Source organism: Acartia tonsa, chromosome 5 (assembly GCF_053477335.1).
Source record: "Acartia tonsa isolate MP-2025a chromosome 5, ASM5347733v1, whole genome shotgun sequence".
Taxonomy (NCBI): domain Eukaryota; kingdom Metazoa; phylum Arthropoda; class Copepoda; order Calanoida; family Acartiidae; genus Acartia; species Acartia tonsa.
In genome coordinates this window covers 38,346,236-38,418,324 of record NC_137264.1, presented here as the reverse complement: position 1 = coordinate 38,418,324, position 72,089 = coordinate 38,346,236, and the positions used below count along the sequence as shown (strand labels likewise).

General features: G+C 34.3%; 1 protein-coding gene and 1 pseudogene across 1 annotated transcript; both read right to left on the bottom strand.

The window, feature by feature from the left end:
* Positions 1-14,449: 14,449 nt before the first annotated feature.
* Positions 14,450-15,707, bottom strand: LOC145319449 (nuclear receptor subfamily 2 group E member 1 pseudogene; annotated as a pseudogene).
* A 9,474-nt stretch (positions 15,708-25,181) lies between these two features.
* LOC145319448 (facilitated trehalose transporter Tret1-like) lies at positions 25,182-51,858 on the bottom strand. The gene is made up of 20 exons (XM_080161584.1): positions 51,747-51,858; positions 47,898-47,984; positions 46,599-46,647; positions 44,680-44,718; positions 44,009-44,058; positions 42,583-42,640; positions 41,318-41,376; positions 39,252-39,314; positions 38,052-38,109; positions 37,587-37,683; positions 36,837-36,921; positions 35,701-35,795; positions 35,058-35,120; positions 34,659-34,755; positions 33,960-34,051; positions 33,336-33,401; positions 30,736-30,804; positions 29,210-29,265; positions 27,794-27,865; positions 25,182-26,577 (listed from the first exon to the last, which is right to left on the bottom strand). Exons 1-20 carry the CDS (start codon positions 51,787-51,789, stop codon positions 26,457-26,459), a joined length of 1,419 nt encoding a protein of 472 aa, XP_080017710.1. The 5' UTR covers positions 51,790-51,858; the 3' UTR covers positions 25,182-26,456.
* Between the last annotated feature and the right edge of the window lie 20,231 nt (positions 51,859-72,089).

The window sequence follows — 72,089 nt, the reverse complement described above, 5'->3', positions numbered from 1 at the left end:
AAATGTATATATTAGTGATCAAAAACTATAAAACATGTTATAACTTTTTTCAACCCTATCATTGATTAAAATGCACTTTTAGGTTTACTCATTACCAAAGTTGCACATAAAAACTCTTTTTATTAAGTTATTAAACAAAATAAATTCAAATCAACAATTAGGCGTTTTTTATAATGCAGTAGACCATTTTGTAGTTGTTTTTTTGGCATTTATTTTGTTTAATTACTTCATAAAAAGAGTTTTTATGCACTGCTTCAGTAATTCTTAAACCTAAAAGTGCAATTTAATCAATGACAGTGTTGAAAAAACTTATAACATGTTTTATAGTTTTTGATCACTAATTTTATATACATTTATCTGATATGTATATCAAAAGCAAAAAGAACTATTTTCTTTAGATTTTCATACTTTGCAAAAATGTCTTGGTTACTTTTTGCACTATATTGACTCTAAAAAGGATTCTATATCTGATTTTTACATTTAGGATGATATATTTTATGCTAATTATTGTGTTTACATCAAGAAAAAACATATTTTTTGTTCCTATACCTTTTTTTATCATAAAATGTGAGAAACTACTTTTTTCATATATAAGGTGAAAAAAGTAACACCAAAGAATTTTTTTTTGCCTTAAGTATGTTCTAATTTATAGATAAACACATTTCTCAAAAAGATTTTTTTCTAAATCAGTCATTTAGGGCATGAAATTGATTTTTCAAATTAACATTGCAGATTTTTGCAAATAACTTGCAAATATGATTTCTGCGGATTTTCTAATTTACATAGGCGTTTTCTACGTATATTCCTCTTTCCAAAAATACCTCACTTGTCAAGATTGGATAAAAATTTCTTTGTGGTCGAGATTCCATAACTGTGGCGTCCGTAACGTAGCTCTCTCGTTTTTTGTTATAGCTTTGTTATAATTGTCCTATCAATTTAAAACTTTGCATGGCGATTCCTATAAAAATTAGGCGTTACTTAGAAATAGTAGCAGAAAGTAAGATTAAACATGTTGATTTTTAAACTTTTAGATATTTTTTGACAATTTTTTTTATATGATAAATCATTTTATTCACCTGAATTTTTGAATAATAGTTTATTGAAAAACAAAGTACAATATTGTAAGCGAAAAATCTTTATAATTAAGTCCTGAAAATGTAAGTGTGTTCTACAACATTTATATTCTGCTTATTAAGTCCTGACACTCCTCTACAAATGTTGATGTTCATTTGTCCTACTTTCTCACTTTAGAGCTTCGTCTTTATGGATTTTATCATTCTTGCATTTTTAATAAAGCAACAGGATGTTTCTTTATTTGTATCGAAATATCTCGCTAGCCGCTAAATTGATGGGTTTCACCTTTACAGGGTAGCTTCTCATAGGTCCAAGAAAAATTAATTTTAAGATAGTGTTATCCCCCCCCCCCACAAAAAAGATAATGAATTAGGGGGGGGGGGGGAAGGATTGTAATTTTTCGTTTTGACCCTAAAACTAGGTGGGGGTCAAATTAAATTCACCACCACCTAAAGTGCCCCTAGATGCCTCTAGGGGCGTAGCCGCTAGTCTATATATAATAAGAGATTATCAGAAATACTCAATTTTTCATTTTTTCAAATGTATAAAATTGACTGTTTTAGATAAACTCTAATGTTTAATATGTGACATAATAATGATACCTTTTTAATACCTATAGCGTTTTTTAAGCGAAGCTTTTCTATAATTTAAGGTCTGTACGTTCTCCATATGTAACGGATAGCTTTTAGCGTTAATTCAAGCTTGTCGTGTCGTGTAGGTATGCCTGGGCTAACAAAGCTGGTGTTGATTTTGTGATTTTTATTTTAATGTTCATGGAAAATTGTCCGTAATACTATGCTATACAAGATTTTTCAGTATGGCTGAGAACAAGTTCTAATCCTGCATATATTAATCGGGTTTAAAGCCATACTGGAAATATAATGCTGCGCCGCGCTGTTTATGAATATAATTTTCCCTGTTTTAAAACAAAATAAACCATTTTTTATTCATGAGAACTTTGTTTTTACATCCATCTATCCTTTATATAATAAATATAGACAGTATAGATACCCAATCAATTAATTTGACCAATAGGAAAATAGATAAAATTCGGCCATATTATTGGCTAGAAAGTGAACTCATTTTGGTACGATATGGTAGTTATTAGTGGCTGCCATTCAGCCAATCAATTCCTGTTTAAGTTGGTTGGATAAATGTGTCTGATTAAACATCTAGGGTATTAAATCTATTCTTTACATCAAAAAAAATGTCTTTTTTTATTCGGTATGACACGGTAGCAATTATTCAGGAAGGGAGGGGAGGGGACATCAGACTGTAGATTACACTGGTCCCCAAAGTTTTATGAAGACATTCTCTTATTAAGTTGTACAAACCTTTAGGGTCTAAACTTTTCTAAAAATGCATTTAATCTACAAAAAATAATTCTGTTTGTTGTAATTGAGTTTTTTTTTCCATTGTCTTATCCCTTATCATCCCTGGAATTATTTGAAATCATTTCCGTGTAATATGCTATGACATGAAAGCATCAATAGAAAAGGTATAGCGATAGATAGATAGATATAGATAGATAGATAGATGGATAGATAGATATATAGATAGATAGATAGATAGATAGATAGATAGATAGATAGATAGATAGATAGATAGATAGATAGATAGATAGATAGATAGATAGATAGATAGATAGATAGATAGATAGATAGATAGATAGATAGATAGATAGATAGATAGATAGATAGATAGATAGATAGATAGATAGATAGATAGATAGATAGATAGATAGATAGATAGATAGATAGATAGTAGATAGATAGATAGATAGATAGATAGATAGATAGATAGATAGATAGATAGATAGATAGATAGATAGATAGATAGATAGATAGATAGATAGATAGATAGATAGATAGATAGATAGATAGATAGATAGATAGATAGATAGTAGATAGATAGATAGATAGATAGATAGATAGATAGATAGATAGATAGATAGATAGATAGATAGATAGATAGATAGATAGATAGATAGATAGATAGATAGATAGATAGATAGATAGATAGATAGATAGATAGATAGATAGATAGATAGATAGATAGATAGATAGTAGATAGATAGATAGATAGATAGATAGATAGATAGATAGATAGATAGATAGATAGATAGATAGATAGATAGATAGATAGATAGATAGATAGATAGATAGATAGATAGATAGATAGATAGATAGATAGATAGATAGATAGATAGATAGATAGATAGATAGATAGATAGATAGATAGATAGATAGATAGATAGATAGTAGATAGATAGATAGATAGATAGATAGATAGATAGATAGATAGATAGATAGATAGATAGATAGATAGATAGATAGATAGATAGATAGATAGATAGATAGATAGATAGATAGATAGATAGTAGATAGATAGATAGATAGATAGATAGATAGATAGATAGATAGATAGATAGATAGATAGATAGATAGATAGATAGATAGATAGATAGATAGATAGATAGATAGATAGATAGTAGATAGATAGATAGATAGATAGATAGATAGATAGATAGATAGATAGATAGATAGATAGATAGATAGATAGATAGATAGATAGATAGATAGATAGATAGATAGATAGATAGATAGATAGATAGATAGATAGATAGATAGATAGATAGATAGATAGATAGATAGATAGATAGATAGATAGATAGATAGATAGTAGATAGATAGATAGATAGATAGATAGATAGATAGATAGATAGATAGATAGATAGATAGATAGATAGATAGATAGATAGATAGATAGATAGATAGATAGATAGATAGATAGATAGATAGATAGATAGATAGATAGATAGATAGATAGATAGATAGATAGATAGATAGATAGATAGATAGATAGATAGATAGATCGATAGTAGATAGATAGATAGATAGATAGATAGATAGATAGATAGATAGATAGATAGATAGATAGATAGATAGATAGATAGATAGATAGATAGATAGATAGATAGATAGATAGATAGATAGATAGATAGATAGATAGATAGATAGATAGATAGATAGATAGATAGATAGATAGATAGATAGATAGATAGATAGATAGTAGATAGATAGATAGATAGATAGATAGATAGATAGATAGATAGATAGATAGATAGATAGATAGATAGATAGATAGATAGATAGATAGATAGATAGATAGATAGATAGATAGATAGATAGATAGATAGTAGATAGATAGATAGATAGATAGATAGATAGATAGATAGATAGATAGATAGATAGATAGATAGATAGATAGATAGATAGATAGATAGATAGATAGATAGATAGATAGATAGATAGATAGATAGATAGATAGATAGATAGATAGATAGATAGATAGATAGATAGATAGATAGATAGATAGATAGATAGATAGATAGATAGATAGATAGATAGATAGATAGATAGATATATAGATAGATAGATAGATAGATAGATAGATAGATAGATAGATAGATAGATATATAGATAGATAGATAGATAGATAGATAGATAGATAGATAGATAGATAGATAGATAGATAGATAGATAGATAGATAGATAGATAGATAGATAGATAGATAGATAGATAGATAGATAGATAAATAGATAGATAGATAGATAGATAGATAGATAGATAGATAGATAGATAGATAGATAGATAGATAGATAGATAGATAGATATATAGATAGATAGATAGATAGATAGATAGATAGATAGATAGATAGATATATAGATAGATAGATAGATAGATAGATAGATAGATAGATAGATAGATAGATAGATAGATAGATAGATAAATAGATAGATAGATAGATAGATAGATAGATATATAGATAGATAGATAGATAGATAGATAGATAGATAGATAGATATATAGATAGATAGATAGATAGATAGATAGATAGATAGATAGATAGATATATAGATAGATAGATAGATAGATAGATAGATAGATAGATAGATAGATAGATAGATAGATAGATAGATAGATAGATAGATAGATAGATGGATAGATGATTTTTTAAAATTATATATATCTGTCAATAAACAAAAATGCTTCATACTTTTATATACTTGTCAATGACGTATATAGTAGCTGCGCTTCTTAAAAAGGGAAAAATTGGAAATTGCTCTTTTTTTATTGATAAAGTAGCAATTATCTGCAGATGATGATACAAGGGTTAGTGAAAACCAGGGAGGAAGGGGACATTGGGCTGTTTATTACATTAGTCCCCAAAGTTTTATAGTGACGTTTTCTTTTTGTTTGGCTCAACAACTTTGAGGACTTTTGATGAATTTTGATAAGTTGGTTCAATAATCAAAGAATCCAAATGTTGTAACAACTAATTGTAATCTACAGAAGAGGTAATTTTGTTTATTAATATTGGGGATGTAGATCAATTTATCGTCCATCCCTTTATATCCCTGAGTGAGCCGCAGAAAAAATGAAATAAGGGGTTATATATGATGATGATTTTTATGTTTGATGAAAAAGGGGTTAAAATGGGGAGGGGGCGTGTGAATATTTTTGTACACACCACATATCACTAGTAAAATATAGGTTTTTTAGCCAAAAAGAGGAATACTCTGGAAATTCGACCTGTTATCATTTATTTATACCTAAATAGAAAGTCCCACGTCTTTATTTAAATCATAAGTGCATAGCCTAATTTTTTTCAAATTTTTATATTTTATACCTAATGAAACCCTCTATTTTCCAAAAATCTAACATCATTTCAACAAGTTTTATTCATTTATTTTATATGAAGTTCTTTTAAATCCACAATAATATTTGTTTTTTGTATAGAAATACATTTAATTAACTAAGATGACATTCAAAATTTAAAATAAATTTCAAAGTATATAAAGATTTTTAAAAAATATTATAGCAATTCAGATTCTCATACTGGAATAGGTCACTAGGACGAACGGACATTAACACTTAGAGAATAATTATAATAAATGTAAATATTTTAAATGTCAAAACAAAATTGGAGTAAATTTGTTGAAAAACTGAGTATGGGCATTCAGATAACGATTATACAGTTGCTACGTTTTCTAAATAAATACTTAACTACTAAAGGAATCACCATGCAAAGTTTGAAATAAATAAGACAATTCTAACATGCCTAAGTTAACAGGGAATAAACTATATGGATGGGCGAACGGACCGTCACTATTTTTAGAACAGTTTTGCTTTTAATAGACACTTTGAATTTATAATTCATAATTACAAATATGTTTTATAAACATGTTTTACAAGTATTACAAAGACCTGTTAGTTCCTTCATTTGCACAAGATTTTCAAGAACAAACACTGTTTCATTTTCCTCTTAATCTTGGCAATTCTTGCCTTTTCTTTCACAAGCAAAACAAATTGTTTTAGAGCTTTTAAAAATTTAAATGATCTAATGCAAAATATGGTATGTTTGTTATTTACGAAATAATTACACTGAGCATGAATTTTATTACTAAAAAGCTTCCCGGATTTTTCATATTTTAACTTGCGGATTTTTTTTTATGAATTTGTTAGGTTAAAAACACATTTTTACAGCTTTTTTTTAAAGAAAAAATACACTCAAGTTCAAATGCAATTTATTCTTTAGGCTATGCACTTATAATTTAAATAAAGACGTGGAGCTCTCTATATAGGTATAAATAAATTATATCAGTTCGAATTTCCAGAGTATTCGACTTTTTAACTAAAAAACCTATATTTTAGTAGTGATATAAATACCAGGGATAAAGGGATAGAACAATAGAGTGATAAAAAGTGGCAAGCACAGAGTTTAACTACGAATATGCTGAATCAGCTGATACCACTTTTACGATTTTTGCCACCCCCTTTACATCAAAATCGAGTAGAGTGTAATACAGACCAAAAAATGGGCGGGGGGGGGGGGGTACAACTCCCTCCTTCACGCGTCTGGCGATAAACTAATGATTGCCAATGTCAAAGGGAACGAAGGGTTGTAGATTAATTTAATCTCCATTGTTCTCTCCTTCCTTGCATATAGAAATAATTATCCATTGGACTGTAAATTACGCTTGTACCTAAAGTTTCATACACTTCTCCCATTTGCTGGCTTACGTTAGAGAATCTTGATTAATTAGTTCAAAATATCAATATTCAAACTAAAGAAATGTAGTTTTGGGATCAGATCAATTTATCGTCCATTGTCTTATCCCTTACTATCACTGTAAAAAAACATGATATTCATAATGTTTATTTCTAAACAAAAATCTACCAAAAAACAATGATTTGATAACAAGGTTAACAATATTCAGAGATGGGTTCTTAAAAAAGAATGCCGCCTTTTTTCGACATTTTTTCGACATTGATTGATTGAACGAAGACGATATCGTTATACAGAGTATAATGCATCTTTTTAGAGCTGTATTAGACATTATACAAATGGCTAAAATAATAATTTTAAAATTTTGAATTATTAAGTTGTATACTCTGTAAAACGATATCGTCTTCGTTCAATCAATCAATGTCTAAAAAATGTCGAAAAAACGCGGCATTCTTTTTAAAGAACCCATCTCAGTAGAAGCGAAGCACGCTAACAAAACTTTTTATTTGGACAGCAGCCAAATAGTTCAGGAAACTTCACATTATATTTATTAAGCATACTGTTTTATTAAGTATGTTGCTTAAGATTACGATAACTACACAACCGTTTGAATTCTCCATTTTATGGATCGCTTCACATAAGGTCCCAGAAAGTCTTTTTTAAACTTTCGGGTATAGTCCCTTTCTTTCGTGGCAACGCTCCTTAAGGGGCGATTCTTCGTTTTTTTCACAGTAGCTTTTCTCCTATTTCTAGCCCCTGCGAGGCCAATTGCCTAACCCTGTGGGACAATTACCTAACCCAATTTTACCTAACCTAATCTAAAAAAACCTATCAAAAGCCATTTTAAAAATACGAAGAATCGCCCCTTAAGGGGCTATTCCCAAACTTTTCATCAACATAAGAGACAGACGGAAGAACTGATAACATTAAGCAACTTGATTTTTTTCTTCCTATTTTTTATCACAAAATAAGATCCGTCAAATTATGAACGGACTGACGGACAAAGGGATTTACAGGTAATCAGAATGATCTTCAAACTACATAATAGAATCTAGATAAACTTAGAAATGACTATTATGATATAAAATATGAATAATATTAAACAAACAATTTTTTCCGAACTACAATTTAATTCTGCAAAATAAGTAAAATTTTGCACAAATATAGTAAAAAATTTGAAACGGTTGCATGTTTTAGTAAATAGGTGTACAATCACAACTGCATTGTCAAATATTCTCAAAGTGTTTGAACACACATAGGTCTTGGGGTGGGTTTAGGCTATTTAAAAATATAATCCCCTCTCCCCCCCCACATAGATGCTAGGAGCTCATTCTTAAAAATCACTGAACATATTCAACTTCTATTTTAGGTAAATTTCACAACATAGTTCCTTGGCCGGATGGTTTTAGGCTACTTAAAGGTAGTGTGAACGTAAAAATTTCTCATCTGATTATCAAATCTTAACATTTTCTAAGCACATTTCACTACACTGATCAAACAAAAATATCCAGAAATAATGCCTTGATTTTATGGTATTTTGTTATAATGTTTCTTATAATGTTTTTAAGGATATTTTACTTGTCATATATAGTTGAAACAATTTACTTACTGTTAAGGATTTATTTTATGATATAAAATTGCCAATTAGTTTTTTTTATAACGTATTAATTAGGTAATAAAGATCTATTTTAAATTCATATTATTGACAAAAAATACCTCACTGTCTACAATGCAATGGGTTGAATCTCAGGGGTTATTTAAAATAATAATATCCTTTTTTATTGTGTTGGACAATAAATAACCCACTTTGGAGAATTAGTTTACACTTTTATCAGACTGTTTTTAAAAAAATATTGCACCTTCACCCATTAGTGACGAACCGGCTTTTAACGCCCGGTTCCAGAAAATGCCGAAAAAAACCGGTTCTCAGTTTCAGGATTGCATCATTCTCAGTATGAATCCCCCCTCTACTACCCTGGTTTTCATTTCCCCCTGGAGCAGGCAGTTTTGCTTACTTCCGTTTGCCGGTATAGCTCAACAAAATTTGAAAACCAAGAAAAACGAGGTGATTTTAAAATACCCCTCCTAACTTTTTTGTTTATGTAGTAAAGTTAGTGATTTTTTTCGTGAAATTTAAAGTTTATTGGCAACTACATTCATTTGTGAATTCGTTTTATTCAAATTATTATTTTTTATATGATTTTTTTATCGTTTTTTTTACGTTCTATATTGGCCCGGCTCGGCCCAAGTAAAGATACCCGCCATTTTTATTGCCCAGCTCGGCGCGAGTAAAGATACCCGTCCACATATAATATCAAAATTTTAAAACTTCTAGGAAACGGGCTTTTTTAACTGAAAAGGGTGGCACCTATAGCCAAAACACTAAATGTGATATAAATCGTTTTGTATCTTACTTGTAGCTCTATCAATTACATGAGGTTATGTAGTTTTCAATTGCGGATCGTATCGTAGTATTAGCTACTCTACAACTCACTTTGGACGTTCAAAAATTACATTTTTAATTTTTTGGGCCAAATAACCAGGTATTTAGGACAAAACCGGGCTTGAATGCCGGGGGAAAGCACCAAAAAACGCCAAAAACGGTTACCTATGCCGAACGGTTTCTTAACTTGTGCCGAACCGGGTTTTATTGCAACTTTCCTGTGCAGGCCACTAGAGCAAAACAAAAAAATTGGAATTCCGTTTTTACCATAACAAAGCTTCCCTGAGTTTTCAGCTCGATCGGTCCACAAAAGTGGCGCTCGGCACTAATGGGTTAATTATTTACAAATTTGTAATTAAAGGTGGGCGATAGATGGGCCATCTAAAGTTACTTGGATACTAATAAAAAAAACCTGTTTCTAGCTTTGTTATTGTATTTGGTTTTCCATAAAAAATATTGCTTATTTTATCAATTTCTAAGTAACTATACATTGGTTTAAAGCAAGGATTATGTTAAAAGTCAGCTTAACCGTTAGGAAAAATAGAAAAAAGTTTAGTTTTAGCTATAGAAGGAAAAAAAGACAATTAACTGAACATTTATATAGTTCGGAAATTTTTTCCCCAATCTTGGACATAGTAAAAATCGGCGGAAAAAGGAAACGAAAGACAGTTTTGCCCTATATTTGAGATTATATGAATGAGATGATGTTAAGGTTTGATAATCTGATGAGAAATTTTCTCGTTCACAGTCCCTTTAATATTTAGATTTGGGCATTTTTGTTGCATTTTCCTAGATCATAGGGACACATTCTTGAAAATCACTGAACCGATTTAGATTTTCAGGATCATGGAAAGAAAACGAAGTACGAAAATACGATAAAACTTGCAACTTCGTTTACTTTCCATGACCTGATTTCCATTTTAATGATGCTTCACATAGTTACCTATATTAATTTACAAATTTAAGTTTTGGAATGGTTTTAGACTATTTCTCTCTTACAGAGCACTTGATTGCAAGGAGCACCATTCATAGTTACTATAATAGAAAGGTTCTTTAAGATTTAAGCACAAAGCAATATGCAATGGGCAGTTAATGCTGATGAGGAATTGAATATACCCCTGTAGTAAAATTAAAGTTAAATATTACATACCTATATTTGAGAAGAAAATCAATAAATTTAACAGTTTTTTTTTCATTTAATAGGGATCATATACATAGAATAAGACAATGGACGATAAATTGATGTATGTCTCTAATATTTCCCCTTCAGAAGAATTTAAATTGATGGTTGAACATTTGGACACTTCTAGCTTATTAACCCACCCATCAATATTGATTAAAATTACCCAATGTTTTTAGCCAACATATGAGAGTTTGTGTTTATAAAATTTTGCCTAAATGTTCAATATTGGCTATTAATTTCTTAACTTTGGTTTAGTAGCGATGCTGCTCTGTAAATTACCTGTCCGTAACGCTATGGGGAAAATGAGATTTTCTCGGCTGCTATTCAAGATAAAAAAGCCGATTTTCTTTTCAAAGGGCATCCAACTTTTAATTTACTTTGTCCTTCTATCTTTCGTTATTTCTACAAAAGACAGTTTTCACAAAATTTTTCTATGTTTGTTTCTAAGCTGTAAGTTTAAATATAGACAATTCGTTTTAGGGGCCCACCTAGACAATATTTTGAAATATGAATAAATTATTTTCACAGCTTTTACGGGAAGTAATAATAGGTATTTCCTGTATCTACTTAAATATAAACCAATGATACAAAAATCTTCCTAAAAATAACCACAAAACATCCAGGCAGGGAAGGGACATTGGACTGTAAATTATACTGACACCCAAATTATACTTACTATATCACATTCATCTGGTTATAAATTTAGGTTCTTTTCTTAATATTTGATTGGATGGTACAAACGTCTCAATTAATGATTTTAATGTAAAGAAAGGATAATTTTCTTTAATCGCGTAAAGAAATTTATCCGTCATTGTCTTATCCCTTAAAATCCCTGCAAAAAAACGGTTTAAAGACTAGAAATGAAGATAGAGAAATAGGATAAAGATTTAAAGTATTTAAATGATGTCAAGGCATGCCGCCTCTGTGGCTTGAAATAGTAGATCTATATGGGCTTATCCTCTAAAGTAACAAAGGCAATATCTCTCCTATTTATTCAATTATTTTCAATATTTTTTAATCCACACCCCCCTCATGCCCTCTTCTCCCTCTTCCAACTTTCTCTCTCTCTCTCTCCTTCTTTTTCTCTCTTTACCCTCTTTTTTTAAAGCGAAGCTTTCTACGTAAGGGGTCGATCTGTCATGATAACTCCTGTAACAGTTTGGTACAATTTAGAAATCGTACCAACTAACCATACCATTACCAGAAAGTCCCTAGGTTAACTTGAACATGTTGATTTTTACTATTTCAATAATAATTTTATATGATATAAGTAGCCTATTCTTGTGCTTTTACAATAAAGATTTCTAGTATCTTTAAAATTAAGTATTAAAATGTAGGTTATCTGTAAAAAGTATCCTGAATTTAATTTGTTGAACTTTGCTTTTATGGATGTTGTCATCCTTGTTTTTTTTTATTTCTCTATCTCGTATTATTATTATTTATCTCAATCTTTCTCTTTTTGATAGAAAGCGACGATTTATATTTTTGTAAAACAGCTAAACAGTTTTAACTTTCTGGTTCATTAACTAACTTTAGAAAAATGCACAGAAATAAATAAGATATAATAACAATAATCCTAAGTTTTACTTTTGTAGAAGTTTTTGTTAAAGGTTTATCTATATTGTATAAGACTTTACTATTTACTATTACTTTATTCATCATAATTAACTTGTATACTTGTTATTGTTTTTTTTATATCAATACATTTTTAATAATTTTAAAAATCTAAAACGACCAAGCTAACATTGCTTGATTCACTTCGGAAAATACTGGTTTTAATATTTTACACTTTTCAGGGAAGCTTTATGAGTGTCTTCTGGTGGTTTTAGTCTACTTTTCTAGCCTCCCTCGTCCTCTTCTAGAGGCTATGGGCGCAGTAACTAGTTTACCATATTGTATCAACACCTAGCTACGACGAATTATTCTTATTTGTATTCAAGCAATAAGCGATTAATTCTATTGTCAACATTTCGGCATGTTCTGGGGACGAGTGTGGGGGGGAGTTACCCCCCCCCCCCCGAGAGGGCGAGGGTTAATAGGGTGGGGGGGGGGGGGGTGGATAAGCCGCTAGCTTATCAACATTTGTCAACAGCCAGGATATAAAGGGTTAATCAACTAGATATCTACTATCAACCCTTCCCCCCCCCCCTACTCCCTACCTATCCCATGGAAAGTATTTTGTTTTGTTCAGGGAAGGGTTAACGATAGAAATTATATATTTTTGTCCCATTGGGCCTTAATAGACATTGTAAAGAAAATTGAAAATCAAATTATCAGGAATTGAAAAGTTTCTTTATTAACCACTATCGGCTGCGCCTCCTAGAGGCCTCTAGGGGCGCTTGAAGGGAGAGGTTGAATACAACAACTCATTTTTTATTTAGTTTTAAAAGAAAAAGTAAGCATTTTTTTTTGGGGGGGGGGGTTGCTTTAATTTTTTTGATGGTCCAATCTAGGGAGGGAAGAGACATTGGGCTGTTTATTAAACTAGTCCCCAAAGTTTTATATTAACGTTTTCATATTAGTTGGCTTAACAACTTTGGAGAATTTAATTTTGATTGCTTGATTATTAAAGTTGTGTGTCTTAACGTTTTAACCAACAATTGGGCGTTCTCCTCTTAGAAATATTTTTTTTTTCAATTTTGAAAATTTTTATAACTCCCCCAACAGGACAACTATTATAGGTTAGGTTAGGTTTTAGGATAGGGAGCCGAGCGCTGCGGCTAGGCAGGCAAGTGGGCTGAGCGCTGCAGCTAGGCAGGCTAGGGTGCCGAGCGCCGCGGCCAGAGTTCATAGTTCTGTCAGAAAGGGGGGGGGGGGGGGTATACAAATTTTCAAAATTGAAAACAATATTTCTAAGAGGATATTACCAACAATTGTAATCTACAGTATGGGTACTTTTGTTTAAATTGTGCGCAGATATACATCAAATTATCCCCCATTGTTTTATCCCTTTTGATCCCTGGGTCCAATATGCTTAAGGGGTGCGTCGCCTCCACCGTAAAAACCATCATGAGACCAGCAAAAATTATCTATAAAAGAATACAATTTTGTTAGCATATTATTGCAAATTTTATTCCAAACGGATTGACAGACAGACAAGCACAAATCAAATACCTTTATGTATAGAATAACTTTATTCATATCTTTATTGCCAATCATGCAGAATCATAGATTTCAAACAATAATTTTAAACTCCTGTACTAATAAGGTATAATCTACAAGCTTTGAAACTCCATGGGGTTTGACAATATTTTTTCAAGATACTTTGATTATCTGGAAATATATAAATTTTAATTCAATTTTATTTAAGCATTGATGCTTTATTATTGTTTAAATGTTCGTTCTGTTGTTTGATTCATTTAGCTTCGTCTTAATGAATGTAGTAATACTTGTTTTAAGTTAAGATGATTTTCTACAGTTGAGGTATACATCTGTACATAACAGATAGCTTCTAAATATTGTAAATCTAAGTGTTTTAGAATCATAACGTTTTAAAACTGTATATGGTGATTACTTTTACTATTAGGAATAAAGTTTAGGCATAGTAGTTAGTAACTTTATACAATTTTTAAATTTGATTTTGGCATATCTAACATAGCTCTATAGATGTTGTTTTTCTCTTAAATTTAAAGATTTTTGTGATTTAAGATTTTTGAAAGAAAGAACAAAATGAGATAATTTTTTGAAAATTTTATTATATATTGAATAAATACATAAATAATTTATATTTTAATTGATACATATTAATTAAACATACATATTTATAAAGACTAGCTGGAATAACAATTGGAAGATTTTAAAAAAATAAGTTGTTGGTTTATTTTTACATGATAGTTTTGCTGAACATATCAACAACAAGATTATCAATGTTGACAAAGCTACCAATGGCGGAAGAGAAGAAAAGCTTGTGTACAAGACTGGAGGAAATGGTGGCAAGCGCTGATGACTGCATCATAAGAGATCCAACTCTGAGAGGATCTTGTGGGCTTCTGAGGCTGATACACGTGGCCAAAGAGGTTTGGATGTTGGTATCTTCTTTGAACAATGACATGGATCTAAGGCAGGTCAGCTCGACTGTGTCAAGTTTCATGCTCTGCAGGCGGATAAACATTTCTTTAAGGTGAGCAAGATCATTAAGATCATCGGTGGTAAGGCTGGCTCTGGCAGCTAGCATGTTAAGATCCTCAGTTGATACTGTTTGGCTGAGGGTCAGTAGGAATAGCTGGAGCCAGGAGGAGGATACAATTTGCAGTTGGCGGTCACGCGGCAACATGGCAAAGCTGGGCACAGCCTTCATCCATTCAGAGTTGGAGAACAGAATGCGGGCGGCTGATTCACAAATTTCCAGATGGCTGGATGTTGGGGTGTTGGATGACGTTGGAGGGAACATTGAGGGAGGTGGGGAGAGGGATGTGTTTAGATATGGTGAGCTAGAGGGACTGCTGGACATTGTTGTAGACATACTTGAGGCTGGGGACGCAATGGGTGATGATGAAATAGGTGAATATCTAAGGGACTCAATTCTGTTAAACTGCTCCAGCTGGCGGCGGATTGTTGACGTCCTGGGGCCGCGCTCATGCTGCACAGCCTCCTTATTCATGCCAACTGCAATGCAGCGCTGGAGACGGCAGCCGCGGCACTGATTGCGGTGCGTTTTATCCACCAAACACTGGCCGTTGCCGCCGTTTTTGCAGGGATACTCGCGGCCGCGGCGGATTGACCGCTTGAAAAATCCGGCACAGCCGTCGCAGGCAAAGATGCCATAGTGTTTGCCACTTGAGAAATCACTGCACACCTTGCAAGGCGTGTCATACAGAATCCGACTTTGCTGGGGGCCCGCAGGGGTGCTAGAGCTAAGGGGACTTGAGGGTAGGTCAAACATGGTTGTAGGCAGAACCATTTTGTTTTGTGGTTAATTGATAACTGATGGTTTGTTCTTGTAGACCTTTGTTTTTATACGCAAATTAAACCCCTTACCTTCTAATTAACCTTTCCCCATCCCCTTTTTTACCCTTTACCTTTCCCCCATCCCTTTTTTAATCTTAACCCCTTTTCAAGATATCAGAGATAGGGTTAAACCACGACTTCCCATTGGTTAAATAAAACCCATAAGTAAACTAAATACTGGCCTGTGATTGGTTAATTAGTTGCTTCTGTGTTAATCCAAAATCTGTCACTTTTGACAAATACGAATTAATCCTTAAATCTCTCTCTCTCTCTCTTTCTCTCTCTTTTTTTCTCTCTCTTTTTTTCTCTCTCTCTCTCTCTCCATTGCTTTCTCACCAAATCTAAATCTCTCATCCGTTTTGCCGACAAATTGTTCTGGGTTTTGTTTCATAAAGATTTAGAGTTGATTAAATTTTGTATTATTTTCATGAATAGAGTTAAATTGTTTTATTAATTTGTATTTGAAATAAACAAATTTTCTGCTTAATATTTAATCCTTAATAAAGTTTAATGTATATTTGAAAAGACTAGGAGTTGTGAACCTAGCATAGAGAGGTGAGGGGGCATAAAATAGCTTAAAACCATTACAAGACTTAGATTAAAAAACGATATAATCTATAAATCTTTATGGAAAGGCCTAAAATATTTAAAACTAAGATATCCAACTAAAATAGTATAAAACCACTTAGGGACATGTAGGAAGTTTCCCTGAAGACAAAAAAATATACTATTTTATATATAAAACAAGGATGACAACATCCATAAAAGCGAAGCACTTTTGCAAAAAAAATTACGTATAATTTTTGTCAAAACTTATATGTATATATTTTGTATATTCAGATCTGACACTCTACAAATGTTTCATACCCTTTCAGAGCTTCGTTTTTATGGATGTTGTCATCCTTGTTTATTCCTTAGACCACTTTAATCTCTACAAAGTTATTAAGCATAATATTAAAAACCAACGGATTGTGGGAAGGTATTTTTTTCCAGAGACGTTTTAAATTGGGGGGGGGGGGGTGGAGGTATCCTCCTGCAAAATAGTTATAAACCTTACCAGGACCTATGAGAAGCTTCACTTCAGTACACACAGACAAACTCAAGGTTTTATATTCACTTTATTGTTTTAATAAACTGAGGTCTTGGTTGACAAATCGACATATTGATAGTATAATGCCATAATAACTAAGGGATCTAAATGGATAAGACAATGATTGCTAAATTTATTTACACCCCTAATGATGACAAACTAAAATACTCCTATTGAAGATTACAATTAGCAGTTGAAACGTTTGGGTACTTAGCTTAATGAACCAATTAATCAAAATTCAATTAAAGTTCCAAAAGTTATGAGACAACTAATAAGAAAACGCTATTATAAAACTTTGGGGACTTCTGTAATAAACAGCCCATTGTCCCCTCTCTCATTGATAATAACTACATACTAACGTTGATATAATAAAGGATCAACTTTTTACAGGGAATTTAATATATATAAATATTTGCATATTTATAAGTATTTCAAAAAGAAAAATAAATAAAAATAAATCCTGAAGAGGATGCAGAGAGAGAGAGAGAGAGAGGGGACAATGGGCTGTTTATTACACTAGTCCCCAAAGTTTTATAATAACGATTTCTTATTCGTTGACTTAACAAATTTTGAGTCTTTCAATAAATTTTTATTAGGTGGTTTATTTAGTAAAGTGTCCAAACGTACCAACCACTAAGTGAAATCTACAGAAGCGATAATTTTGTGTATTAACATTGGGGATGTACATCAATTTATTGGCCATTGTCTTATCCCTTTAGATCTCTGAAATGATGTCAAATATAAATTTTCACATCACTTTAATCTGTGACCATAATTTGACAAAATATGGTCAAAAATTTCACATGACCCCCCCCCCAAAAAAAAAACTTCCTTACTTAAGCCCCCCCCCCTCCCTCCCCTATTTTCTATAGTTAATAGCGGAGCTTCTCTATAATTATAGTTGTATGTTAGTAGGAGAAAATTTTTAATTTCTCAAATGATATTTAAAATAGACGTCTGGTTTTTTTTGTTGAAAGATTCCCACTACAAATGATCATCGAATCTTTATTTTGTTATCCTACGGTACTGCTATGACCTATATATGAGGAAATTTTGTGATTTACTTAGCTGCTATTAAAGACTGACATCCCATTTTTTGAGATTATTCCTCTGAGTAATTATTGTATATTCGGATCATGGAAGGAAAACAAAGTAGCGTGTTTACGTATTGTCACAGTAGCTTTTCTTCTCTTTGTAGCCCATGTGGGGCTCTGACCCTGCGGGACTATCATTAACATTTACCTAACCTAACCTAAAATATTAAAAGCTACTGTGAAAATACGAAGCAACCCGGTACTTCGTTTTCTTTCCATGATCCATAAACTCTCTCAATGGGTTTGTCCGGCTTTAAGTTCAAAATTATACTTGTAAAGTATTTATAAGCATCTACTCAATAACTTTAGAAATTTCTTGATTCATAACTGCGCTACTTATGTATGTTGTCATCCTTGTTTTTTTCCCATTTTTGATTGAAACTATGTTGTTATATCCTATTTTAGATTTCAGATTGTAGAGAGTTTCAAGATTAATAACATTTGACACAAGATAATTGAGTTATATATAGAGTGAATTTGCGCAATAATATTTTTTATATGACAACTAGCTCCTTTGTAAACGAAGTTGAAGGAGTTGGGAAAAATTAACTTCCCAAAAATTGAATCTGAAAAAAGCCGGACCACTAAAGAAAGCAAAGTAGACGGTTTTGTCGTACTTTCACAGTTAGGTTATTTTAGGTTAGGTTAGGTAAATGTTGATGATTGCCCCGCAGGGTTAGAGCCCCACGCAGTGGCTAGAAATAGGAGAAAAACTACTGTAAAAATAGGAGAAAAACTACTGTGAAGATACGAAGAAACCCGCTTCTTCGTTTTCTTTCCATGATCCAAAAAGCCAAAACACCACCCTAGGACCTATGTAAAGCTTGTCTTAAATGGAGAACTTGATCGGTTCAGTGGTTAACAAGTTCTTAACGAACAAACAATCTTTTTATGTTGAAGTAAAAACAGCATAATTTCTTCATTTTCTTCTGTATTAATTTGTCTATTAATTTGTAGAGGATATCCTATAACAGATTTAGTTATATCAAAATCAAATCATAGGATTAATAACTAGATCAACATTTTTTCTAAAAATAAAAGTATCACAAGAATGATGAGAAATTTGATTTTTATGGTAGATTTGTTGAGAATCTTACTACTTAAAGCAATGATTTTTGGTACATTACCTCAAAATGCCTAGCGGGCACAGAAACCCAACATTATTTTTGAAATATTTGAAAATTAAAAGGATTTTTTTGTACTTAACATAGCCTAGCCTAACCTGAAATAAAGTAAAAAATCACTTAAATCTGCCTTTCTCCCTAGTTTTAGATTTATTTCAAAATTAGGGGGTACGGAATTCTTTTGCCCGCCCTGGAACTTTGAGGGAAACAACTAGCTTTATATACTCAGAATGTTTCAGATAGTCAGAAACTGAATGAATGAATAACTTTGAAATTGATTATATTTGAATTGTCCTACCTATATCAAACCCTGCAATTATGAATTTATTAAATGTTTTGTAATAAAAAAATGAATAATCAATTTTCAATTAGTGATTCCTACGACGAATAAGCAGGAATCTGTAAACAAAGTAAATAAAATAAAATCTTAAAAGAAATTATGTATTTGTCGTGTTGCGTTAAATTAAATTGACATTTAACCTAAACTTTAATTTGAATGTATTTAAAATTATCTTATTGATTTCAATCAAAAAATAAAACAAAAAATGTACTTTTAATATATTTTTCCCTAATATTCTTATAACTTAAAATAGCTTGAAAAATTTAAATCCAGGCCTTTTAATTTTATTTATCTGGTTTTAATGGCGTTTCACAAAGCAGTGATTTCATATCATTGCCTTATAGTTGATCAGGGAGAAAGGGAACATAGGGCTGTTTATTGCACTAGTCCCCAAAGTCTGATAATAACGTATTCTTATTCGTAAGCTCAACAATCTTAGGTACTTTTCTTGAATTTTGATTGGTTGGTTCATTTAGTTAAGTGTCCAAACGTTTCAACAACTAATCATAATCTACAGAAGGGGTAATTTTGTGCAAATCTATGGGGATGTACATAATTTTATCGGAAGCGAGGAAGGAGTCATTGGAATATGAATTAAGTGCCTAATGTTTCATACACATGTTCTCCCATTTGTTGTATAAAATCTTGGGTTCTTTGCTTATCATTGTTAGAGATGTACATTAATTTACCTTCCATCGTCTTATCCCTTAAGATCCCTGGGACAACGGAACAGTTAGATCTATTGTAAGAGTTGTCTAATTAAAATGAAACTTTATAATTTAAGTGTTTAATTTATATTTTTTGTCTAAATTTCTCAAAGGTTTGAAGGGATGAGACAATGAAGTATAAATTGTTGTATATCTCCAATTATGAAACCACCAGTGTATTTTACAGTCCAATGTCCCCTCCCTCCCTAGCTACAGGAACCCAATTTAAGGATAATCCCTGTTTAAAAATTATTAATATTTGATGTTGAATCTACTGGTCAATATGCTTATATTTTATTCTCTTTCCCATACCCCCCTCCATTTGGCCCTCCTTAAAAATTTTCACTTATCTATGATTTTTTATCATAGTGTTTATTTAAAGAAGACTAGTGGGGAATACCTTGGCCCATATACAGGCGCAACTCATCACCATGCACAGTTAGGACTTCTCAGACAAAGGTCGTGCAATTAAAGGGTTGGTTGTCTGTTGGATGTTACTTAACCTAAAATCTAATAGTGGGCATTAGAGTATTGTAACCGATTAGAAGAATATTATGCCCTAGGGTTCTCTAGATAATCATTTAAAATCGAAGGAGACTTCCGCCCTTATTAACTAATAGATAAAAAACCTAAGTTGAAAATATTTGCTTGATTGCAAAAATACCAAATTATAAAATTTCTGTGCTCATTTGAGTAACTCCTAAATTCCCTTCCCATACATTATTATTTGTCACGGTCAATTCATTTAGTGAGGAAATATTCAGTAAATGTATTGGGGATTATGAAGGCGGGGGTAAAGATAAGAGAAGAACTGAACTTTTTCTTTCCGTATTTAAAGCAAATTGATTAAAACTAGCAGAGTCTGTTTTTTTAACCAATTATTTCAACTTACAATAGGGGTAATTTTGTTTATGATAATCGTAGGTAAACGTTAATTTATCTAAAGTTGTCTCATCCCTTCATATACCTGCAAGTTATTCTCTGAACTATCATTTTTTTTCTCAAAAAAGTTGTCATACAAAAAAGATACTATAATAAGATATTTCATTTGTCCAGAGAGAGAGAGAGAGAGAGAGAGAGACGGGGGTCGATTGGTTGTTTAAAACACTAGTCCCCAAAGTTTTATAACAACGTTTTCTTAATCGTTGACTTAACAACTTTAGGGACCTCAAATTTTGATTAGTTAGTTCATTAAGTTAAGTATTCAAACGTTTTAACCACTAATTGTAATCTACAGAAGGAGTCCTGTTTTTGTATCATCATTGAGGATGTACATTAATTTATTGGCCATTGTCTTATCCCTTTTTATCCCTGGATTTTATATGAACAATATTCATATTACCCATCAATCTATATCTATATTGATAGCTAAAGAACTATTTAAGATATTCTAATAAATATAAAATATCTAGATCCTCAATATCTTAATTGAACCATGAACCAATTATACGACCATGTTTTCAATATAGGTAAAAGATGAATAAAAATTTCATCGCTCGGATTATTTTATTGAGTCGTATGTGACTAATTCAAGAGAGAGAGAGAGAGAGGGGACAATGGGCTGTTTATTATATTATTTATACTAGTCCCCAAAGTTTAATAATATTGTTTTCTTATTTGTTGGATTAACAACTTTGGGGACTTTTAATAGATTTTGATTGATTGGTTTATAAATTGTGTGTCCAAACGTTTTAACCCCAAATTGGAACCTACAGAAGGGATAATTTTGTGTATTGGCATTTGGGATTTACATCAATTTATCGGCCATTGTCTTATTCCTTCAGATCTCTGGACTAAACAAAATCTGTTAGATGGACAGATTATTTAGTCTGATTGGCCATCTAGTGTAATAAACCTATTTATATTCTAAATATCATGTTTTATAATCTAGTAGAAGTATTTTCGAAAACTAATGTGGTCCATAGTTCAGTGTTGTTCGTTTCACAAATACAAATACTTTCACAGATTTTTTACTTTTCTTTTAGAACATTTTTTCTTTTGTATGCATGAGAATTATACATTTTAAGAATGATATTTTACATGATAAAAATTTGTCGTTTTCTTTAACTTCTTAGACAAATACAAGTAGTTTGAATATTTTATACATATTTTTCTATTCTTTTCATGAGAAATCTTAAATCTTACTTAAGTCTTAAAGTGATTATATTTCACATGATAAAATTTGTCGTTTGCTTTTAGTTCTGAGACAAATATATAAGTAGTCTGAATACTCTATACATATTTTTATATTGTTTTTATGAGAAATTTTAAATCTTTGGAGTTTAAGTAGTTATTATGATAAAATTTGTCGTTTTCTTATAGTTCTTAGACAAATATAAGTAGTTTGAATAGTTTTAAACATATTTTCCTATTGTTTTTATAAGATGTTTCTTTAGATAGATTCTGTTTTATACATAAGCATTGTTAATTTTCTTTGAGCTTCTTTCTTTTTTGTCTGAAGCTTAAGATCTCAATAACTACTGAACAGATTGGGTTTTCTATTTCAGTTAAGCTTTACACAGGTCCCGTGATGGGTTTAGGCTAATATATTTTGAGACATGGGATGGTTTTCAGCTATTTTTCTCTCCTCTTTGAATACAGAGCCCTTAGTTGCTAGAGGCGTAGCTGCTAGTCCTTATAATAAAGTAACAGGATGTCTGTTTGTTTGTTTGTCTAAACCGAAGGATCTCGCTAACCACTGAACCGATCGGGTTCTCCTTAACAGGGTAGCTTCTCTTAGGTCCCGGGAAGGTTTATAACTATTTTGGGGGAGGGTTCCACCACACTCCCAAGATAAATCACAAAAAAATCGAAGTTTAAAAAAAAATATTCTCGCTCTTGCGTAGAGAACGCAACATAGTAAAATAATTTCTCAAATTAGATATTTGAAATAAAAAAAAGTGCCATTAGAGGCCTCTAGAGGCGTAGCCGCTAGGAGATATATATATTAGAAGTAGCTACTTTAATCAGCCCTTTACCTTTTCTTGATTTTAATGCATATACTTATTTAATATCTATTTTGTCCCGTCGTTGAATCTAAATTGATGTACATCCCAATGATGAAACACAAATTTATCCCTTATGTAGATTAAAATTAGTGGTTGAAACGTTTAAACACTCAACTTATGAACGAACCAATCAAAATACACTGAAGTCCTCAAATTTCATAAGCAAACGAACAAGAAAACGTTATTTTAAAACTTTGGGGACTAGAACAATAAACAGCCTATTGTCCCCTCTCTCTGGCTTAAACCTTTTATTTGAGGGAATGGTTTTTAAGAGCTCAAGTTATTCTATGACGACTTTTGAAAATACACTTTTTTATTAGTACCAAATATTACTTATTTCATTCTTTTTTAAAACCGCTTAATACATGTCCAGGATCTTAATTAAGCTTCCTTTCATATCTTAACTTTACAATATGTGTCGCTTTATTCTATTACTAGCGGCTACGCCCCTAGAGGCTTCTAGGGGCACTTGAGGAGGGGGGAGTCGAATTTGATAACCCAATTTCTTATTTTAGATTTTAAAAGAAAAAGTAAAAAAAACAATTTTGGGGGGTGGATTTTTTTGGAGGGTGCCCCCCTTCCTCATTTTTAATTTTAGTTAAAAAAATTAATTTTTTTTTTTTTTGGGGGGGGGGGGGTATTTTTAATTTTTTGGGGGGATTGGGGGTGTCCCACCCCCCCAAAAATAGTTATAAACCTTTCCGGGACTTATGAGAAGGTACCCTGTTAAGGAGAACCCGATCGGTTCAGCGGTTAGCGAGATCCTTCGGTACAAACACACAGACAGATAGACATCCTGTTACTTTTGTATAAGGATTGTTTTAGAAATTATTAAAAACCTTACCAGGATTTATGTCATGATGTGTCTGAAAAAGTAAAAAAAAATTCCAGTATGTCTTTAAAACCGATTGATATCCGCTGAACTAATACCGGTTTTCAGCCATACTGAAAAATCATGTATATCATCGTATTACAGACAACTTTCCAAGAATATTTAAACCATAAATAATAGCACGGGACTTTGGCACATTGGGGCTAACAAAACAGGTTCTAATCTTTTTCATTTTAATATCCGTGGAAAGCTATCTATAATACGATGCAATAAATATCTATCCTTGAAAGTCCCTGTCAGAAAGTTTTACAGAAGTTATATACTTTTCTTCTATGAATAGGTTGCGTGATTTTCATATTAGCTAACATTGTAAAGATTTTTTTTTAGCAAAATAAACAAGGATGACAACATCCATAAATGCGGAGCTCTGAAATTAGAGGGTAAAAGAAACGAACATGAATACTTGTTAAATGTCATAACTCAGTAAGTATAATATTGATTTTTAGGTTTAAACAAAATTTAAATAACTTTAAAGAAGGGGAAAAAAGATTTTAGATTCCAATGAAAACATGAAATATATGTCTTCAGTTTATTGCCAAACCAAGGTGTGGAAAATTTCTTTGGCCCTCTGTTATAGCGTGTTCATTTAAATCTAACTAGCGGCTTCGCCCCTAGCCTCTAGAGGCTTTGCCCCAAGAGATGATAGAAAAAAGTTAAGGAAAAATTCGTAAAAAAGAAAAAAATAAGAAGGACCAAGGAATTCTCCTGCAAAAAAAAGAAGGACCAAGGATATCTCCTACAAAAAAAAAAAAAAAAAATGGGGGGATGGTTTTTTTAGTTTTTTTTGGAGGGGGGGGATTGGAGGTGTCCCATCCCCCAGGAAAATAGCTTAAAACCATCACAGGACCAGTAGCTTCAGACAGACAGTTCTGTAATATGACAAAGTGATCTAAAGGGATACGACAATGGCCGTTAAATTATTGTACAATATACATCCCAAAATTACCTCATCTGTAAGTTAAGATCAGTGGTTGAAACGTGTGGACACTCAATTTAATGCAAAAAAAATAAAAATTTTATCAAAAGCCCCCAAAGTTGTTGGGACAGCAAATAAAGAAAATTAGAAAACTTTGGGGTCTAGTATAATAAACAAACCAATGTCCCTTCCTCCCTGCAGAATATGACGTCAATATACTAACATTTGTATTTCCAACAGAAATAAATACAGACACTCAAAGCATGTATTATAGATAACTTGAACTTAAAGGTTTCTTAAATATATTTGTTGTTGAATAAATATTTACAGATTTTTATACATTTTTACATATTTACATACAATAGTTATTTACAATTTATTTACGTTATTAATTTTAAGTATTTAAAATCAGTCAGGCAATTTCATTCTAAAGAAAAACTGTTTTGCCTTGAATTTTCCCCCTCCTTCCTCCTTGCTGTGTATTAATTAGGTTTAGAATGTTAGTTCTGTAGAAATGAAGTTTTTGATTTTCCAAGGTATCATTTCAAAACAAAAATATTTAGCGTATATAACACGAATATAACATGTTGCATATATCAAAAGAATTTGATTTTTCAATTCTGCTGTTATGAACAGAATTTTCTACAAAATTAAACTGAAATAAAAAGTCGGCATTTAAATATTTTTTTCAGATGCAATATGCCTCCTTTATTTCAAATAAGATACATAATATACATCACATTATTTTAACTTACAGGGGTAGTTGCACGAAGTGCTTTTAAACTTTAATGTAGTGAACTGGACATTTTTTTAGTTCAATAGTTTAAACTATAATATCTATAGGACATATATTTGAAAGAATTTCAATTTTCTACCAGGTAGTTTTAAAAATAGCAAGAATTGAAAATCATATTTTTTGGATTAAAGACAGCTACGTTTTTATCTCGAATATTAAACAGATTTCAAAATTATAAAGATTTTTCCCATTTTTAAAGCTAACTTTTGTTTTCTAGCCATGCAGGCCAGTAAGGGAGGGGGTATTAGGCTGTTTATGACCCTAGTCCCTAAAGATGTATATAAAGTTTTCTTATTCGTTGGCTTAACAAATTTAGAGAATTTTTATTGGTTGGTTCATTAAGTTGGGTGACCCTGCATATAGGCTGTTGTAGGGTAACTTCTGACAGTTACAAATTACGCGTATGTAATATCCAGAAATCTAAAGGGATAAGCCCATAAATTGATGTTAATCCCCAATATGATACACAAAATTACCCCTTCTATAAATTACAATATTAGGGATTGAAACTTTTGAATGCTCATCTTAATGAACCAACCAAAAAAATTCAATGAAAGTCCCAAGAGTTGTTGAGCCAATGTATAAGAAAACGTTATTGTAAACTTTGGGGACTAGTTTATTAAACAGTCCAATGTCCCCTCCCTTCCTCGTAATATCACTAATTCAATAAAACGCCTTTTTCTATATTTTTCTGTCGTTTACAGCGAGACACTATCAAACCTAATTGTTTCTTTATCTGTAAATTGGCTGGGCCACAATCTTTTAGGTTTATATTAACTGTTCATCCTCTGGTATGTCATGCAGGGTAACTCTGAATGATGAGAAGAAAGAAGTATTGTTGAGAACACATTCCTGATCCTCCAGGCCAGACCCACTGGCTGTCGTGTACCTGTAATACAAAACAAAATATGTTTAGAATGTAAAGTAACAGAAACTTTACAAAGTGTCTCAAAAATCGGCCATGTGAGGTCATAAAAATGAGGGAGATGAGAGAAGACGTGGGAATGAAAACCCCTAAGAAAGAGATGGATAATCCCTTATTATTATGACGTCACACGGCTAATTTTTTAGACACTTTGTAAAGTTTCAAAGAAACATAGGTCCTCTACAGGTTCGGATGGGACATTAGCCTATTTATTACACTAGTCCCTAAAGACTTAAAATAACGTTTTCTTATTCATTGGCTTAACATCTTTGGCAACTTTTATTAAGTTTTATTTGGTTGGTTTATTTAGTTGAGTGTCCAAACGTTTCAACCATTAATTATATTCTAATTAAGGGGTAACTTTGTGTATCATCATTAGGGATGTACTTCAATTTATCGACTTTTGTCTTATCCCTTTTGATCCCTGATTTTCCTTTGTGTTGCTGGCCTTGGAATTTAAAGTTTTCTTTCGGAAGATAAATGATTAATACCTTTAGGACTTTTGTAATCCTTATAATAAAGCAACAGGATGTATTTCTGTCTATTTGTCTGTGTTTATGTTTGTACCGAAGGATCTCGGTAACCGCTGAATCGAATTAGAACGGGTTATTTTTTGCATTGTAGCTTCTCATAGGTCCCGGGAAGGTTCATAACTGTATTTTGGGAGAGGGTACCACTACCCAAACAAGATAAATTACCCCCTCCCCTAAAACAATTGGGTTATCTAATTCAACTACCCCCTCCTCAAGTGCCCCTAGTGGGCCTCTAGGGGCGTAGCCGCTAGTCCTTATAGTAAAGTAAAGGGATTCATGTCTGTTTGTTGACTGTCTATCTGTACTAAAGGATCTTGGTAACCGCTAAACCGATATGATTCTCCTTTGCATTTTAACTTCTTATAGGCCCTGTAAAGGTTTACAGATATTTGGGGGGAGGGGGGCACCACCCTGCCAATCCCGAAAACATTTTACGTGCCCTTAGAAGCCTCTAGGTACGTAGCTAACATCCCAACTATGGTATGCAATCTACTTTTTGATTGTTGTATGTCATACATTTAGAAAGACATATGACAAGAATTATGCCTACTGCTACTTCTTATCCCTCCCTTCCTTAGTTAGTTACCCTAGCCTTATAGTCATGAACATCAGCCACGACCCTTACATTTAAAAGGTAGTGAACCTACCTATTAACGTCAAGAGTGGGTTGAATAGTTCCATAGTTAGGTTGTCTGTCCATAGACTCTACTTTACCAGGCCTAAAAATGGTAGCTGTGTTTGGTGCCATAGGAAAATGGGGATAGATGTCACAGCTTTTGGCCTACCTATTCTATTGACGTCATAGTAGAGAAAAAGGAAAGGTGGAAAGAAACCCCCTAGAAAAGAGATGTGGTATAAGGTATTTCCAAACGTCAATAGAATATGAAGACTAAAACCAATGACATCTATCCCCATTTTGCATGGGCACTATAGACAGCTACTAAAATTTGTCATAACCAATGATAAAACACTTGTTGGTCCATTAAATTAAAGACAGCAAACCAATCCTTTGATTTCACGTCCTTTACTCGTTTATCCTTGAGGTAGATTCTAATAAATTTGGCCTGTTTGTGGATCGACCATTGTATTCTATGGTTATTTCAATGCATCTGACATTGAGAATGAATTTTTAAGTTATGGTTTATGGTTAATTAACTCCAAGAAGTCCAAATAGGACCATAAGAGGAGGTTGTTGATTCACTATATCAATGTTTCAATATATTTGTCCAAGAGTTTTTTTTTGGTGCTGTTAGGATCGGAACTTAGGGAAGGAGGAGACTGTATATTAAACTAGCCCCCAAAGTTTTATTTTACCGTTTTCTTATTCGTTGGTTTAACACGTTTGAGTCTTTTATTGGATTTTGATTGATTGGATTCAGGGGTAGATATTCTAATAATAAATTCTACAAAAAATCACGAAACCTTTTAAAGTGTTTCATTTAGCTGAAGAGGGGTGGGTAAGAAGGGAAGGAAAAGGGGAGGATGAGGGGAAGGGGATTGAGGGGAAATTTTCCATTAAGATTGTTTGTCAGAATATCATTCCCTTGTCCCTGAGTATATCAAGTTGAGTGTACAAACGTTTTAATCACTATTTGTAATTTACAAAAAGGGAAATTTTATGTACAATCATTAAGAATATACATCAATTTAGCTCTTCGAATTGATATGACATACTTCGGTCATAACATAGTGTCTAATCGCCATAGAAATCATTATCATAAAAACCATTTACAAAATTGTGGCTGAAAAGTATAAACAACAAAATAGCATTTTAATGGACCTACGGACTTTCTGGTAATAATTAAAGATAAGCTACTCTATAAAAGGGACTACATTAACGATAAGAGCTATCCGTTACGAACAAGGCGACCCTAACTATAGTAAAGCTTTGCTTTTAACAACATACTTTGTAGCTCTTTTAGTACCTATACAAAAATTAAGGCATACAATACAAATGACCAATGATAGGCCAAAACATAGACTAAATTACCTATGGCAGGCCAGTATACATTTTAATTGACCAATTGTAGTCCAGTATGACACTATAAAAAGCTTAATCTTACTTAGTTTCAGGTATCCAGGTTCCAATTCCAAATAGTAAGAATATATTCACACCAGCCTAGAATTAATTAAAGTGATTTAGTGATCAAGGACTTACAGGCTTCTTTTTTTTTTGGGGGGGGGGGGGGAACTAAACTGAATTTTTTTGGGGTTGCCTACGGAACCCACAAATTCATTGGGGGGGGGGGAGGTATTAACCCTTTACTCACCCCCCCCCATTGGACGTTCCTGTTAGTGATGGGATGCATAGGATTTGCACAGGTGGTATCGTCTACTCCCCCCCTCTCCTTCAAACACCTTACTTTACCAGTTATAGACGCACCTATAAGTTTAAATAGGCTTAGCTTCTTATACAGTGTGTTTTTTTTTATGAGAACTTTTTTGAAAGAAATTTTACCCCACTTATAGTTATCAGAATTTAATGATTAATGGCTTATTTTCTTCGTTTTTTAATGCAATTAAAAGAACAAGAAAAAATATTTCAGTTTTTATTTTAAAAAAAACAGTAAAATCTAAAATTCAAAACTTAGGTGTCAACATCTAAAAATGGTTTTAGCGCATTTTTCTTATGCTCAAATGTTTAACCTTTTGCAAGAATGGCTGCAAAACACTTCAAAGTTTAGATATAGAGCTAAAAATGTATACAGATACTATTAGGGACATGTACTAGAGCATATCAAAGTTTAAAGGTCATATCTCAACCAGGGAGGGAGTACTGGCCCCCAAAAGTCGACTACAGAAAATCTAATTTTTTTCTTGGAAGATTTAGGCATAAGAAAAATGCGCTAAAACCATTTTTAGATGTTGACACCTAAGTTTTGAATTTTAGATTTTACTGTACTTTTTAAATGAAAACTGAAATATTTTTTTGGTGTTCTATTAATTGCATTAAAAAACGAAGAAAATAAGCCATTAATCATTAAATTCTGATAACTATAAGTGGGGTAAAATTTCTTTCAAAAAAGTTCTCATAAAAAAAACACACTGTATATATTGAACAGTTTGTTTATAAATAACCTATTGGGGGCTCGGTGACGCTTAGGGTACAAGTTCTTTGCATGCCAACATGAACATACTGTGCGTGTGAATTGCAGTGTAACGCGCTCAATTGCCCAGGGTATAAGTAAGGTAATACCCATAGACAACCAACTCTTTGATTGCCCGACCTCTGTTTATAAGTCCTTATGAGCAGACAATGAGTAGACAAGTATAATCTCCTACTCTAACTATTTATATCGCTCTGTAGGAACCAATTTTAACGTCTTTAGTTATGACGCGTTGTTGGGCTGAGGTTCGAACCTATCACCTCCCTGACAACGAGCGGATGCACCAAGTGTTACGCCACATTTGCGGGCTATGATAATGATAACTTCTTTTTTTTGTTTATACATAATAGATAAAACTAATATTATAGTATTTGCTATTTAGACATAGAATAAGATAATTGATAAAACTGACTGTACTTCCAATCATTATAAACAAAACCATAGTTATAGAGTAGCGGCACTGTTAATACATTTAGGTTTACCTGAATAAAGAAAATATTTGTTAATCCAAGAATAAACTCCACACTGATGAATGTTCTCAAAACAACAAACTAAAAAAAAAAAAAAAATCACTTTAAGAATACTGGCGGCTTCGCGCCAAGAATTTAGGGGTTCTGTTTGAATCTGTCCCGGAGAAGAGCTTGAAAAAATAGCTTAAAACCATACAAAGACTAAAATCTGAAAATAAATAAGCCAAAACTATCACAGAACCTATGTTACGCTTTCCTGGAATGGAGAAAACAATCTTTTCGATAGTTATTGAGATCTTTAGCTTCAGACAAAAAAAACTTACTACTTTATATTTACTGCCACTTAATGTAACATCCTAATGACACCAGGCTTATAGGTCACTAGGATCTAAGTTTACTCCCTAGCCTCTGAATCAGTAAGGAAAGGGACAACGGGCTGTTAATTTATACACTAGCCCCAAAGTTTCACAGTAATATTTTCTTATTCGCTGGCTTAACAACTGTGGGGACTTTTATTGAATTTTGGTTGGTTGGCCCCTAAGTAAAGTGTTCAAACATTTTAACCAATGATTCTTATCTACAGGATTAATAATAAGGATTAATTTTGTGTTTCATCATTGGAAAGTACATCAATTTATCGGCCATTGTCTTATCCCTTTAGATCCCTGCTCTTAATAGATTTTAAGAAAATTGTTTAGGAAAGTCTATTAAACTATTACGGAGCTGTCATAAAAAAGCATACACTTTTAGTACATTATTTTAGATCCTTTTTTTTTGGAAAATTTATTTTTAATTTAAACCTAGGGATCTGAAGGAATAAGACAATAGACGCGTTGATAAGGGATGGAAAACGTAAGATTAGAAAATATTATTCCAGAGGTGGATTCTTAAAAAAAAGGTGCCCCACTAATCGCTTAGTGGGGCAAAATTGTTTTCGTGAAAAATCCTCCAAAACCACATAAAAGTCTACAAAAATTAAATAAAATCTTATGTTCATAACCCTTCTATGATTTTGTTTATTTTTTTTGTAGATTTTTAATGTGATTTTGGTGGATTTTTTTACGAAAACTTTTTTTAAGAATCCACTTCAGGCCTATTATACCAATAAAAACCAGTTGTTAGAATTGAAAACTATTAACTGTAATGAAATAGATAAATAAGTCCAAAGAAGATAAAGTATAGAATAAAATTTAGGAAGCTAGCCTTAAGTAAAAATGGAACTTTTTATTACCCAATATATAAATAAATAAATATTTTTTCTCCCAAATTTTTTTTTAACTTTCACTCTGATAATTTTTTCAGAAAGCTATCCTTGGGTTTGCCTCAGGGAGATTTTAGGATATGTTATTTGCATTTATTTATGGCCAGATTTCCTATCCCTTAGCCCTGAGTATACAATAAATATGATGTTAAAAACAAAATTAAACCTTTTGTAAATTAAAACAAAAATGACAACATCCATAAAAGCGAAGCTCTGAAATGGAAGGACAACGAACATTACCACTTGAACTGAATTAGCAGAATATTAATGCATTAGTACAAACAATATTGTAAGTAAATTTGTTGCAAAACTGCATAAATAGAGAACATACTTACATTTTTGGGACTTGTTTATAGAGATGCTTCGCTTATAACATTGTACCTTGTTGTAATAGGAATCAGTTTTAAAAAAATCAGAAGAATTGGATTATTTTAACATACAAAATTTTTTTGTCAAAAAAGTTAAAAATCGACATGTTTATAATGGACGTACGGACATTCTGGTATTGATTATAGAGTTGCTACGCTTTCTAAATCGTACCTAACTATTAAAGGAATCACCATGCAAAATTTGAAATCGATAGGACAATACTAACATGCCTAAATTAACGAAAAAATCTATCCGTTACGGACGTACGGACGGACCGACCCTAATTATAAAAAGCTTGCTTTTAAAAAATACCCCTCCCTGTCTGCTTCGAACCTTTACGGCTTGATTTTAAAGGTTAAATACCATGCTAAAGTCCAACTGTCAAAAACTAAACACAATTATCACTGAAAATTCCTAAATCTTTGATTTGACTCTATAGTAATAAATGTATTCAGATTATCTTAATTGCGTTGCGGGAAAAGTGTCTCAAAAAACAGCCATGTGACGTCATGAAAATAAGGGAGATGAGAGGAGAGGTTGGAAAGAAAAGAAAAGAGATGAATAATCATCTATTTATGACGTCACATGGCTGATTTTTGAGACACTTTGTCCCACTCCATAAATGCTGAAGTAACAGGAAGTTTAAATGTATTTATTTCTTATAAGATCTCCCAAGTGTCTCAACAATTTTCATGGAAGTTTTACGAGGTTTAGGGCAAGTTTGAGGCTATTTCCCCCTCCCTCTCCCAACAAATTTTGAAGTTTACAGATACCCAGTAGACAGAAAACGTACACAAGATTCAAAAGTACAAAATCAAATAAGTATAATCAATTATTACTCGATTAATGTTCACTTTGATTTGTACATTTTTGTAAATAAAACATTTTCATATATGAACACAAAACTTATACTGTGCAAAATCAGACCTTGAATTAATCATTTTTAGGTTTTAAGCACCTACTTATTTTGGTATAAATCTACCTGTAATAAATTCAGGTAGAATGTAATGAGGGGAACCAGTTTACCAGCGTTGGATGGTGGTATTAACTAAAACACAATTAATTCTTAGAACAAGTATGACAAGGATAGAAACATCCATAAGTAGCGAAGCACAAAAATCATAGAGACAAAGTAAGTTATGAATCAGAGGTAGATGGTTAAGAAAGAAAAAAAGATAATCACTAAACCTTTACATAGCAATGTATAAATTACAGCTCAAGGAAGTTGTATACTTGATGCTCTTTGGTAATGGTTTGCAAAAAAAATCAATAATTCATCTTATATAGCAGCTGAGAAAATAACTTAAAAGAAAATTTAATTGTTTTGGATTCCTTCCCCCCCCCCCCCCCCCCCCCAAGAGATCTAAAGGGATAAGACAATGGCCGATAAATTGATGACCATCAGCAATGATGATTCACAAAATTACCCCTTCTGTAGATTAAAATTGAGGTTGAAACGTTTGGAAACTCAACTTAATGAACCAACCAAAGTCCCCAAAGTTATAAAGTCAATGAATAAGAAATAATATTATATAACCTTGGGGACAATCGAAAAAAACAGACCTATGACCCCCCCCCCCCCCAAAGTACTTTATTCTGTACTTACTTCTCCGAGAAGAACAAAAAAAATATTTCCGATGCCTCCCCCGAAGCCCAAGAAGAAGAGACAGGTAGCCACTGCGGGACTCCAACATAAAACTTAAAAAGAAATTATTAATGGAAATTAAATTCTTATTAATTTAAATTTAAAAGAGTTGAATGGAATTGCAGCAACGACTTTATTAAGTCAATATGTCGATAAAAATCACAAAGATGTTTTTTGTGTTTCTAACTACTTGGTATTTAAAAAAAAAGAGGAATGGTTGTTACGTACCTCTCAAAATTTTATTGGTTTAGTAGTAAGCTTTCTTTGTCTGTAGAAAAGGATCTTGCTAACCATTGAACCGATATGGTTCCCCTTTACAGTGAAGCTTCTTATAGTTTTTTAGATGGTTTTGGGCTATTTTATTTTGATAAATAAGTATGGGTACGGTTATAGGCTATATTTCTGCCTTTCCATATACCATCGAATATAGAGCCCCTAGATGCTGGGGGCGCAGCCGCTAGTTCGTTTATAAATTTTTTTGATTCCAAATTGGTCCCTTAGATATATTATATTAATCTGACAAACATCAAACATCAACCTGATAGAAAAACACCCTTGAAAATTTGTAAAGTCTAATTACATACAACACATCAATAACATGTAGGGCATCATCACTAATAAAGTTTCAACTGTTTCGGGGATCTTCATCTTAAATCTTACATGATCCAGGTGATGTAGGGCATTGGTGGCTATCCTTGGTTGTTGAAAAATACAGGGATAACAAAACATTGGAGAGCAAGCACACCCATGTTCCAGCCTGCAACAATAGAAATTTTAATAATCATCACTGCACTCAAAAGAGATAAAAAATTGTAGGGGGACAAAGTCACTCAAAATTCAGCCACGTGACGTCATAAAAATGAGTGATTATGCATATCTTTTTTTTGGGATTTTCTATCCCACTTCTCCTCTCATCCCCCTAATTTTATCACGTCACGTGGCTGTATTTTGAGTGTCTTTGATGGTTGAAAATTTTCATGATTCTTTGGGAGACAGTAGACCTGTTAAGTGACCAAGTCACTAAAGTTATAAGCTTTACATATAGCTAAAACATCTTACCCTAAGAACAGGTTTTCTTCCAAATTTATCAATAAGCACTGCTCCTACCATTCCACCCACAACCTACAAATAAAGATTCATATATTGTATGAAATCAAACCAGGACAATTACCGTAGCTGTCTGTAGTGACCTAGCAAAATGGGGATAGATGTCACTGCTTTTGGATTACCTATTCCATATGCATATTCAAAAAGCAGTAACATCTATCCCCATTTCCCTAGGGCACTAAACACAGCGACCAATTAACTCAAAAAAGCACAAACAACTGTAAAAATATATCTGAACTTGTGTCTCTAACCCTATGGATTACGATTTCATTAGAACTCATCTAAACTTTTCCCAACCAAACCAAAACCAAGCATCAAAAAAAGTTTTTTTTCTTAAAAAGTTGAAACCCATATGCAATACGTGGAAATGGGAGAGAGGGACAATGGGCTGTTTATTACACTAGACCTTAAAGTTTTCTTATTCGTTGCTTAACAACTTTAAAGACTTTAGAGAATTTTGATTAGTGGATTAATTAATTTGAGTGTTCAAACATTAAACTACTAATTTAAATCTACATAAGGGGTAATTTTGTGTATCATCACTGCGGATATACATTAATTAATCGGCCTTATCCCTTTAGATCCCTGCATTTACCTGAGAAATATTACTGGCTAAAGTTAAATCTATAACTTTAAATGTTCTTTGGTCCATAAATAAATATTCCCCAAATATTGACAGAGGACATATTCCTAGAAAAAACAAGGATGACAACATCCATAAAAGCGAAGCACTGAAATGGAAGGACAAACGAACATTAACACTTGTAGATTGTCAGAACTGAATTAGCAGAATATTAATGTATCAGTACAAACAATATTGTTAGTAAATTTGTTGCAAAACTGCATAAATAGATGATACTGTTTAAGGTCATACTTACATTTTTGGGACTTGTTTATAGAGATGCTTTGCTTATAACATTGTACCTTGTTGTAATAGGAATCGGTTTTCAAAAAATCTGAAGAATCGGATAATTTTAACATACAAAAATTTGTTGTCAAAAAGTTAAAAATCGACATGTTTCAAATGGACGCACGGACATTCTGGTATTGATTATAGAGTTGCTACGCTATCTAAATTGTAACTAACTACTACAGGAATCATCATGCAAAGTTTCGAATCGATAGGACTATTCTAACCTGTTTAAATTAACGAAAAGAGCTAACTCTCTGTAACGGACGTACGGACGGACGGACGGACGTACGGAAGGACCGACCCTAATTATAGAAAAGCTTCGCTTTTAAAAACAGAACAGTTAGTATTAGATAGATAAATGTAGGTTTATCTATCTCTATGTCCCGTGTGGAATATATCTCCAAAAGTACTTTGCCTCCCTACCAAGCAGTTAGAATTTTATGGACATTGGGAGGGAATCATCAGCAATGTTTATGTAAACAGATCTATTTACTTTATTCTCCAGAATGATTTATCCTTATGTAAAAGTAGCATGATGATCTTTGTGTCTGTCTGTGCTTAGGATATCGCCAATTGCTGGAGAGTTATAGTTCTGGAGTGTTTCTTACAGGTCTAGGGAAGATTTAACATATTTTAATTGAAAACAAGCTAAACCTCCCAAAAGATATTGCCCATATATACATAAAAATTTCTACACTTCCAATTTGAGAAAAAAAATTCAAAAAATAAAATGCATTTGCATCTAGATGCTACAGAAGACGTAGCCGCTAGTAAAGACAGTAATGGAATAAGGCCATTGTTCTAACCATGTAATCTACCTGAAGCTATGAATACAGAGGCAAGAAAGAAAAATAGTGTTCCTGGATTTCTTACTGTCACTCGGGATTCATCTTGTGGCTCATACTAAAACACGGATCATTATTGATTAATAAACCATTAATAGATACTACCCATTAGTAGATTTAAAAAAAGACTTTCCAAAAGAAGTCCTAGCTTAATTTTGTGGAGGGGTATTTGATCCCTCCCCCGCCCCCTTGGGATGAATAAGAAACTAATGTGTTGGTATACAATTAATTTGTAAAAAAAAATATTCTTGGGCTTTAATATTTTTTGAAGCAGGGGTTAAATTTTTAAAAAGGAGGGGTGTACAAATATTTGGAGTTTGTTTAACCATGACCTTGTACCACCCTCCCCATGTCGCTCCATTTAAAACAAAATCAGAATAACACTTTTTCTCCCAACCTTCCTATTTGTATGACTTTATCTGTATCTTGTGGGCCTGGCTATGATGTCGTCTTCTTTACCTGGTTTGTTCTTGTGAGCCTTGCTAAGATGTCGTCTTCTTTACATGTATTGTTCTTGTGAGCCTGGTTATGATGTCGTTTTCTTTACCTGTATTGTTCTTGTGGGCCTTGCTATAATGTTGTCTTCCTTACATGTATTGTTCTTGTGGGCCTGGCTATGATGTCGTCTTCTTTACCTGTATTGTTCTTGTGAGCCTTGCTATGATGTCATCTTCTATACCTGTATTGTTCTTGTGAGCCTGGCTATGATGTCGTCTTCTATACCTGTATTGTTCTTGTGAGCCTTGCTATGATGTCGTCTTCTTGCGGATAATACAGAAATGGCGCCAAAATTCCAAGCAGAATTGAAGGAATGGACGCTGAATTCAATATTTTTAAACATCCTTAGTTTTGAGAAAAAAACTGTTACAAATATCCTAGCATGAATGGTTACATGTTGGATTCGAATCTGATCCAATTTACATGATTTAGAGACTTCATATATCATGATCTAGCATTAATATATAAGAATAGGTGAATGCCTTGGCCAGGCACAGGCATAACCATTCAGAGATAGTACTGTAGGCCTGATATGGCGCTAAGTACAGAAAGCATTGTAAATCTGTATTAATGTAAGTCAATATAAATAATGAAGTTGAAATGGAAAACTCAATTTGTTCAGTAGTTATCAAAGTCTCAAGCTACAGACAAAAAATATATAATAGGATTTTGAAAATGTTAAAAATTCCTATGAAAGATAGAAGAGTCCATGTTATAAATCTACCAGCCAAAACAGAATATATCAAACCTAAAAAAATGCATTTCATTTTCATTATGTATTTTATATTAATGGATACAGAAAAAGTGGATATATTGACAGGGAAAAATTTATCCCTAATTTAGGTTTCTATAATGGTCCTCATTTGTTCGTTCGTTCATCCAGAAGGAGGGTGGATGGGGAATAACGTGTTAATATCAATTTGTTAGAGTATATAAAAACATCTAAGTAATTATACTTAAATTATTTTTCATTTATGGGGGAGATGCAAGCGACACGACTTACTTTAGATGCCTCCGCATACGTTCAATCGTCATTAGAGGACGATAAAAAAAATCACGAAATCTTGATAAACTAAAAAGCTAATATGTCTTTTGTAGCAGGACCGAACTACCAACAGACAAAGTAAAATACACATGCATTTACAACTATAAAAAAATCATCTTTCAAGAAGAAGCTTTTAGTTTCTAATAAAAGATTACATCAAACAAACAAAGACGTCCAAGGGGGGGGGGGGTTAAGTGGGGATTACATTCCCCCCCCCCCCCAAACGAATTAGGGGGTGCCGTAGGACCATTTATTTATTTATACCTCCCTCAAATAAAAAACTGTAACAAAATTTTTTTTCAAATTACCTCCCCCAAAAATTTTACCCCGGGGGGAAATTTTGGGGGGGTTAAACAAAATTTACCCAAGCAAAAAACGAATTACCCCCCCCCCCCCTTAAACAAGTTAACCCCCCCCCCAAAAAAAAAAGCTTGGACGCCCTTGCATACAAATGAACAATAAAGGCATTTATACATTTATAAATTGACTAATGGTAAAATGTGTATTGGCCTATCATTTGTCATTTGTATTGTATTGTATCATTTTTTTTATTACGCACTATTAACTGCTTAGTTTTCTATATTGAATGAACCCAGTAAAAGTGTCGGATTATGACGTAAAAAAAATAATTAGCCAATGAGAGGCCACTATAAATTTTACCAATGGTCAATAATTGCCTCTTATTTGCTAATTTTTTTATTACGTCATAATCAGTCCGACACTATTACTGGGTTCATATTGAATAGTTTCCGAGAAAATTACTTTTCTCAGTAATGCTTAAGACAGACGAACATACGGTCATTTACAATTATAAAGTAGCTTCGCTACTAATAAATTAAGCTTACCAAAACCTAACGACAAGGCATACATAGATGAGAGTAGGCCAGAATACTTTTTCGGTGCTGTCTCTGTTAATCATTAACAATCATTTTAACGCATTTTTTTCGTAATATTTTTATAGTGCCTGTAAAAATACTGGAGTAACCTTGGTATTTTGGAGTCACCTAAAAATACGTATTTTTTCTCAAATTTTTTAGTTTTTCGTCTCACAATTTCAAATATGTAAAATTTTGATATTTGACAATGTTTTTAGACCCTTTTTTAGTAATTTAAAACAAAATTGGCTTGATATTTATTTTGCAATCTAATTATGATATTTTATGAATTACATTTTTTTATTTAGAAATAATTGTATAAGTAACTATAGATGTCTAACTAAGATAACTACTTTAATTCAGTTTTGAGGACCTTTTTTTGTCTGCTCGTAAATTGCTTTGTGCTGTGTTTTAGCAACTTGTCTGTGTTAATATTTCCTACGCTATTAACTGATATTCAAAGACCCAATTGCTACATTCTTAGATGACTTATTTTTACTATTTAATTTTAAAATATTATCGATCTTTAAAAACAAGGACGTTACAGTCATTTCACATAACTTTCTTAGATATAGATACGTGTACATTAGGATATATAAGTTGGAAGGAATTTTAATGTTAGGGGGAGATTTGAAATCTGCATCAAATTTTAAGGATTTTTTATAAAATTCATTTTTGCATAATTCTTTATCTAAAAGCGGAAATATAATTTAAGTTAATTGTTTTTGACCAATAGGATAGGTGGATTAGAAACTATCTGCGCTCTAATTGGGTGAATGATGTACGACACTTAAACTGTTTTTAACCTATTTTTTAAAACATATATCAAAAATATACTATGACACCAGTAGAATTAAACTGCAGAGCCTAAATTTGAATTAAGTCCCCAATAAACTTTTTTGAGGGGATTAAAATATTAATTTTACTGTTGCTGTGGTCTTTTTTGATCAGAGCAAAAGGTCTTTTTTTATTTGGGTGAAATTCGTAGCTTTTAGAGTGTTTTGCTTCATATATATAGTATTCTGGTATAGAGTAAAATTAGGCCTTTTGATTTCATCTAAATTAATTCATTAAAAACTTAATTCTTTACAATATATCAATGAATTAACTTTATCGTGCTTGTTTTCCATCACTTATTTAAAACACAAAAAAATTGGCTGTAAAGGGTTGAATAGTGAAAGATGACAACAAACGTTTACGCAATACAACAAATTTTTTTTTGTCACATATACAAATATGATAAAATATAAGATTATTCAAACTTATTCTTTTAAATATTTTTAAAAAGCATGTATCTTTTATGTGTATAGTTTTCATTCTTTTCATTTTAATTAAATAAAAATTATTTAACTACATTGGAAATAAGTCACTTTGTGAAAACACTCTTTTTTGAATTGTAAAAAACTGAAATGAAACAAGGCTTCTAATTGGTTCAGACTTCAGAATAATATGTTTTATTTTAATGTTAAATTTCTTCTATATAAATTATTGTTTTAGAAAAAAATTATTTGCATCGAACAGAGTAGAGTTTTTATTATTGTATTGATATAATCTGAATCACATCAAATTGTTCTGTAAGAAACAATTTAACCCCAAACTAAAAAATGCTTTTGCTTCCATCAAAATGATCACAGCAACATATAAAATTGATTTTTAAATCCCCCAAAAAAAGTTTATTGGGGACGTAATTCAAATTTGGGCTCTGCAGTCTGATTCTACTGGTGTCATAGTATATTTTTGATATATGATAAAAAAATAGGTTAAAAACAGTTTAAGCTTCTCCAATCAGAGCACAGCCATTTTTTAATCCACCAATCACAGATGTTAAAATTAATTAACTTAAATTGTATTTCCGCTTTTAGATAAAGAATTATACAAAAAACGAATTTTATAAAAAAAATCCCTAAAATTTGATGCAGTTTTCAAATCTACCCCTAACATTAAAATTCCTTCCAACTTATATATCCTAGTGTACATACCCTAGATAAATAACAGCTGCACTTTAGAAGAATTTTTTTGCGGAATTGATTGTGGACCTGTTATATAGGGGGGTATCACAGACATAAGAATAGCGTTTCCACAACCAAGCATTAACCTAAATAGTAATAGTTATTTTTTCGCACCGTATTATGAACAGTTTTCCGCTGATATAAAAAGTACAATTATGTAGATTAAAACCAGGTTTTAAGCCTTGAGATGCCGAAGGTAGAAAGCTGGATATAATGCGATGCTAGACATAATTTTTTCGTATAGATGAGAACTGGTTCTATTTCACCGGATATTATTTCGAATAAATATGAGAAAAGCTGTTAATTAGTTGGGAGGGTGTGTACACCGACCCAACCACCATTTGTTTTTTTCCGCAAGGGGGTGCCAACATCTTCTTCCTCCACATCCCTATTTTTGTATCTGTCTTTCTAGCAACAGGGGATAGGTATCAGCATGGTTGGCTTATGTGTTCTATTAACGTCATAGAAGAGAAAGAAATGAGATATAAGGTATTTTATGACGTCAATAGAATAGGCTCGTCAAAAGTGGTAATATCTATCCCTATTTAGTAGCTTACGCAATAATCCATACAATTGTGAGCAAGCTTCCAATCAAATACAATTATGAAGTATTGTGGTAAGTTGAAGCGTTTCAGCTTACCGTCGCAAGTTCGAATCCAAACGAGCCCCTAGCCTTAAAGATTCTACCAATAAAGAACTAGCAGTAGTTACTACTACAAAGATATATTTAAAACTGAATACATTTACAATAGGATTATTACTATATATACAAAAATAGATGATAACAATAGGTTAGGTTGAAGGGGGTGTGGGGAGACGAGGGCGGAGCCCTGCGGCGGTAGGCATTTGTGGGGTAAGCTGCAGTCAGGGGGAAGGCAAACATCTCCCGGTAGGATAGTTGACTGGGGCGCGGGGTGGCCGCCTCCCTCCCACTATTAGACGGTCCAATCTGACCGCTGCCTGTGGGGTCTCAGCACGGCCCCGGAGGGGCAGGGGTGAAATGGTGATAATAGGATTAGCGCTGAAGGCTTGATTTGATAAGCCGCTGCATAGCAACTCTGTGTAATGCCTGTCCGTATGCTGCCATCTTACCACAGTATAATAACTGTTCTTGATGATGACCAAACGCATATTATAATTAAACGCATATTTAGAAACAGGTTGACCTAATAAGCGTATTTAACTGGAAGCTTGCTCACAATTTTACGGATTATTAATAAAATGTACAAAGAGAAATAATCTGCTATTATCCTATCAAATCTATCATAATCCTGTAGATATTAAAATGACACCTGGAAATGCAAAGCATGGCTACAGAAGTGGAGAGACCAACCATTATCCACGAAATTCCTAAACAAAAAAGCAAAGCTCTGAAATGGTATGGCCAGACAAACATTAACACTTGTAGAGTGTCAGAACTTAATAATCAGAATATAAATGTATGAAAATCCTAACAAAATTTAAAGAAATTTGTTGAAAAACTGCTTACATATAAATAATGTTAACTTTAAGGACATACTTACATTTTTAGGACTTGATTATAGAGATGCTCCGCTTTTAATATTATACTTTGTTGTCCTAGGAATCAGTGTGCCAAAAATCAGATCAATTGAATAATTTTATCACATAAAATTTAAAATTCAACATGCTAAAAATGGAAACCTAGTAATAGTGTCTGACTGATTATGACGTAAGAAAAAAAATTTGCCAATGAGAAGCCACTATAAATTTTACCATTGATCAATAATGACCTCTCATTGGCTAATTTTTTTTCTTACGTCATAATCAGTCAGACACTATTACTGGGTTCACTTACGAAAATTCTTGTAACGGTTATAGAGTTGCTACACTTTCTAAATCCTACCTAACTACTACAGGGAACACCATGCAAAGTTTGAAATCGATAGGACAATTCTAAAATGCCTTAATTATCGAAAAGAGCTAACCATTACGGACTGACGGACCGACCCTATTACAGAAAAGCTTCTTTTTTAACAAAATTAAAACTAAGATAATCATATAGTTGAAATTTTAAAATTTCAAATTTTGAGATTATCATTATATTTAAATAAATTTATAATAACTCTGCTAGGACATTTATAGAAATTTAATGTCTTATGCCAGATTGATCATCCTTAAGGCGTTTTAGAGGAACTTATCTTCTTTTTATATAAAGCAGTAAGCTTTATTATGTTTGTAGCGAAAGATCTTGTCAACCGCTAAACTGATATGTTTTTCAATTACAGTGAAGCTTCTTTTAGGTCCAGGGAAGTTTTTAATTATTTTAAGGGATGGTATCTCCACTCTCCCAATAAAAATGCCACCCCCCCAAAAATATTTATTCAACTTTTTCTTTTTAAAACCCACATTAAAAATGGTGGTAAGGGGGCCCACTTTTCACCCCTCACCTTAAATGCCCCTTGAATCTTCTAGGGGCGTAGCCACTAGAAACTTAAAATGCAATAGAAAACTGACAAGAGAAAGAATTAGAAAATGTTTAAAGTCCCTCCACAGATTATGACTTCATATGATAGAATAGCCAATGAGAGGCAAGTATACACTGTAATTGACTAATGGTAAAATTTATGCTGGCCTCTTATTGGCTATTCTATCGTATGACGTCATAATCTGTGGAGGGACTTTAATCTTCTTCAAAGAATTATTCTTATAAATATTAAATCTGATTTTTTAAAAACAAAAATTTTCTTTAAAATATACCTGTCACTAAAGAAGCACCAGTTATTAAAACTTTATCTCTTGTAACCTTTTAAATTAAAAATATGAAACTTATGAATATGAATATGAAAAATAGTACCTTCCATCTTATTGATTTTTTAGAGAAAAACAATGGAGGGGGATGTGGTAATATAACTGTATTTTCTCTTTCCTAAGACCCTGTGCTTACATTCAATTGGGTCTTTGAAAATTAATAAAATTGGGAACATTAACACAGCCAAATCAATGCAAAAGAGCAGAAAGCAATTTGCTAGCAGACGTGTAAGGTTTCCAACATGGGGATCCAGGTAGTTGTCTGGTTATACATCTATACAATAAATAGATTCATTTTCGGTTGAAATAATAGATTTGAGATGACAACAACTAAGAATCTTGGCGACAATATGTACAAAAAAATTCCTGATTTCCTAACTCATAGCCAATAGGAAAATTAAGAAGAAATGTAAACTTTTGAAATTAAGATATGAAAAAATAGTACCTTCCCTCTTATTGGTTGAAAAATTACACATTTGAGTTGACAACCAATAAGAATCATGGCGGCAACATGTACAAAAGAAAAGTTTACTAAATTCTTCAATGAATTATATGATATGATGTCATCACCAATAGGAAATTTTTGCAATAGATTTTACAATTTCATATTTTTTTCCTTTGTAAGAACTGATGAAAGTAAAGATCCAAGCATACATCCTGCAGTTCATTGTATTCAAATAATAATTAAAACAAGGATGACAACATCCATAAAAGCGAAGCGCTGAAACGTTAGGACAAACGAACATTAATACTTGTAGTGTGTCAGAACTAAAAAATCAGAACATAAATGCATAAATATCGAATCAAAATTTTACATAAATTTGTTGAAAAACTGCTTAAATCCAGGATAATTTTTAGGGACATACTTACGTTTTTAGGACTTAATTATAGAAATGCTTCACTTATAACATTGTACTTTGTTGTCCTAGGAATCAGTATTCCAAAAATCAAATCAATCGGATAATTTTATCACATACATACAAATTTGGTAGTGCGAATGGGGCGCTTGTCCAATATTATGGTATGGAGATTGCTCTTCTATGAGTACTACTAAAAATCCTACTTTTACTGCAATACACATAGACATTCTCATCGTCGGTTCGTCAATTTAGAATGCTTATCCCTCTATTCCCACAAGTATAATACGAATTTGGTTGAGCTGGTTGTAGCTCAACAAAAGACCCACGCAAGGTATTATATTGCTTTAAACTAAGAATAAATGGTTGGTTATGAAATTCGATCGGTATTATATAAGTATATTTAGCACTCAAGAAGGAAGATGGTTTTATAAAGTGTATTTACATTACAAGTGAATAAGTTAAGTATGAAAATATTTACAGGATAAGTGATAATAATCATAAGTAGTGTAGGACAGAAAAGTGCCCCAAGTCCTAAGCATTGAATTGTGCTAAGTGTTAGAGTTCTACCATAAGGCCTAAGCTCAATTCATGCTAAGAACTGAGGGTCCTAAATTTAAACTACAATGCATGCCAAACAACTAAGTCATTACCTTTTAAAGCCAGAAGAACTTGATGGTTGGAGAGTCAATAAATAACTGAGATATTTTAAGAAGTGCAAGCTATAACATCAACTTATAATAAGGATCTAAGTGTTTGTCTGTTTAATCAAGTGTCTGTACGTTAACTTGTGACGTAAATCAAACTATGGTTGTAGGCATACATACTTGAACTAAATGGTTACATGATTACTTTAACAATAAACATAATGTTTTAATAAGCATATAACATTAATAAATCACATACAATTTACCATGATTAGGCTAGCATTACCCATATATGGTATTATATTGGTAAAGATAGGCCTATAAATGCATAAAAGTATACAAAAGATGCCTCGGGCCTAGCTAAAGTAATTGTGTCTCGTGCCTGAGTTGTGCTTGATAATTGCAGGGGCACGTCAATCAAATATTTAGCTTCTACTCTTATATGGTGTAAACTTTGTATTAAACATAGGTAGATAGACTGGATGCGAAGCATTTCTGTAAAAGTCTTATTCGTACGTTCAAAGAATTTTGAAAATTGGGGATCGCATCTCCAAATTTGTTGTTAAAAAAGTTAAAAATCATTCTGGTACCGATTATTGCTACGCTTTCTAAATCGTACCTAACTACTACAGGAATCACCATTCAAAGTTTGAAATCAATAGGACAATTCTAACATGCCTAAATTAACGAAAAAAGCTATCCGTTACAGACGTACGGACGTACGGACCGACCCTAATTATAGAAAAGCTTCGCTTTTAAAAATAGTATCTCATCTAAAGCTTACCCCCCCCCCCCTCCAAGGGATCGCATCAAAAGAGATTGGGGCGGTCCACCATCATTTTGATTGCAAATGTTTTGTAAGTTTTGAGGGAAAGATTTTTTTTTCAAAAAAATTTCTTTGAAATTAACTGAAACATCCAAAAGTAAATAAATGAACCCAATCAATTCAGTTTTTCTTATAGAATATTAACATTTTCTGATATGATTTGAACAAAATCTTTTTAAATAAATCATTTTATTTTGTTATTTGTTCCTATGAAGTTTATTGAAGCAATCCATGATAATATACTGTTATCTACAATACCTAAAATAAAATAGAAAAAAAATATTTAAGTATTACAAACAAAATAGGATCAACCTGATTTTATGAGACTCTACAAAGTGTCAAAAAAAGGGAGAGATGAGAGTATAAGTGGGAAAGGAAACCCCTAAAAATGAGATGGATCTATTAACGTCACACGGCTTATTTTTTGTGACACTTTGCAGAGTCTCAAATATTTTTTTATCAAACATCATTTTGAAATTGTTAAGACACTTACTGCACTGGAGTCTGTCTGTTTGCATGTAATGCTATTTGTTTATTTGCCTACAGTTCATTAGTTCAGCACTTGCATATCCAAAGTTTGAAGCAGTTTATAAATACAACCACTCCAACTATCAGCATTTTTCTAACCTCCATTTTATTTAAAACTAGCGGCTTCGCCCCAAGCCTCTTTTGGCTTTGCCCTAAGATGTGATCAAAAAAAAAGTTAAGGTGAAATTCGTAAAAAAAAATAAAAAGGACCAAGGAAATCGTCTACAAAATAAAATGAGGGGGATTTTTATGTTTTTTGGGGGGTTGGGGGTGTCCCACCCCCCAAGAAAATAGCTTAAAACCACCACAGGACCAATAGGTATATACCCTGAAGAGTAGAATCCGATCGCTTCAGACGGACGGACGGATAGACAGACAGACGGACGGACAGACATTAAGCTACTTTGTAATATTGACTACCCTGTTGATTGTTCTATGTAGTCAAATTTTTATTTTATTCTGTGACTGTCTTATTGCTAAATTATAGTGAATTATTTCATTCAAATGTAATTGAAAATTTGTTTTGCCCATGTCCTTGATATTTATTTTTGTTTGTTTAAAGCTTCGCTAATATTGGATGTAATAGTTCTAGATGATGACTAAAGTTTAAAGTTTTGTATCTAAATACAGCAATTAAGATGTAGTGGGACATAGTGTCTCACAAATCAGCCATGTGACGTCATAAAAAATTAGGGAGATGAGAGAAGAAGTGGAAAAGAAAAAAAACGAAAAAAGAGATGGATAACTCCTCATTTTTATGACGTCACATGGCTGATTTTTGAGACACTTTGTTCTGTCCATATAATATAAAAAAATTTATTGTCAATAATTTTTAATGATTAGTGAAATCAAATTATAAAAAAGTCCAACCCCATGGATGTTTCATAGCTAATTATGCTTCATAATGAATGTTGAAAAGTAGTTTCAGCCTTCTATCTCAATTGGAGTTATAGAGTAGCGTCGCTACTAAAAAAACTAACCTATAATAGAATTTGGAGCGGACAATTGTTGTAAAGTTTCTGCCGGCCAGCTTAACATTGATCCGTGACTTAGCCCTCCCAAACACACTAAAAAATAAAAAAAAGGTATGTTTAGCAAATCCTTCTAAGAGATAATAGTTATTTCTCGCATCGTATCATAAACAGCTTTCCGCGAATATAGAATGTACAATTATAAGATTAAAACCAGTTTTTTAGCCCCGAGGTGCCGAAGGCATGGGATAAAAAAAAACTGGTTTTAATCTTATGATTGTACATTTTTATCAGGGGTAGTTATTATAACAATCAATTCTACAAAAAAATCACGAAACCTTATAAAGTTTTTTGATGTAAAATCACTAAACCTTATAAAGTGTTTCATGTAAGTGAAGAGTGGTAGAAGAGACGGGGAGGAAAAAGGGAAGGGGGTTGTGGGGGAATTTTTCCTTTAGAACTCTTTGTCAGAGTAGCATTCCCTTGTCCCTGCATTTTTATATTCGTAGAAAGCTGGATTGGATATAATACGATGCTAGACATAGTTTTTTTCGTATTGATTAGAACCGGTTCCTATCCACCGGATTCGAATGAATACGAGAAAACGTTTTCATGTTTTAGTAATTTTATGAATCAGATAAATAATTAGTTACAAAATCAGTAGTCTACCGACTACCAGGAAGCCTGCAAGAAATTCCCCACTTTAACTGCCACAAGAAGACTCAATGCCCTAAATTGGAAGCCATTAGCTTCAATAACAATAACGTTTATAGGCATTTAAAATAACATTTTAGGTATATAAGTTTTTTGAAAGTTTTCAGCACTCATAATTGAAATTTCAATATTAAATTACGTCAAATTTCAAATCTACCCGAAATGTCATTTCAAATGCCTATATCTTTTTTGTTATCAAAGATGAAGGTATCAAAATTGGGGTAGTGCGTCTACTTGTGTCTTTTACCAGTTGAAGCGGTGAATTTCTTGCAGGCTACCTTTAATAACAAATGTGAAAATATACGGATATACAAAGTAAATAATAGAGTGAAAGTAAAGTTATTTCTCGCACCGTATCATATCAGCTTTCCGCGGACATGAAATGTAAGATTATAAGTTTTTTTTGGCCCCAAGTTGCCGAAGGCTTAAGCTAAAAAACTGGTTGTAATCTTATGATTGTAAATTTTATATTCGTAGAAAACTGGATATAATACGATGCTAGACATAGTTATTTTTGTATTGATGAGAACAGGTTCTAATCTACCGGATATTAATCGTTTCGAATGAATACGAGAAATTATTTTCTGTTAGTTTCATTACTTAGAATAAACATGTAAATATTATATTTTGTTTAATTTTTGTTTATGTTTCTTTTTCTTTTCTCAAGGCTATGGGGGAAACATAAAAAATATTATTAGAACCGATTTTTTTTCTATAATTAGGATCTGTCCGTCCTTAACGGATGGCTCTTATCGTTCATTTAGGCATGTTAGAATTGTCCTTTTAATTTCAAACTTGCCATTGTGATTTCTATAGTTATGTACGATTTAGAAAGCATAGCAACTCTGTAATCATTATCAGAATGTCTGTAAGTCCGTTTAAAACATGTTGATTTTTACCATTTATATGATTTAATTATCCTATTAATTTGTTGTGTAACTTACTCATAGTTTTGTTAAGACCTATAGTCTGATTATTCAGTTCTGACACAACTGTTAATTTAGTTTTAAAGCTTCGTTTTTATGGATGCTGTCATCCTTCTTAAGAATAGTGTATACTGTATAAATAAAATAACAAGGGCACGGTGTCACTTTCATTAACATTATTTTTAAATTTTTCAATGTCAAATATACACTGTAAAAAATAAATTTAAATTACAACAACAAAAAATCAATAACATTTACTTACCTAACCTAACCTAGAATAACCTTTCAAAAGTTTAGCCCAGAGGGACCGATGGCCCTGGCTAACGAAACTGGTATTAATTTTATAAATTTTATTTTAATATTTGTGGGAAATTGTCTTCAATTAATGCTATATATTGATTTTTCAGTATGGATGAGAACAGGTTTTAATCTAGTGGTTTTGAAGCCAATTGGAAAAGCATTTGACTGTAAAGCATTTGATTTTTAACAGTATAAGAAATATTGAATTAAATTTACAATTTAATTTTTCCCCAATATATGAGTTATTATATAATATATAGTAAAAATTTGTAAATTTTCCACAAATCTAAAATGCAAATGACATTGAGCAAATATAAATTTTAATCTTTAAAGAATGGAACTTATGATTTTCTTTGTGGAGGGAAGGGACAGTGGGCTATTTATTACAGTATTCCCCAAAGTTTAGAATAACGTTTTCTTATACATATATTGGGTTAACAACTTTAGGGACTTTTTATCAAATTTTGATTGGTTGGTTTATTAAGTAGAGTGTCCAAACGTTTCAACCACTAATTATAATCTACAAAAGGGGTAATTTTGTGTATCATCATTGGGGATGTACTTCAATGTATCGGCCATTGTTTTATCCCTTTAGATCCCTAAATTTTCGGCCTCAGGGGTAATTATTATGTATTTTCAAAAAATTTTTAAGTCCCAAAATTAATTTTTGTTTGTAATTATTAATACAATATAACCTAACCCTAACATTAACAACCTAAGCGTAAAAGGAGCAAGTATCCCCTCAAATGCCTAGTTACAAGGGCGTCCAAGCTTTTTTGTTCGGGGGTGGGGTAAAAATTCAAATTTTGGAGGTTTTAATAACCCCATTACACCCCCCCCCCCCCCATATGACGTCCTTGCCCAGTTAAGCACCGAACAACAACCCCTAGCGAAAAATAAAAACGAAAAGGGTTTGGATAGTTTTTCGTTTGTTTCTCTATTACTTTTTTGGTCAGATTAGGTTTTATTAGGTACAAGCAAAGAAGATAAAGTATAGAATAGAATCCAGGTAGAAGATTCTGCCTGGCTAGCCTGAATCTAAATTGGGACATTTGAAAGACCAAAACGTCTACAAGGCTGTTAGTAAATCACATGATTTAAGTAATTATTCTGAAAAAATATTCAAAATAAATTCCTTTTGCATTTATTTACTAAAAGCCTTGTAGCCAAGCCTCGATCTTTCTCTTCCCTATTCACAATGGATTAAAATCGAATTTTATGTGCAAAGCCTTAAAATTTTTTATTAAAGTAAGCAACTTACTTTTCAAAAATGTACCAAAATTATTGGTCTCAGCATTTATATAATAGGTTTCGCTCCTATGCTGTTTTCAAACAGCTGATTATACATACTAGCAACTACATTCATACATGAACTTGAGGTAGGGGAGGGGGGGGGGATGGGTTGAACCCATTTAGCTGACCCTTAAAAATTATAAACGTGGTCAATCATACTTATCAAAACAAGGTGTACATTAAAAGTAACTTTTCATCTTTGTCTAAAATGACCAAGCATTAAATGCTGTAACTACCCCCACATGAGGTGTGTATTACAGCGATGGATTTCATTCTATGACATCAATGTTTTTAAGGGTTATAGAGTACCTACTGTCCACCGCTAATGATAGCAAATTATTCAAAGATAAATCATTCAAAACACAATATGAAATTAAATTTCAAAAGCTTCAACCAAATATTTAACAGTATCTATTAGACTTTGATACTAATTAAACTTTTTTTAATTTTGTCCAACTAGTCATTGTGATTTGTTCTTCAGCAATATTGTCTTTACTGCGCAAGTCAAAGATTCCTTCAAATTTCCCAGAAATATTTAGGGTTTTCACTTCTATTCCTCCTTATTCTATAGGTACAAGGTAGCCTTGCAGGGATAGGGCACCACAAGGGTTAAAATAAAACTCACCAATACAACAAGAAATTATATTAGTTCTGTCTTTATTCTTCATTTTTTTGTCTTTTTAAATACTCTGATTGTTTTACACACAATTTTTCACTTTGAATTCATCATTTTATCTAAAGAATTAATATTTTTTTAAAAGTATGTCTTTGAAACCGAATAACATCCGCTGGATTAGAACCGGTTATCAGCCATACTGAAAAATCATGTATAGCGTCGTACAAAGACAATTTTCCACAAATACTAAAAAAGTCATATTAATAATAATAATAATCCCGTTAAAATATAGGATATTGTTTAAAGGACGTACTTTCCTTTGTATCACTTGTTTAAAGAGATGCTTTGTTTTAATATTGTACTCTTTTGTCCTAGGAATCAGTATTCCAAAAATCAGACATATGGGATAATTATATCACATTAAAAATTGTAAAAATAAGTAAAAATAAGAACGATTAAAATGAACGTAAGGACATTCTTGTCACAATGATAGAATTGCTACGCTTTCCGAATCGTGTCTAACTGTTACAGGAATCATCATGCAAAGTCTAATTTGGATTGGACAATTCTAACGTGTCCAAAAATAAGGAACAGACGGACAGACCCTAATTATAGAAAAGCTTCGCTTTTAAAAATTGTCTTTGTTTACAATTATCAAACACATATACTCTCATGTAGATAAAAATGAAGTCACATGTCTTTATATATATGTATTTGTGATAACTACTTCTAACTAACTGACTGACTGATTGCTAGAGAGAGGTTAGGAGCATAAACATCTTCCTTTGCCCAAGTACTTATCATCAGGGAGGGAGTGGACATTGAGCTGTTTATTACACTAGTCCCCAAAGTTTTATAATAATGTATCTTATTCGTTTGCTTGACAATTGTTATTGAATTTTAATTGGGTGATTTTAGTTGAGTGTTCTAACGTTCCAACCACTAATTCAAATCTAAAGAAGGGATAATTTTGTGAAAATTCATTGGGGATTTTCATCAATTTATCGGCCATTGTCTTATCCCTTTAAATCCCTGGAATAAACATCTTTCTCTGTTCATGTATTAATCATACTAAAGTGTTAATACGGAACTGTACAATTTTTTTAAAAAAGGATTAACTCGTTGACAGGAATAGATTTATTATTATTACTTATTATTATTATTTATTTATTATTATTATTTATTAGTTTAAGAAAGAGAAACGTTTAGATGGCTAAAATAACGACTTCTCTCCCTTCCCTTCTCTACCTACTAGATGAAAGAACGAAAGTATGAAAAAATTAAGTACGAAAGTACAGAAATGTTCCAAGATATTTCTAAACAGTTTCGAGTTTTAATCATTTAGTTTTTATTTTTCTGCTTATCTCCAGATCTTCTACATAGTGTTCAATCACTTCCACATATTATCACATCCAAGGAATCTAAAGGGATAAGACAATAACCGATAAATAGATGTACATCCCAAATGATAATACACAAAATTATCCCTTCCATAGTTTATAATTAGTGGTTGAAATGTTTGGACAACCAATCAAAATTCAATATAGTCCCCAAGGTTGTTAAGTCAACGAATAAGAAAATGTTATTATAAAAATTAAAAACTAGAGTAATAAACAGCCAAATGTCCCTTGCTGTGGCAGTTACCATAAAAATGACGAGCAAAGAATCCCCCCACCATTATGAAAATATTGAGAAAAAAAGTTGATGGGAAAGGGTATTTTTTTTACTTTAGACCAGGTTAGGTTAGGTTCATTTGTTACTGCAGGATTAGGTAATCACATATATATAAATCCCACAGGGTTATGCCTCCCCCCCTCAGCATGGGTTAAGCATAGGAAAATACTAGGGTTGAGTCAGATACTTTTTTGGCCGGATACCGGATATCCGGCTGATTTTTAACGCTTGATATCTGATATCTAGCCGGATATCTGCGAATGTCCGGTATCCGGCAAATTACCAGATATACGGCATTATAAATCAACCTGATATCAGGTATCCGAAAAGTGTCATAAAATAAATATTTCATTTCATTTTATTTAATTTCATTTCAATATCCGGTCTCCGGTATTGAAAAGGGCCGAATCCGGATATCCGGCCAACCTTAGAAAAAAACATCTTCCCTTTTTTTCAATTTATATAAAAAAAACAAAGGGGGGCGGTTGAGTACTGAGAGTCACTTATTGAGGAAAAGCAGAGTTTTTGATGTGTGGAAATATTTGCTGTTTTGATAAATATGTGGAATCGAAGAAACATCCTAAATATTGCAACAATTCCCCTTCTTTCATCTTTACCCTTCAGTTTTCAACAATAAGAACTAAATTTCATATGTAACGCAGCAATAACAAGCTAATAGAAGAAAATTTATATAAGTATTGTTATTTTTTATATATGTTGACTTTTTCGTTATATAAAAGTAACAGGATGTCTGCCTGTCTGTACTAAAGATATGGTTCTCATTGACAGTGAAGGTTCTTATAGCTCAAGCTTCTTTACAAGTTTTTTAAGGAGGGAACCTCGATTTTTCCTAGAGGACATCTCATCTTTGGACATTTAATATCTCAGTCGGATTAGATATCTTAACTTACAAACATAAACATTACTAGTCTACATAAAAGGAACACCCCCCTCCCCCCCCCCCAAAAAAAAATAGTGAAATTTATTACTTGACCTTATTTAAACATTACAATTACACATTTATGTCTTTTTAAACTTTCCATAATTTTACTATTACTTATATACCTATACTTATACGTCACTAGAGCCCTCTAGGGGCAATTTATGGGGAAAGGGGGTTGAATTCGACAACCGATTTTTTCTTTGGGGGGGGGGGGGGAGTCGACTATCCAATTTTTAATTTTAGTTTTAACTTATGCTACTCTGTAAAGTATAACCTGATCGGTTCAGTGGTTAGCGAGATCCTTTGGTACAGACAGATAGAGATCCTGTTACTTGTATATAAGGATTGTATTTTTTAGCTGGAGCTGTTGAATTTTAAATGTCATATTTTGGTCAGTTCTAGACTTTCAGTTGATTTCCCCGAGGCTTACAGGCGGCTGGCATGCGGCTGCCGAGCCTTGTTAAAATGCAAAATGAAATGAACTCAATAAAAATTTCCATCTGATAAGTTTGAGATAAAACGTAATTTCAAGGTTATTATATAATATTTATCAATTTATATTTGTTTTATAGATCTAAATTGATAAGACATTTGTCGATAAATTTATGTACATCCCCAATGATGATACACAAAATTAACTTTCAATAGATCAAAATTATTGGTTGAAGCGTTTGAGCACCCAACTGAATCAACCAAAGTATCCAATGTTGTTAAGCTAATGAAAAAGAAAATGTTATTATAAAACTTTGTGGACTAGTGTAATAAAAGTCCATTATCCTCTCTCTCTCTCTTGTAGGCATTCTTTGTCGGTTGAAATTACCCCTTCTGTAGATTAAAATTAATGGTTGAAATGTTTGGAACTCACCTTAATGAATCAAACAATAAAAAATTTTTAAAAGTCCCGAAAGTTGTTAAGCTACTGACTAAGAAAATGTTATTAAAAAACTTTGGGGACTAGTGTAATTAACAGCTCTATGTCCCCTCCCTCCCTTCCAGGCCATATCCACTTTCCTGCAATATGAAAAAAGTTGTCATTATGTGGTATGCTCGACGGAAACCAAGACATTATAGTGATGCTATGCACCCAGCTAATCCTGTTATTCTACAATTGTAAAGCCACCTGCAAATATGCAAGATACTGGTATTGATTTCATCTCTCAGTTGTCCTGCAAGTGGAGGGAGGGGTGTGACCCCTCCCTCCCCCTTCTTGAGCACCGGACCCTTCCCCTTCAACCACCAAGTTATCAGCACCACCTCAGCCCTGAGGATAGGGGTTCTAAGCCTTCTTTCACCAGATAGATTCACCACCCACACAGACTATTGTTGTCACAGTAATCATCAAACCTTCCCTTTTAGTACCCAGACCTACCACTCAACCCCTCTATTCTTATCTACCTATTGTGCTGTTCCATGGGCTATCCTGCCTCCCCTGGACAGGGATAGCCATCTACCTAACCATTGCAACTATCTATGTTTAACTATTATAATTTACTTTTGACTATCTCTATTCCTAATCCATATGCATTTATATTATGTTGTATATCTTTAGTAACCATTAGACTCTGAATAAAGTAACATCTGAATAGATTCTGTTTGTTATTTGGTGATAGCTAGAGAAGCCCAGCTTCTCTATAATTATACGTGTCCAGGTCTGTTCGCACTGCCGTGATCATTTGAACTTGGGTAACGGCCATTAAACCGAGGCGGTTACCACAACTTGGTGACAGCTGTGTGAGATTACGGCAAACACAAGAGTAGAGCAGACGCGCAGCTGAGACTAAGGTACTCCCAGCAGTAAAACTGGCAAAACTGACACAAGCAACCTGAATTACCCACCCTGGATAGCAAGGTCTAACTCTGTATCCGGCAGTTGTGGAAGTGAGAACCTTAGTAACCTGCCTGGGTAATAGTATCCAGCCGGCAGAAGACGAGCAGAAGGAGACCAAGTGGGCCTCCAGAGCTGCGGAGAGCAGCGAAATCTAACGGAAGACCGCGGAGAGCGGCAAAATCAGAGCTGCGGAGAGTAGCGAAACCTGACAGAAAACCGCGGAGAGCGGCGAAATCTAACAGAGAATTGTGTGTGAACGGGCTGAAACAGGCCTGCTGACTGGCTGAAACAGGCCAAGTAACTGTAGACGGCTGAAACATGCCCATTACCAACTGCGACGGATAGCAGAATTCGAACCCACGGCGCTGCAGGACGGGACATTCCCTGCCGCCACCTCTCTGGATTCGAACCCACGGCGCTGCAGGACGGGACATTCCCTGCCACCACCTCTCTGGATTCGAACCCACGGCGCTGCAGGACGGGACATTCCCTGCCGCCATCTATCTGGATTCGAACCCACGGCGCTGCAGGACGGGACATTCCCTGCCGCCACCACTCTAGACTCGAGCCCACGGCGCTGCAGGACGGGACATTCCCTGCCGCCGACTGGCTGAAGCAAGCAAAATAGCTGCGAGCTGTGAACGAAGTTACAAGTATAGTGTATAAGTGAGAGAAAAAACTACGCTAACCTTAAGTATCCCGGGAGGCTACAGCGCAGCCGCCCACCGAGAAAAGCAGATATTGTATCAAATTTTATGTATTGTCACCCTGGTGTGAGGGACAAACAAAAGATTTAGGGCAGGGACTGGTAAACAATTGCCTGGACTTCTGATAAGCCGAAAATAGAACCCAGGTGCGAGATAACAATGCATTGTTAAAATTGGAGCCACAACCCTGCAGCACTGCAAATACACCGCCCCTATCCCAACAGAAGGGGAGGGTCCCTCATAAATTACAGTGGATATAATCCAAGGTGACATTTTGATAAGCCAAGGATTAAGAAGTAGCCCACCTACTTCTCATAACTCAGTCACCTGAAGCCCGCGGCACCCCCTCCCCCCCCCTGGGGAAGGGCGGCATTACCCCGTCCCCTCCCGCGTTCCCCCTTCCCCTTCTCCCTGCACTCAGATAAGTCCGTCCACCGTGCAGAGACAGAGACCGGGGAAACGGAGCGCAGCGCACGGTTTGCGCAGAGAAGCTCAGAACGCAACGAAATCCGTCAGACAAAAAGGCAGAAAATGGACCAATGGGAGAGCAGATTGAGGGATAGGCGAGAGTTTCACCTGTGTGCGCGCGCTCCAACAGTGCATGGGCGCGTTGTGAAGGGGTATTGCACACACATACCAAGGAGGGGAGCTACTCTATAGCACCCAAAGGATAGATCACCAGGAATTGCAAGGCTCCACCCCCTGCCTACAGTGTGATAAGGAAAACTAAATCAGTTCCTTAGACCAGCTCAGACCCTCAACATCTTCCTAGCTCTGCCAGCCCTACTTCAACGCAGAGTGACTAGTGAGAAAATTGATATAAATATATAAGTGTTAACAACTCAATACTAAGTTGTGCAGCAACCAAGTGATAAATAGTGTTGTTTCTTTGTGTCATGGTTGCAAGTAAGTGAATATTAACCTCACCATACGACAATGGATACTGATATGGAACCTTAATGAAAGTACACCCACCCTGTGGAAATAGCCTGCCTTGATGCCCCACACGGGGCATTGGTGGTGTGTACCTTGACCATAGACCCTTATAGTTGTGAACTATATACAGAGGAAGCGTGCATTTTGTTGGAGCAAGAAGGAAAGCCAGCTAGCTCTGAGGATATTCCTATACACATATATATGGGAGTGTAGCCATATATAGATAGCCTACATATACATATATCTACTAGCGGATACGCTCCTAGAGACATCTATGGACACCTAACACGTTCCCTTTCATCTCTAAGCTAGGATCCGCTGGTTACCACAGAAGTTAAGAAGCTATACTGGAAAGGAGAACAACTTAGGCTCAACAGTTAACAAGCCGTTGGCACCAACAGACCAACACCCTGCTACTTATCATGGGGATACTCCCGCCACCGCAAATCTTGAGCCAGGAGGACAGAGTCTACGGCTACGTGGACTACCACCCTAATTACACAGCTATAGTACCTGTAATAGGGGTGAGCCGACTTGAGCCTCTTTGCGGCGCGGTCCCTATACTTTGCTCCTACATCTACAAGATGAGAAATTGTCAGCCCCTAGCCCGACGTGCGGCAATAGAAGGCATCCCTGATTGGGCATTGACTGTGTGCCTATGCCTACTGCTTGCACTGTGGTGGACAGAAGCCTTCATTTGGATCATAACTACCAACGTCTGTACACCACCACTCTCTGCTTCTTCAAGGAAGCCTGCAAGAAATACCATGCTTTAACTGCTGAAAGACTGCCACAAGTAGACCAAATACCCAAAATTTGAAGCCTTCAGCTTCTATAACAAAAAAGTTCTAGGCATTTTAAAATGACATTTTATGTACTTAAAAATTTTGAAAGAATTGCAATGCTTATGTTGAAAACTTTTAAATTAAACTACATGGCCTAGAAACAAAATTATAAGCTTATTTTTGTCATAAATTTAGGTTTCCAGTAACTAATTATATTTTTACAATAAAAATACCCATTTTTATAGTCAAAATCATTAAAAAAAATTAAGTTTTACTTGCATTGTACCAAATGTACTGTAGCCAATCAGAAGGCTGAATCAGCTTAACAACCAATCACAGCTAAGCTTGTAATAGTTTACCCCTTTGTTTCGGCTATGATTTTCGTTTTAAAATGCAATCTAAATCGAATTTTTTTCATAGATTTTGACTATGAAATGTGGTGTTTTTATTGTAAAAATGTAATCAGTTACAGGCAATCTAAGTTTCTGACAAAGATAAGGTTATAATTTTGTGTCTAGGCGACGTAATTTAATATTGTTTTTTCTTTTATGAGCATTGGAAATCATTCAAAAATTCCATTGTACATAAAATACTATTTTGAAATGCCTAGAACTTTTTTGTTATTGAAGCTGAAGGCTTTAAATTTGGGGTATTGGGTCTTCTTGTGGCAGTCTTTCAGCAGTTAAAGCGTGTTATTTCTTGCAGGCGTCCTTTCATATAAGGTGCTGCTTCTGTTATTACTTGGGCCTACTGTGTTAGATACAGTGAACATAAAACACATGCAAAGTCACAGACCCCTGGTCCCTGAGATGCCCTTGTCTGGAAGGATGACTGAATGTCCGTTGCACAGCTCCTGTACAGTTGGTACTCAACGCACGAGAAACGGAGATATTGGACTGGGGATTGTTGAACCTGTATGTGTTCTCCCTGGAGTTTTGAACGATGCTGCTGAGCCCAATGAGAAGGTGACAAGTTTCAGAGATTTAGCGGCCAGTCCCAATATGGGCACTACCGCCATGGGCACTAAACTGTGTCGCCCTGCGCCCGGAGAACTGGAACATGTACCTAACTTCACCAGAACTGAGACGCCAAAGAGGTCCAGCCCTAGGGCCAGTACCACCTGTGTCTGGGGTGGAAAGGTCCTCCCTGGCGCTGGCATCACCAACCTGGAGCTGTCCCAGGGGAATAGGCCCTTCACCCAGATGCCTGACGTGTACCTGGGGGTGGGGGAGCCGCCATCCAAGCCTCCCTGGGAGCCTCCAGGCATGGAACGACTGGGGACTGGCCTAAGGATGGAGAATGGTGACCTGCTGCAGTGGAAGGCCTTACCCAGCATGGAGGGAGCAGGGTTGACCCGCAGCAGTGAGGATGTTCCCCCACACTCCAAGACCAGATGACCACCCCCTGCCAAAACCAGAATCACCGCAGGGGCTCCCCACCAGCAGCTGACAGAGCCTGGCAGGGACGCAATACCAGCTGGCAACTCTTGCCTAACTCAGGTAGCTACCAACAGCCCGCTGGCAGTTCAGTAACCAGTTCAGGCTACCATCAGTATGGCACCCTCTGGGCCTTGCCGGTTCAACTGTGGGTATCTGTCCACACACTGGCCACAGATACCCCCCAGAGATCATAGCCCACCTTCCAACTGGCACCATCAACGGCCTTTGCTACCAACCATCTGGAGTAACTGGAGGCAGGATCCCTCATGTGGAGAAGCACCTGCAGAAGCTCAGGCCGAGGCTGGCCTCGCCACCCAGGAGAGGAGAGCAGCTGTTGTATGGAAAGGACCTGTGTGTATGGGGAGAAGGCTGAATGCAACCAAGGAGCCACCACAAGCAGCCCAGCACTGCCTGACCCCTAGTAGGGGAGAACCTGCTTGGCAGCTGGTGCCCCAACTGGAGGATGAGAGACCTGGCAGGTTGATACATCCTGTGGAAGCCGGACTGATGGGACCCAGCTGGACAAAGGAGCGCTGCTGCTTCAACGGCCACCCAGCTGCCAAGTGTAGAACCGGTTGGGACCAGGCAATGAAGAAACGCAAGGCAGCCCAACAACCTGCATCTAACCAGTCTGACACCCAGGTCTACCTGGAGGGAGATGCCCAGCCGTCACCCCAACCAGCTGCCGCCTCTGGGGCTGCGGCTACCCAGAAGTCTGTGCCTCAGTTTGGGACCATAGTGGCAAGGATCAACATTATTGGCAGGCCCCAAGAGCCTGCCCAGCTGACTGGGTTTGGTCTCAACCAAAAAGATTCCAAGCATGTGCAACTAGCGGATATCCAGGCGCTTGCTCCCATGCACCCCTTCGGCCCCAACCTGGTGGTGCCTGTCTGGACGAGCCCCCCGACGCGAGAGGTGACACCTGTCACCACCAAGATGAGGGGAGAGGTGACATCCGTCACCACCAGGACGAGGGGAGAGGTGACATCCGTCACCGCCAAGCAGAGGAGAGAGGTGACACCCGTCACCGCCAGCAGAGAAGGAGCGGTGACACCCATCACCACCAGGGAGAGAAGAGAGGTGACAACCGTCACCGAGCGAGAGCTGCGGAGGACAGGGGCGACAACCGCCGCCGCCACGGAGATACCTGACCTGCCGGACAAGCCGACCTTTCAAATGAGAGGGGTGACAACCGTCACCGCCGGGAAGCCGACCTGCCAGATGGAAAGAGTGACAACCGTTACTGCCAGCCAGCCGGCCAACAGATGGATGCTTGGGGAGGGTCAGCTGCCTGCAGTGTTCGAGGATGAGACAGCTGCCCACCCAGAGAGGTTACCTCAAGAGGCTGTTCAGCAGTATAACCCACCAGCAGACCCCCAGGATACACTAAACCAGGGTAATTGTATTGAATTGGTGTACCAGGAAGTTTGTGCTGGGTCAAACTTGCCTGCACCTCCTGCATCTGCCCCAGGAACCAGGATATCAGCCATTACCAGCCAACCTGAAGAAGCCTTGGCCGCTGCCTGGGGAGGAACTAAACTAGATGCATCAAGTGCCTAGCCTAACCATAGAAGTAGAGGATCCTCAACAACTATTCCTACCCACGATGGAGACGATGTGCCTGGACGCCTCCATGCTAGGGGAGGAACTCCGGGGCCTTGTGCCTCCGGTCCACCAGCAGCAGTGGCCGTGGATTGGCCTGTCCCCCAGCCAATTAGAGCGGAGCCAACCCTGCAGACCCAAGCCAGCCTCCGGCACAGGGGATGGACTGTTACCTTCCCCTACCCTGCAGGTTTGACTGCCATGCACCACCCTGCCAATGTCCAGGACGAGCCTGAGGGAGACAAAGTTCCTACAGTATGGCAACCACCACCTGCCCACGTTGACAGAGACCCTGGAAGCAGAATGCCCCTGTACCAGCCAACAGAAAAGACCGTTGCAGCCCCAGCATTGTCAGCAGAGAACCTGACCAACCCCGAGGACGAAGAAGCTGTGCCTGCGCCCCCAACCAATGCCTTGGGGACCCCTGAGGCTGATGTGGGGGTGCCTGCATCCAGTAACCAGCCTGCCAGCGGCAAGGTGACCAACAAGATGGAGACCACCAGCCCAGTGGAGGAACCTGAAGAGATGTATACCATGCAGCTGTTGGTCCAAGCCCCCTCATGTGCTGTGCCACCCCTGGAGGTTGCCAGGGCAGCCTTAGAACTACACATCCAACGGCCAGATCATCCAGCAGAACCAGCTACTCCAGCAGATATAGCAGATCCTGTTCGACCTGGGGAAGGCTGGAGCCTACCACTTTTCAGCATCTGGTGTCCTGACGAACCCCAGAGGCTGGGGGAGGATGTGGTATGCTCGACGGAAACCAAGACATTATAGTGATGCTATGCACCCAGCTAATCCTGTTATTCTACAATTGTAAAGCCACCTGCAAATATGCAAGATACTGGTATTGATTTCATCCCTCAGTTGTCCTGCAAGTGGAGGGAGGGGTGTGACCCCTCCCTCCCCCTTCTTGAGCACCGGACCCTTCCCCTTCAACCACCAAGTTATCAGCACCACCTCAGCCCTGAGGATAGGGGTTCTAAGCCTTCTTTCACCAGATAGATTCACCACCCACACAGACTATTGTTGTCACAGTAATCATCAAACCTTCCCTTTTAGTATCCAGACCTACCACTCAACCCCTCTATTCTTATCTACCTATTGTGCTGTTCCATGGGCTATCCTGCCTCCCCCGGACAGGGATAGCCATCTACCTAACCATTGCAACTATCTATGTTTAACTATTATAATTTACTTTTGACTATCTCTATTCCTAATCCATATGCATTTATATTATGTTGTATATCTTTAGTAACCTTTAGACTCTGAATAAAGTAACATCTGAATAGATTCTGTTTGTTATTTGGTGATAGCTAGAGAAGCCCAGCTTCTCTATAATTATACGTGTCCACGTCTGTTCGCACTGCCGTGATCATTTGAACTTGGGTAACGGCCATTAAACCGAGGCGGTTACCACAATTAAAAGTAAGAATAAAACTAACAGAATTTTGAAAATATAAAAATGAAAGGTATTTCATAATAGCATAGTACAATATTCTAAAGATTGCAACATCAATAAGAAATCTAAGTTAATAAATAAAGTAAACAAATAAAATGTAGGAATCGATCTAGCACCCAAATTAATTGACGAATCTTAATGAAACTTGGTGAAAATATGAAGATTGTTAATTTATTAAATCCCTAAAAATTTTACGCGTCTATAATAAAAAGGAGAAAATCACGTTTCACATTTTAAATTATAGAGTAGCTTCGCTACTAAATAACTGGATGAATCTCTTAAATTACAGGATGCGTAATACGGACGGACATACTTACATGTACAATTAGGGATTTTTCGCTTTTAATATAATGCCTTCATAGAGTTGGTTTAATTTATTTTCACTTTATTGTCGGGGATCTTAAGATAAAAAAACAATGGACGATAAATTGATGTACATTCTCTACGTTGATAAACAAAATTAACCCTTCTGTAGAAAAAATATTGCTTGAGAAGTTTGGATACTGCTCATGATTTGATAAAAAATACCTAAAGTTTTTAAGCCAACCAATGATAGAATGTGCTTATAAAACTTTGGGTACCAGTATAATTTACAGTCTAATGTCCCCTTTCTCCCTGCTTTATAGTGAAATTAAAATTTATCTATATCTTATCTTTATGATAAGATCCCTCCCCCCTCCCTCACCCCCCCCCCCTAAATGATATCGAACTGCTTTATGTCTTAAAACATAAAAGTTATTTATTGACGTTATCATTATCAATATTTAATAATGTCAGGATCACTCTCTAAGCACCAATTATATTGTCAAAATATTACAACGTTAATTTTTTTAATCTCTGTCTAAGGTTCTAACCTTGTAGGATTCTATACATAATGTTTTTTTCCAATATGGCTTCGAAATCGATTAATATCCGGTGGATTAGAACCAGTTCTAAGCCACATTTATAACATTGTATAACAGACATTTCTCCACTGATATTATATTGGTTATGTCACGCAAGATCTAAAAAGTAAATTCAGGTACATTTTTAAGTTGGCCTTAACAGTGATTTTTTAAAAGCGAAGCTTTTCTATAATTAGAGTCGGTCAGTCCGTCCGAGATATATAGCTTTTATTCGTTAAATTAGGCATGTTAGAATTGTCCTATCGATTTCAAACTTTACATGGTGATTCTTGTAGTAGTTAGGTACGATTTAGAAAGCGTAGCAACTAATCATTACCAGAATGTCAGTACGTTCATTTTAAACATGTTGATTTTTCTACTTTTTTAACAACAAATTTTTATGTGATCTAATTATCCGTTTGATCTGATTTTTTGTATATTGATTCCTGGGACAACAAAGAACATTATTATAAGCGAAGAACATAAGTCCTAAAAATGAAAGATGTCCATAAACATTATCCTGTATCATGCAGTTTTTAACAAATTTACTTACAATTTTGCTTCGACTCTTATATTTTTATATTCTGATCATTAAGTTCAGACACAATACAAGTGCTAATGTCCGTTTGTCCTACCGTTTCAGTGCTTTGCTTTTATGGATGTTGTCATCCTTGTTATATTAGCCTTTCATTTGATTTGCGATGCTAAATATAAAACTTAAACTTTTTTGATAACTGTTTTAAGAGTCGAGAGAAATTTTTACCAGAAAGTTGGGATGTCTACATGAGACTTGCCTAACATAACAATAATAGTTATTTCTTGCATCGTATTATTAGCTTTCCGCGGATATGAAATGTACAGTAATAAGATTAAAACCAGTTTTTTAGTCCCGAGATGCCGAAGGCAAAGGCTAAAAAATTAGTTTTAATCTTATGATTGTACATTTTTATATTCTTAGAAAACTGGTTATGTTACGATGCTAGACATAACTTTTTCGTATGGATGATAACTGGTTCTAATCCACTGGATATTTATAGGTTTTGAATGAAAACGAGAAAAGCTTTAAAGGTTCCAACTAAAGGCCTCAATAGACACTTTTTAGTAATGGAAGGGAGAAGTTGATCCTTCACTTTCAATTTAAGTTTAACCCGCGATTGTGGCTCAACATGTAATGCATCCGCTAGTCGCCGGGAAGGTGATAGGTTCGAATCTCGGGCCGACACCGCACCATAACTAAACTCGTATAAAATGGTTCCTATTGCTGCTATGTCAGGAAAGAGTAAGCCTTGACCCATAAACAGGCGCAACTCATTACCATGCACAGCTATAACTTCTCAGACAAAGGTCGTGCAATCAAAGGGTTGATTGTCTGATGGATGTTACTTAATATCCTTGGGTGTTAGAGTATAGCTTCCTATTACACGCGGATGATGCTCTGGATTCTCTAGATGATCACTTAAATCGAAGGAGAATCCAGCCCATACGAGGTAATTGTAATTCAATATCAGTTTTATTAGAAAAGGAATGCCCTCCTCAAAAATATTAAAAAAACTTCTCTGGGCCTATAAGAAGCTTCACTGTACCATATTGGTTCAGCAGTTAGTAATATCCTTTGCTACAGACTAAAAAAAGCTTACTGCTTTATATAACAGGATGTAAAAATAAAGAGAAGAAATTACTTTGAATGTCCCAACTGCAAAAGAGTTCTTTGACCTCAAGAATAAACAAAAACTATCAAATCTATAACTTATTCTTTCCCTCTGTCTATACGTCTATAGATTATATAAAGAGGGAAATTTTAAAGGAAGCCTGCAAAAAATATCACGCTTTAACTGCTGAATGACTGCCACAAGTAGACCAAATACCCCAAATTTGAAGCCTTCAGCTTCTATAACAAAAAAGTTCTAGGCATTTTAAAATGACATTTTATGTACAATGAAAATTTTGAAAGAATTGCAATGCTCATGTTGAAAACTTTGAAATTAAATTACGTGGCCTAGAAACAAAATTATAAGCTTATTTTTGTCATAAATTTAGGTTTCTAGTAACTAATTATATTTTTACAATAAAAATACCCATTTTTATAGTCAAAATCATTAAAAAAAATTAAGTTTTACTTGCGTTGTACCGAATGTACTGTAGCCAATCAGAAGGCTGAATCAGCTTAACAACCAATCACAGCTAAGCTTGTATTAGTTTACCCCTTTGTTTCCGCTATGATTTTCGTTTAAAAATGCAATTTAAATCGATTTTTTTTATAGAATTTGACTATGAAATGTGGCGTTTTTATTGTAAAAATGTAATCGGTTACAGGCAATCTAAGTTTCTGACAAAGATAAGGTTATAATTTTGTGTCTAGGCGACGTAATTTAATATTGTTTTTTCTTTTATGAGCATTAGAAATCTTTAAACAATTAAATTGTTCATAAAATGCTATTTTGAAATGCCTAGAACTTTTTTGTTATTGAAGCTTAAGGCTTTAAATCTGGAGTATTGGGTCTTCTTGTGGCAGTCTTTCAGCAGTTAAAGCGTGTTATTTCTTGCAGGCTTCCTTTAAATAAAAAACAACAGATCTATAGTATAGATTTATATACAGACAACTACCTCCATTTCTTTTTCAAAGACCTCTTTAGTCTGCTTCTAATTTTTTTTTCTGCTACTTGGCTGTGTTAATATAAGCGACACCATTGGTTGTTTTGCAATGACCCAATAGAAGGGTTGCACAAGGCGTTTGCGATGGGAAGATACAGTTATTAGTGTTTTAACGATGATACTATACATACATAAGTACAAATCTCAACAAAATCTCGAAGGAACGAATGGACAAAGTGAATTATAGAGTATACGTTCATTAGATTAGATTAGTGGTCATTTTAAATGTAGCTGTTTAAACACTTAAATAAAAAAGTTTTTCTATAGTAGGAGAAGGCATGTTAGAATTGTCCTATCAATGCAAACAAATTGACTTCTGTTAAAGTTAGGTACGATTTAGAAAGCGCAGCACTTCTATAATCGATAAATTTTTTAGTATAATATATAACAATTTTCTTTAGACTTATAAATTGATATTCGGCCTATCAAGTTCTGCCATTCTACATGTGTTAATGATCATTTAATCTACCGAGAGCTTTCAGAGCTTCACTTTTATGGATGAATTTTGATATTCTTGTTTTTGTACATTTTATGAGCTACGAAACTTTGTGAAACTGGAGTTCGTGTTAGAAATTGCAAAGTACGGGAGTTGTTTATTTGTGACAACACTTTTCAGGGATAAAACAATGGATGATAAAATGCATAATTCCCCAATTTAATATGTAAAATTAAGCATTGTAGTTAATAGGAAAAGGAAGTGGGGTGTATAAGGAAGATTTATTTAAATTTCATTGTCCTTACATCCCTGGATTCAACTCACACTTGTTATTAAATGTTGTTATAATGGATATATTATTACTTGGATCTTACACCAGGTTAACGTGAAACTTGCAGCGGGCTAAAAAACAATTCACCCCTTCCACCACCTTTACCCCATCCCCAACTTCTAAATCTGGCTGAACGAACTGGCCAATACACGAGTTCCATAGTAGCAATCTAAATTGACAACAATATTTACCCTTTGTCCATTGTTGTTATGTAGGGTTAATTTTAAGAGATGTTAAATATAAGACAATGGACTATTAATTAATGTACATTAGGATATATAAGTTAGAAGGAATTTTGATGTTAGGGGGAGATTTAAAAACTGCATCAAATTTTAAGGATTTTTTTTTATAAAATTCGTTTTTTGTATAATTCTTTATCTAAAAGCGGAAATACAATTTAAGTAAATTAATTTTGACATCTGTGATTGGTGGATTGAAAACTATCTGCACTCTGATTGGAGAAGCTTAAGCGTCGTACGTCATTCACCCAATTAGAGCGCAGGTAGTTTCTAATCCACCTATCCTATTGGTCAAAATTAATTAACTTAAATTGTATTTCCGCTTTTAGATAAAGAATTATACAAAAAACGAATTTTATAAAAATTCCTTAAAATTTGATGCAGATTTCTAATCTCCCCCTAACATTAAAATTCCTTCCAACTTATATATCCTAATGTACATCTCCAATAATGATAGAAATAAACCCTTCTTTAGATGAAATCATTGATTAAGAATATTGAACGCTGCTAGTTTTGAACCAACAATTAAGATTGTAGTACCCAAAGATTTCAAGGCTACAAATGATATGGAAAGATTATTATACTTTAAGTTCTAGCAAAAGTTACAGTCAACTGTACCCTCCCTCCATGATTATGACAAACCCCAAACTGTCCCAGTTTTGAGCAAGACGATTTCAGTTACGTCATATACGTTTCGGGAAAGAAAAAGGGAAGGGGGAAGAAAATCTCTTCAAAAGAGATGGGAGAAAAGGGAAGAGATTTTCTTCCCCCCTTCCCTTTTTATATGACGTCACAGGAATCGTCTTGCTCAAAACTGGGACAGTTTGGGGTTTGTCCATGATTATATTACACTTGTCTTACTGCTTTTTAAAAGCGAAGCTTTTCTATAATTAGGGTCGGTCCGTCCGTCCGTCCGTACGTCCGTACGTCCGTACGTCCGTACGTCCGTAACGGATAGCTTTTTTCGTTAATTTAGGCATGTTAGAATTGTCCTATCGATTTCAAATTTTGCATGGTGATTCCTTTAATAGTTAGGTACGATTTAGAAAGCGTAGCAACTCTATAATCATCACCAAAATGTCCGTACGTCCATTTTAAACATGTTGATTTTTTTACTTTTTTAACAACAAATTTTTATGTGATCTAATCATCCGATTGATCTGATTTTTGGTATATTGATTCCTGGGACAACAAAAAATAATGTAATAAGCGAAGCAACTCTATAATCAAGTCCTAGAAATGTAAGTATGTCCATAAACATTATCCTGAATCAAGCAGTTTTTCAACACATTTTACTTACAATTTTGCTTTAACTCTTATACATTTATATTATGATTATTCAGTTCTGACACTATATAAGTGTTAATGTCCGTTTGTCCTACTGTTTAAGTGCTTCGCTTTTATGGATGTTGTCATCCTTGTTAATATGTGCATATATGTATATTTTTTAAAATTTATTGGTAGATTTTATCTTAAGATAAAGCAAAAATTTAAATATGCTCTGGGGGTAGTTTTCTTCTCCGACTTCATATCATTGAAAACCTATACATGACCAAAATAAAAATTGAATAGAAGACACAGACAGACATACATACATCTTAATATTATGATTATCTAAGTTCAATAACACTTGAGTAAAAACGTGTCTGCGCGGCCGTAAAAAGTAACCTTTGCCACAGTTTATAAGTAGCGAAGCTACTCTACAATTCAATTTGTCTGTTCGTCCCTCAGTAGGTCCGTAATGCTATTGGGAAATGTGATTTTTACTTTTTAGTAATGATACCCTTTCATACACATAGAGCATCCAGTAAACAATTTACTTTGTCTGCCAGTCTGTCGTTCATGGCAGAAGAAAGGTTTAGTGATCTTTATAATCACATAATCTCACATCTCACCATCTCTTTTTTCTGCTATATAACTAACTTCGTAAGTCTGTCAATCCACCATGTTGAAGGTACTTCGCTTTTTAAGGATTTTGCAATCCTTATTAAAAGCGAGGCTTTTCAATAATTAAGGTCGGTTCTTCTGTCCGTCTGGAATTAATAGCTTTTTTCGTTAATTTAGGCATGTTAGAATTATCCCATAGATTCCAAACTTTACATGATGATTCCTGTAACAGTTAGGTACAACTTAGAAAGCGCAGCAACTCTATAATCATTACCAGAAAGTCCGTACGTCTATTTAAAAATTTTATTTTATTTTTTACTTTTAGAACAACAAATTTTTATGTGATAAAATTATCCGATTGGTCTGATTTTTGGAATACTGATTCCTATTACAACAAGGTACAATGTTATAAGCGAAACATCTATATAATCAAGTCCTAAAATTATAAATACGTCCTTAAACAGTATCATGTATTTAATTAGTTTTGCAACAAAATTACTTACAATTTTGTCAAGTCTTATGCATTAATATTCTGCATATTCAGTTCTGACACTATACAAGCGTTAATGTTCGTTTGTCCTTCCATTCCAGAGCTTCGCTTTTATGGATGTTGTCATCTTTGTTTAATTACATATGTTTAAGTACAAAAAGTAGACGGCGCAAATAAATCATAACTTTTCTAATTTTAAGCTCAGTTTTTTATTAGAAATTAGGAGAAATTCAATATCTAACAAAACATGGACAACAACATCCATAAAAGCAAAGGTCATATGTTTAGATATATATTAACAAATGTAGAGTAATCACGCGTTTGATATTCAACGATGAGTAAATTTCTGTATATATCTATATCTATTGCCAAATTACTTAAACTAATAAACATACTTATATTTTAGGTTTTGATCATAGAGCTGAATCGCTTAAAACTTTAACATGTAAAAAATATAACTAAAAGGGTGATATTGTGGTAAGCCGAAGCGTTTCAGCTCACCGGTTGCGAGTTCGAATCCAACGAGCCCTAGCCTTGAAGTATTCTACCAAAACAAACTAGCAGGATTTAGTCATACAGAAATTATATATTTAACTGAATACATTTACAATGGATGTTTACTATATATATACAAATAGATTATAACAATAGGTTAGGTTTGAAGGGGGTGTGGGAGACAAGGGCGTAGCCCGCGGCGGTAGACAGTCTGTGGGGGTAGCTGTGGTAAAAGGGGAGGCACCGCCTCCCGGTTGTATAGTTGCCTGAGGGGCGCGTGATTACTGCGTGTTCGTGCCCCTCCCCTATTTAGCCAGTCCAGTTTGACCGCTGCGCAACGGGGTCATCTGCGGTCATGAGGTGAATGGTGATATAATAGGATTAGTGCAGAAGGCTTGTCATGATAAGCCACTGCGTAGCAACTCTGTAAACTACCCGTCCGTCTGTTGCCGTATTACCACAATATTTTATTGTTAGGGGGGTGGGTGGATGCAGTGACGTGCGAACCGAAGGGGGCATTTGGGGCAATCGCCCCCCCCTAGCGACCAAAACGCCCCCCCTAGCCACCGCCCCCCCCTGCCCCCCCCTAAATGTTGAAAAATGCCCCATTTTGCCCCCCCCCCTAGTCAACAAAAATGCCCCTTTTTGCCCCCTACCCTACAAATAGCAAAACTATCCCAGTTTCCAAAAAAAGTTCAAGAAATACTCAAAAAAAAAAAAAAAATTTAAGCGCTTCGCGCCAAACAGACAGTTACTATTTATTTAACCTTACCAAAATTTTTAATTAATGTAGAAATTAGGTTATAATCTTTTTTCACTGAACATAACAAACCAGGTAATAGGAAGTATTTTATTTTGTATAATATAAATTTTTTACCAAAGAAATTTTGCACATCCCCAATGATGATACACAAAATTACCCCTTATATAGATTACAATTAGTGGATGAAATGTATGGAAACTCAACTTAATTAACCAACCAATCAAAATTCCATTAAAGTCCCCAAAGTTGTTGAGCCAACGAATAAGAAAATTTTACATGAAATATTGGGGACTAGTGTAATAAATAGCCCAAAAATCCCTCCCTCCCTGCATATTTGAAGAAAAAAATTTGCGCTTCGCGCCCTTCCAAATGGTTTCTGCTTTTTATCATATTGTATATTTTGTTTTTATTTCTATAAAAACATGTGTAAACAACAAATATTCAATCAAAAAGTTATTTTATTATAAATAAGAAACAGCGTTGATATTTATCTAAGCCTTTTTCTCAACACTGTATGTCTGTCTAAATGAACAACTATATATGATGTCATATTATTTTCAGGATAAGTCTATCATTTTTTTTGTGTACATACCCTTTTTTTTATAGCAATTTTCATTAAAAACCCTTAAAACTAACTACACTCTATATTCCTTACTTGATAAAATACGCCACTCTTGTTGTCTTTAATTGATTTTAGTTCAAAGGGGAAGTAAATATTTTTAGGTGCGCTTCACGCACCGCCCTTATAAATCCTTGGAAACAACTATCATTGCTGCGCAAATTAATTTTAATTGTTTGT

Bases quoted from the DNA above. Each gene is read 5' to 3' on its own strand.
- LOC145319448 (XM_080161584.1), bottom strand. From the start codon at position 51,789: ATGAAGAATAAAGACAGAACTAATATAATTTCTTGTTGTATTG. The intron at 47,985-51,746 runs GTGAGTTTTATT...TTTATTTTTTAG, and splicing joins TATAATTTCTTGTTGTATTG to TGTGTTTGGGAGGGCTAAGT. The intron at 34,052-34,658 runs GTAAGATTTAAG...TTTCTTTTTAAG, and splicing joins CCCTACATCACCTGGATCAT to TTTTATGTTGGAGTCCCGCA.